Raw genomic sequence first — 72,089 nt, forward strand, 5'->3', positions numbered from 1 at the left:
GGGAACCATGAAGAAACGGGAAGAATTCTGATCACTCATCTAGGAGGGCAGGTGTTTGTGGGGAATTTTTTTTTGTCCACTGACTCTGTGCTTTGTGAATAAAGTATTTTTTTTTTCAGATAGGGTTATTCTATTCAGGCAATATTTCTATCAATAAAAAAGATAGGCGGGCTTTTTTTTTTTTTTATACAAGTTGGGGCTTCGTGTCAACTAAACTTCGAAAAGTGTCACCAAAATGGTTTCATATTTTCTTGATAAACATTTTGTCCATTTGATATTACAATGTAATTTGAAGTTGTTTTTGTAGATAATTGCGGTATTTTTATTCTTCTCAAGAGACAAAATACTATTTGGGACATTCATACTCGCTAAGTTTTGAAAAGGTAATCACAACTGTATAAATTTCAAGAAAAAACACAAGACCACGAAAGGGAAAGTCATTCCGTACAGTATGGAACAAAAAATTCATAATAAATAAACATTGAAACTCCAAGTTTACTGAAGATCACCTTCAATAGGTTTTCTTTGAATCATTATTTACCCATTTTCTTTTAGCAGCAAACAATAACAACAAATATGGCGGCCACCCGTATAAGCTCACGTTTACCGGGTTTATTGAACTCGCGAACTATATCCTCTGTAAGTACCTTTGCATTGATATTTCTTATGGAAGTGCTACGTTGTCTGATTTATATTTATTAATTCAATTTGGGTAATTAAGGTGTTTTCTAAACTTTGAATCAGTTAATGACGTTAGACTGCTAATAGCAGGTGTTGATGTTACGAATTATGAAGGGTACCTAACTAGGTTACCTTCACGTAGGAAAGTTGTTGATATTATTCTGTAATGGTTGTATTATATGAAGAGAATAGAATGTAATATATGGAGCCTGAGTTTTGATAATCCATTCATCAATATGTGGTGAAGGGGATATTGGTGAGGGTTATGTATATCGTGGAACGTATGGGACGAACACTCGTATTAATTTCAACAAAACACATGTAAACTTCTCTCTTCGTGGTTTTGAGGTTACTTGAAAATTATGTATCTTATGGTCTGCAGTTACAATCCACCACGTACTACATAAATGGATTTTATTACCTGCTTGACCATTGAAATTTGATGAGAATTTGTAGGAATCACGAAAACCTATGGAAAATTCGTTTAACGTCTCCTTAGAAGCTTGAAATTGCCAGTTTTCTCTGTTGCAAATGATTTATGAAAGACATTTTTCTTTGGCAGTTATGTGGGTCTTATTCTTGAATATTCGCTCCAAGTGTTTACGAGCAATCAATGGCTTTTCATGCATTTGCTGCTCACTAAAGCAAGAAATAGCATAACTGTTCCATCCGACTCAAAATTTCTTCATCCTATGACACAGTGCTTATATATATATATATATATATATATATATATATATATATATATATATATATATATACATGGAAAAGTCTTTGGAGCCTGGATGTGGATAGGGAACTATGGTTTTGTAGCATGTGGATGGCAACTAGAGAATGGATGTGAGTGGATATGGCCATTCTCTGTATGTTTCCCAGTGCTACATCACTATCGTAGTGGGCGGTAATGATGGCCCATCCACATATATATATATATATATATATATATATATATATATATATATATATATATATATATATATATATGTATCTTTTCTTTCAAACTATTCACCATTTCCTGTGTTAGCGAGGTAGCGTTAAGAACAGAGGACTGGGCCTTTGAGGGAATATTCTCACCTGGCCCCCTTCCCTGTTCCTTCTTTTGGAAAATTAAAAAAAACGAGAGGGGAGGATTTCCAGCCCCCCGCTCCCTCCCCTTTTAGACGCCTTCTATGACACGCAGGGATTACGTGAGAAGTATTCTTTGTCCTTTATCCCCAGGGATATATATATATATATATATATATATATATATATATTTTTTCTTTTTTGCTGTCTCCCGCGTTTGCGAGGTAGCGCAAGGAAACAGACAAAAGAAATGGCCCAACCCACCCCCATACACATGTATATACATATGTCCACACACGCAAATATACATACCTACACAGCTTTCCATGGTTTACCCCAGACGCTTCACATGCCCTGATTTAATCCACTGACAGCACGTCAACCCCAGTATACCACATCGATCCAATTCACTCTATTCCTTGCCCTCCTTTCACCCTCCTGCATGTTCAGGCCCCGATCACACAAAATCTTTTTCACTCCATCTTTCCACCTCCAATTTGGTCTCCCACTTCTCCTCGTTCCCTCCACCTCCGACACATATATCCTCTTGGTCAATCTTTCCTCACTCATTCTTTCCATGTCCCCAAACCATTTCAAAACACCCTCTTCTGCTCTCTCAACCACGCTCTTTTTATTTCCACACATCTCTCTTACCCTTACGTTACTTACTCGATCAAACCACCTCACACCACACATTGTCCTCAAACATCTCATTTCCAGCACATCCATCCTCCTGCGCACAACTCTATCCATAGCCCACGCCTCGCAACCATACAACATTGTTGGAACCACTATTCCTTCAAACATACAGATTTTTGCTTTCCGAGATAATGTTCTCGACTTCCACACATTCTTCAAGGCTCCCAGGATTTTCGCCCCCTCCCCCACCCTATGATCCACTTCCACTTCCATGGTTCCATCCACTGCCAGATCCACTCCCAGATATCTAAAACACTTTACTTCCTCCATATATATATATATATATATATATATATATATATATATATATATATATATGTGTGTGTGTGTGTGTGTGCGCATATATATATATATATATATATATATATATATATATATATATATATATATATATATATATTTTTTTTTTTTGCTTTGTCGCTGTCTCCCGCGTTTGCGAGGTAGCGCAAGGAAACAGACGAAAGAAATGGCCCAACCCACCCCCATACACATGTATATACATACGTCCACACACGCAAATATACATACCTACACAGCTTTCCATGGTTTACCCCAGACGCTTCACATGCCCTGATTCAATCCACTGACAGCACGTCAACCCCGGTATACCACATCGCTCCAATTCACTCTATTCCTTGCCCTCCTTTCACCCTCCTGCATGTTCAGGCCCCGATCACACAAAATCTTCTTCACTCCATCTTTCCACCTCCAATTTGGTCTCCCTCTTCTCCTCGTTCCCTCCACCTCCGACACATATATCCTCTTGGTCAATCTTTCCTCACTCATTCTCTCCATGTGCCCAAACCATTTCAAAACACCCTCTTCTGCTCTCTCAACCACGCTCTTTTTATTTCCACACATCTCTCTTACCCTTACGTTACTTACTCGATCAAACCACCTCACACCACACATTGTCCTCAAACATCTCATTTCCAGCACATCCATCCTCCTGCGCACAACTCTATCCATAGCCCACGCCTCGCAACCATACAACATTGTTGGAGTTTGAATGGAGAAAAACTGGAGGAAGTGAAGTGTTTTAGATATCTGGGAGTGGATCTGGCAGCGGATGGAACCATGGAAGCGGAAGTGGATCATAGGGTGGGGGAGGGGGCGAAAATCCTGGGGGCCTTGAAGAATGTGTGGAAGTCGAGAACATTATCTCGGAAAGCAAAAATGGGTATGTTTGAAGGAATAGTGGTTCCAACAATGTTGTATGGTTGCGAGGCGTGGGCTATGGATAGAGTTGTGCGCAGGAGGATGGATGTGCTGGAAATGAGATGTTTGAGGACAATGTGTGGTGTGAGGTGGTTTGATCGAGTGAATAACGTAAGGGTTAGAGAGATGTGTGGAAATAAAAAGAGCGTGGTTGAGAGAGCAGAAGAGGGTGTTTTGAAGTGGTTTGGGCACATGGAGAGGATGAGTGAGGAAAGATTGACCAAGAGGATGTATGTGTCGGAGGTGGAGGGAACAAGGAGAAGAGGGAGACCAAATTGGAGGTGGAAAGATGGAGTGAAAAAGATTTTGTGTGATCGGGGCCTGAACATGCAGGAGGGTGAAAGGAGGGCAAGGAATAGAGTGAATTGGAGCGATGTGGTATACCGGAGTTGACGTGCTGTCAGTGGATTGAAGCAGGGCATGTGAAGCGTCTGGGGTAAACCATGGAAAGCTGTGTAGGTATGTATATTTACGTGTGTGGACGTATGTATATACATGTGTATGGGGGGGGGGTTGGGCCATTTCTTTCGACTGTTTCCTTGCGCTACCTCGCAAACGCGGGAGACAGCGACAAAGTATAATAAATAAATATATATATATATATATATATATATATATATATATATATATATATATATATATATATATATATATATATAGGGGATTAAGAATACTTCCCACGTATTCCCTGCGTGTCGTAGAAGACGACTAAAAGGGGAGGGAGCGGGGGGCTGGAAATCCTCCCCTCTCTTTTTTTCTAATTTTCTAAAAGAAGGAACAGAGGGGGGCCAGGTGAGGATATTCTAAAAAAGGCCCAGTCCTCTGTTCTTAACGCTACCTCGCTAACGCGGGAAAAGGCGAATAGTTTAAAAGAAGAAAAGATATATATATATATATATATATATATATATATTTTTTTTTTTTTTTATACTTTGTCGCTGTCTCCCGCGTTTGCGAGGTAGCGCAAGGAAACAGACGAAAGAAATGGCCCCCCCCCCCCCATACACATGTATATACATACGTCCACACACGCAAATATACATACCTACACAGCTCTCCATGGTTTACCCCAGACGCTTCACATGCCCTGCTTCAATCCACTGACAGCACGTCAACCCCGGTATACCACATCGCTCCAATTCACTCTATTCCTTGCCCTCCTTTCACCCTCCTGCATGTTCAGGCCCCGATCACACAAAATCTTTTTCACTCCATCTTTCCACCTCCAATTTGGTCTCCCTCTTCTCCTTGTTCCCTCCACCTCCGACACATATATCCTCTTGGTCAATCTTTCCTCACTCATCCTCTCATGTGCCCAAACCACTTCAAAACACCCTCTTCTGCTCTCTCAACCACGCTCTTTTTATTTCCACACATCTCTCTTACCCTTACGTTACTCACTCGATCAAACCACCTCACACCACACATTGTCCTCAAACATCTCATTTCCAGCACATCCATCCTCCTGCGCACAACTCTATCCATAGCCCACGCCTCGCAACCATACAGCATTGTTGGAACCACTATTCCTTCAAACATACCCATTTTTGCTTTCCGAGATAATGTTCTCGACTTCCACACATTCTTCAAGGCCCCCAGGATTTTCGCCCCCTCCCTCACCCTATGATCCACTTCCGCTTCCATGGTTCCATCCGCTGCCAGATCCACTCCCAGATATCTAAAACACTTCACTTCCTCCAGTTTTTCTCCATTTAAACTCACCTCCCAATTGACTTGACCCTCAACCCTACTGTACCTAATAACCTTGCTCTTATTCACATTTACTCTTAATTTTCTTCTTCCACACACTTTTCCAAACTCAGTCACCAGCTTCTGCAGTTTCTCACATGAATCAGCCACCAGCGCTGTATCATCAGCGAACAACAACTGACTCACTTCCCAAGCTCTCTCATCCCCAACAGACTTCATACTCGCCCATCTTTCCAAAACTCTTGCATTTACCTCCCTAACAACCCCATCCATAAACAAATTAAACAACCATGGAGACATCACACACCCCTGCCGCAAACCTACATTCACTGAGAACCAATCACTTTCCTCTCTTCCTACACGTACACATGCCTTACATCCTCGATAAAAACTTTTCACTGCTTCTAACAACTTTCCTCCCACACCATATATTCTTAATACCTTCCACAGAGCATCTCTATCAACTCTATCATATGCCTTCTCCAGATCCATAAATGCTACATACAAATCCATTTGCTTTTCTAAGTATTTCTCACATACATTCTTCAAAGCAAACACGTGATCCACACATCCTCTACCACTTCTGAAACCACACTGCTCTTCCCCAATCTGATGCTCTGTACATGCCTTCACCCTCTCAATCAGTACCCTCCCACATAATTTACCAGGAATACTCAACAAACTTATACCTCTGTAATTTGAGCACTCACTCTTATCCCCTTTGCCTTTGTACAATGGCACTATGCACGCATTCCGCCAATCCTCAGGCACCTTACCATGAGTCATACATACATTAAATAACCTTACCAACCAGTCAACAATATAGTCACCCCCTTTTTTAATAAATTCCACTGCAATACCATCCAAACCCGCTGCCTTGCCGGCTTTCATCTTCCACAAAGCTTTCACTACCTCTTCTCTGTTTACCAAATCATTTTCCCTAACCCTCTTTGCACACCACCTCGACCAAAACACCCTATATCTGCCACTCTATCATCAAACACATTCAACAAACCTTCAAAATACTCACTCCATCTCCTTCTCACATCACCACTACTTGTTATCACCTCCCCACTTGCGCCCTTCACCGAAGTTCCCATTTGCTCCCTTGTCTTATATATATATATATATATATATATATATATATATATATATATATATATGTGTGTGTGTGTACATGTAGGAAGAGAGGAAAGTGATTGGTTCTCAGTGAATGTAGGTTTGTGGCAGGGGTGTGTGATGTCTCCATGGTTGTTTAATTTGTTTATGGATGGGGTTGTTAGGGAGGTAAATGGAAGAGTTTTGGAAAGAGGGGCAAGTATGAAGTCTGTTGGGGATGAGAGAGCTTGGGAAGTGAGTCAGTTGTTGTTCGCTGATGATACAGCGCTGGTGGCTGATTCATGTGAGAAACTGCAGAAGCTGGTGACTGAGTTTGGTAAAGTGTGTGGAAGAAGAAAGTTAAGAGTAAATGTGAATAAGAGCAAGGTTATTAGGTACAGTAGGGTTGTGGGTCAAGTCAATTGGGAGGTGAGTTTGAATGGAGAAAAACTGGAGGAAGTGAAGTGTTTTAGATATCTGGGAGTGGATCTGGCAGCGGATGGAACCATGGAAGCGGAAGTGGATCATAGGGTGGGGGAGGGGGCGAAAATTCTGGGGGCCTTGAAGAATGTGTGGAAGTCGAGAACATTATCTCGGAAAGCAAAAATGGGTATGTTTGAAGGAATAGTGGTTCTAACAATGTTGTATGGTTGCGAGGCGTGGGCTATGGATAGAGTTGTGTGCAGGAGGATGGATGTGCTGGAAATGAGATGTTTGAGGACAATGTGTGGTGTGAGGTGGTTTGATCGAGTGAGTAACGTAAGGGTAAGAGAGATGTGTGGAAATAAAAAGAGCGTGGTTGAGAGAGCAGAAGAGGGTGTTTTGAAGTGGTTTGGGCACATGGAGAGAATGAGTGAGGAAAGATTGACCAAGAGGATATATGTGTCGGAGGTGGAGGGAACGAGGAGAAGAGGGAGACCAAATTGGAGGTGGAAAGATGAAGTGAAAAAGAATTTGTGTGATCGGGGCCTGAACATGCAGGAGGGTGAAAGGAGGACAAGGAATAGAGTGAATTGGAGCGTTGTGGTATACCGGGGTTGACGTGCTGTCAATGGATTGAATCAAGGCATGTGAAGCATCTGGGGTAAACCATGGAAAGCTGTGTAGGTATGTATATTTGCGTGTGTGGACGTATGTATATACATGTGTATGGGAGGGGTTGGGCCATTTCTTTCGTCTGTTTCCTTGCGCTACCTCACAAACGCGGGAGACAGCGACAAAGTATAAAAAAAAAAAAAAAAAAAAAAAAAAAAATAAATATATATATATATATATATATATATATATATATATATATATATATATATAAAAGACCTCATGCACATATACATAAATATACATACACATATGCAGACATATACATACACACACATGTACATATTCTTGCTTACTTGCCTTCATCTATTCCTGTAGCTCTCTCTCTCTCTCTCTCTCTCTCCCCCCCCACCCCGTCCTGCAGGAAACAGCGTCACTACCCCCTGCTTTAGTGAGGTAATGCCAGGAAAACAGACAAAAAAGGCCACATTCATTCACACACACACACACACACACACATATATATATATATATATATATATATATATATATATATATATATATATATATATATATATATATATTTTTTTTTTTTTTTTTTTTTTTCATACTATACGCCATTTCCCGCATTAGCGAGGTAGCGTTGAGAACAGAGGACTGGGCCTTTGAGGAAATATTCTCACCTGGCCCCCTTCTCTGTTCCCTCTTTTGGAAAATTAAAAAAAATATATATATATATATATATATATATTTTTTTTTTCTTTTTTTTTTTTTGCCGCTGTCTCCCGCGTTTGCGAGGTAGCGCAAGGAAACAGACGAAAGAAATGGCCCAACCCACCCCCATACACATGCCTTGATTCAATCAACTGACAGCACGTCAACCCCGGTATACCACATCGCTCCAATTCACTCTATTCTTTGCCCTCCTTTCACCCTCCTGCATGTTCAGGCCCCGATCACACAAAATCTTTTTCACTTCATCTTTCCACCTCCAATTTGGTCTCCCTCTTCTCCTCGTTCCCTCCACCTCCGACACATATATCCTCTTGGTCAATCTTTCCTCACTCATTCTCTCCATGAGACCAGACCATTTCAAAACACCCTCTTCTGCTCTCTCAACCATGCTCTTTTTATTTCCACACATCTCTCTTACCCTTACGTTACTTACTCGATCAAACCACCTCACACCACACATTGTCCTCAAACATCTCATTTCCAGCACATCCATCCTCCTGCGCATAACTCTATCCATGGTCCAAGCCTCGCAACCATACAACATTGTTGGAACCACTATTCCTTCAAACATACCCATTTTTGCTTTCCGAGATAATGTTCTCGACTTCCACACATTCTTCAAGGCTCCCAGAATTTTCGCCCCCTCCCCCACCCTATGATCCACTTCCACTTCCATGGTTCCATCCGCTGCCAGATCCACTCCCAGATATCTAAAACACTTCACTTCCTCCAGTTTTTCTCCATTCAAACTCACCTCCCAATTGAATTGACCCTCAACCCTACTGTACCTAATAACCTTGCTCTTATTCACATTTACTCTTAACTTTCTTCTTTCACACACTTTACCAAACTCAGTCACCAGCTTCTGCAGTTTCTCACATGAATCAGCCACCAGCGCTGTATCATCAGCGAACAACAACTGACTCACTTCCCAAGCTCTCTCATCCCCAACAGACTTCATATATATATATATATATATATATATATATATATATATATATATATATATATATATATATATATATATAAGACCTCATGCACATATACATAAATATACATACACATATGCAGACATATACATACACACACATGTACATATTCTTGCTTACTTGCCTTCATCCATTCCTGTAGCTGCTGCTGGCCCCCCCCCCCCCCCCCCCCCCACCTGCAGGAAACATCGTCACTACCCCCTGCTTTAGCGAGGTAATGCCAAGAAAACAGACAAAAAAGGCCACATTCATTCACACTTGGTCTCTAGGTGTCATATCTAATGCAGGGAAACTACAGCTCCCTATCCACATCCAGGACCCACAGACCTTTCAGTGGTTTACCACAGATGTTTCACATGCCCTGGTTCAGTCCAAGAGGTCACAGTGGTGTGCAAGATGTAGTATATGTATATAACCATGAGGAAAATGATCACATTGTCAGAGGAGATACAAGAATGAGATAGAAGACATAGAACAATCAGTTGATATACAAGGAAGAGACGTAGCTAAGGTGCCATTAGTAAACAAGCATTACTGGAGGGTTATATTCGGGTCTGGCATAATGCTCGTCACAAACTTTTTATTATGTGGACAGGAAAGGGAACTGTTTACAAATTTCGCTTATGACAAAGCTATCGAGTTTGTTTAAACCTTCACTAATATTAACGTTACAATTCTTTGTTTATTCGATAATAACATATTCAGTGATATTTCTCATAGTAAAGGAGTTACTGTTAATTGCTGAATTTGTGTTACTCCAGTCAGTACAGTGGTCATAATTTTTAACATGATTAACAAAGCATTTTATTTTTGTCCTGTTCTGATACTTTATATATGTTGCTTAAGTCTAACATAAAAGATCCTTACCAGGCTGCCCAACATAAAACATATTACAGTTATTAAAAGGGATTCTGTATGCACAGCCTACAGAATTCTCTGGCGAGTTTTTGATTAAGTTATTCTTTGCAGTATTGTTATTGCTGAAGGCTACATTTATATTGATGGATTTAAGCACTCTGGGAAGTAATGTAAAATTATCACTAAAAAGAATTAAAAGATTCTTGGTATGAAGGGGAGGTTTGGGTTTATAAAATGATTTCATTTCCAACTTAAGGGACTTATCAATGAAAGATTTTGGATACTTTAACTTAGATCCAATAGAATCTATCTTCTTAAAACATCATCAGTAAATTGCGGACCACATGTACATAGTGCCCCCTCATGTGCGCGAGGTAGCGCTAGGAAAAGACAACAAAGGCCACATTCGTTCACTCAGTCTCTAGCTGTCATGAAATAATGCACCGAAACCACAGTTCCCTTTCCACATCCAGGCCCCACAGAACTTTCCCCAGACTCTTCACATGCCCTGGTTCAATCCATTGACAGCACATCAACACCGGTATCCCACATCATTCCAATTCACTCTATTCCTTGCACGCCATTCACCCTCCTGCATGTTCAGGCCCCTATCACTCAAAATCTTTTTCACTTTATCTTTCCACCACCAATTTGGTCTCCCACTTCTCCTCGTTCCCTCCACCTCTGACACATATATCCTCTTGGTCAATCTTTCCTCACTCATTCTCTTGCCTTGCAACCATATAACATAGTTGGAACCACTATTCCTTCAAACATACCCATTTTTGCTTTCCGAGATAATGTTCTCGACTTCCACACATTCTTCAACGCTCTCAGAATTTTCGCCCCCTCCCCCACCCTATGATTCACTTCTGCCTCCATGGTTCCATCTGCTGCCAAATCCACTCCCAGATATCTAAAACACTTTACTTCCTCCAGTTTTTCTCCATTCAAAATTACCTCCCAATTGACTTGTCCCGCAACCCTACTGTACCTATTAACCTTGCTCTTATTCACATTTACTCTCAGCTTTCTTCTTTCACACACTTTACCAAACTCAGTCACCAGCCTCTGCAGTTTCTCACACAAATCAGCCACCAGCGCTGTATCATCAGCGAACAACAACTGACTCATTTTCTAAGCCCTCTCATCCACAACAGACTGCATACTTGCCCCACTCTGCAAAACTCTTGCATTTACCTCCCTAACAACCCCCATCCATAAACAAATTAAACAACCATGGAGACATCACACACCTCTGCCGCAAACCTACATTCAGTGAGAACCAATCACTTTCCTCTATTCCTACGTGTACACATGCCTTACATCCTCGATAAAAACTTTTCACTGCTTCTAACAACTTGCCTCCCACACCATATACTCTTAATACCTTCCACAGAGCATTTCTATCAACTCTATCATATGCCTTCTCCAGATCCATAAATGCTACATACAAATCCATTTGCTTTTCTAAGTATTTCTCACATACATTCTTCAAAGCAAACACCTGATCCACACATCCTCTACCACTTCTGAAACCACACTGCTCTTCCCCAATCTGATGCTCTGTACATGTCTTCACCCTCTCAATCAATACCCTTCCATATAATTTACCAGGAATACTCACCAAACTTATACCTCTGTAATTGAGCACTCACTTTTATCCCCTTTGCCTTTGTACAATGGCACTATGCAAGAATTCCGCCAATCCTCAGGCACCTCACCATGAGACATACATACATTAAATAACCTTACCAACCAGTCAACAATACAGTCACCCCCTTTTATAATAAATTCCACTGCAATACCATCCAAACCCGCCAGATTGCCGGCTTTCATCTTCCGCAAAGCTTTTACTACCTCTTCTCTGTTTACCGAATCATTCTCCCTAGCCCTCTCACTTTGCACACCACCTAGACCAAAACACCTTATATCTGCCACTCTATCATCAAACACATTCAACAAACCTTCAAAATACTCACTCCATCTCCTTCTCACATCACCACTACTTGTTATCACCTCCCAATTAGCACCCTTCCCTCAAGTTCCCATTTGTTCCCTTGTCTTACGCACTTTATTTACCTCCTTCCAAAACATCTTTTTATTCTCCCTAAAATTTAATGATACTCTCTCACCCCAACTCACATTTGCCCTCTTTTTCACCTCTTGCACCTTTCTCTTGACCTCCTTCCTCTTTCTTTTATACATCTCCCAGTCATTTACATTATTTCACTGCAAAAATCGTCCAAATGCCTCTCTCTTCTCTTTCACTAATATTCTTACTTCTTCATCCCACCACTCGCCAATCTTTCTAATTTGCCCACCTGCCACACTTCTCATGCCACAAGCATCTTATTTATTTTATTATACTTTATTGCTGTCTCCCACATTAGCGAGGTAGCGCAAGAAAACAGACGAAAGAATGGCCCAACCCATCCACATACTGTATATACATACATGCCCACACATGCACATATACATACCTATACATTTTAACACATATACATATTTACATACACAGACATATACATATATACACATGTACATAATTCATACTTGCTGTCTTTATTCATTCCCGTCGCCACCCCGCCACACATGAAATAGCATCCCCCCCTCCCCCCGTGAGGTAGCGCTAGGAAAGGACTAAAGGCCACATTTGTTGACACTCAGTCTTTAGCTATTGTGTGTAATGCACTGAAACCACAGCTCCCTTTCCATATCTTGGCCCCACAAAACTTTCCATGGTTTACCCCAGACGCTTCACATGCCCTGGTTCAATCCATTGACAGCACGTCAACCCCGGTATACCATATTGTTCCAGTTCACTCTTTTCCTTGTGCGCTTTTCACTCTCCTGTATGTTCAGCCCATGATCACTCAAAACCATATAATATTGTTGGAACCACTACTCCTTCAAACATACCCATTTTTGCTCTCTGAGATAACGCTCTTGCCTTCCACACATTCTTCAATGCTCCCAGAACCTTCGCCCCCTCCCCCACCCTGTAACACACTTCCATGATTCCATACGCTGCCAAATTCACTCAAGGCAGTAGTTAAAAGAGTCAGAGCAGTCATCTTTCTTTGGAAAAGGCTGCACCAAGGGATGGTTCAAAGAGGAAGGAAAAATCATTTCCAAGTGGAATGAAAAGTCTGCATACAACATTGTAACAGGCAAGCAGTGACTGGAGCTCACTCAAAGGCAAACTTCTTTAGGACTCGAGAATGTATACTATATGATATACACTTTGTCCACCTGGAAGTAGGGAAGTACCTAGAAGACTTATGAATTAAGTGTAGCTGTCATTGCTTCAATAGGAGATGGGGGGTGGAGGGTTAGAAGCATCATCACCTTAAGTTGAATTAAAGGAAAATAAGGTACCAAAAAGATCTGCTTTGTCAGCTGGAGAGTAACTATAGATTAATCAGGTTGGAAGGGAGGGGAAAAGCTCGAATAACAAAAAACGTACAAAATATTTTTCATTGTAAGGATCAGAAAATTTTGTCATTAGAAGAAGAAGTCAAATGAGCAAACTTTATTTTTATGGTAAGCCTGATTAATAAAAACTAATTCTGAGAAGAAATGAAAGGAGACTGAAATCAGAGGAAAGGAACTTTTATGGTCCATTGCACTTTGTCCCTGATGTAAAAGGCATCAGAGCAACAGCACTCAAACCATGACTAGAGGGAAAACGATTCACCAGAATATTTGAAGGATTCCATCCCAGCCAGGATAATCTTCAATATGTGTTCAGCATTACATGAGACACCCTGGCCAGCAAAGCAATACATGTCCCATGGGATGCAGTACAAAATCCACAGAGGGATGACTGCTGATATCTCCCATTGGATGGGGTGTTATGGGTAGGGAACAGAATTAGTGAACTCATAGTAAAAAAAATCAAAAGTAAGATAAAAAGAGAGATGGAGAGTCATAGGAGAGTAGTCTTGATGGCTGGGAACTCGTGTTGGATGTATGATTAATTACTGCACATCATACAGGCAAGAAAAAGAAAGGACTAACCTTCACCAGAATCATCTCAAGAAAAACCTAATGCATTTTTGTATGATACATTGAAATCCCCTGCATACACGATTTCAGCACATGGATGTGAAGAAAGCAATAGTTTGGAGCAAAAAATTTCTCATGATAAGAGGGAATGGGGGGATATATATATACAAGTTTTTACCAAAGATGAAAGGCATGTGTACGAGCAGGAGGAGAGGAAAGTGACTGGTGAATGCAAGAGTTTTGGAGAGAGGGGCAAGTATGCAGCCTGTTCTAGATGAGAGGGCTTGGGAAGTCAGTCAGTTGTTGTTCACTGATGATATAGCGCTGGTGGCTGATTCGGGTGAGAAACTGGAGAAAGAAAGTTGAGAGTAAATGTGAATAAGAGCAAGGTTATTAGGTTCAGTAGGGTTGAGGGACAAATTAACTGGGAGGTAAGTTTGAATGGAGAAAAACTGGAGGAAGTAAAGTGTTTTAGATATCTGGGAGTGGACTTAGCAAAGGATGGAACCATGGAAGTGGAAGTGAGTCACAGGGTGGGTGAGGGGGCGAAAGTTCTGAAAGCGTTGAAGAAGGTGTGGAAAGCAAGAATGTTATCTTGGAGAACAAAAATGGGTATGTTTGAAGGAATGGTGGTTCCAACAATGTTATATGGTTGCAAGGTGTGGGCTATAGATAGAGTTGTGCGGAGGAGGGTGGATGTGCTGGAAATGAGATGTTTGAGGACAATATGTGGTGTGAGGTGGTTTGATCGAGTAAGTAATTAAAGGGTAAGAGTGATTTGTGGTAGTAAAAAGAGTGTGGTTGAGAGAGCAGAAGAGGGTGTTTTGAATTAGTTTGGTCACATGGAGAGAATGAGTGAGGAAAGATTGACAGAGAGGCCATATGTGTCAGAAGTGGAGGGAATGAGGAGAAGCGGGAGACCAAATTGGAGGTGGAAAGATGGAGTGAAAAAGATTTTGAGTGATCAGGGCCTGAACATGCCAGAGGGTGAAAGGCGTGCAAGGAATACAGTGAATTGGAACGATGTAGTATACCGGGGCCGACGTGCTGTCAGTGGATTGATCCAAGGCACGTGAAGCATCTGGGGTAAACCATGGAAAGTTTTGTGGGGCCTGGATGTGGAAAGGGAGCTGTGGTTTCGGTGCATTATGCATGACAGCTAGAGACTGAGTGTGAACGAATGTGGCCTTTGTTGTCTTTTCCTAGCGTTACCTCACACACATGCGGGAGGGAGGGGGTTTTCATTTCATGTGTGGCGGGGTGGCGACGGGAATGAATAAGGGCAGACAGTATGAATTATGTACATGTGTATATATGTATATGTCGGTGTGTGTGTATATATATGTATACGTTGAGATGTATAGTTATGTATATGTGCGTGTGTGGACGTGTATGTATATACATGTGTATGTGGGTGGGTTGGGCCATTCTTTCGTCTGTTTCCTTGCACTACCTCGCTAATGCAGGAGACAGTGACAAAGTATAATAAATATAAAAAATACCACGTGCATATTTCAACATTCACATTTCATTTATACAGGCAGAACTCTTTTTACGTGAATTAATGAAAAATAATCATAATTCATTGAAGATATAAATCCTGATACAAAAGATAGTGGTGCATATTCTTAAAGTGGGTACATTGGTGAGCCTGTAGATTCATCACACCAAAATGATTTATATGCATTCTCTTTGATGACCTGAGGATGGCTGTGATAGGAAATATTTTTCCATCTTTGGTTACAGGCTGACAGTGAACCCTATTGTTAACAAACAATCATTACTAGGGATTTTAAATGAAGGCAGGAGCCAATAAAATGTTGCAGAAAGAAGAAATATGTTTGTGAAAAGGAAATGAAAGTCCCAGATTTTCTTTGCATTGTTGGAGGCAGAAATTGTGATCCACTACATATGGTAATGTTTAGAAGTATTGTCATTAGAGCCAAAGCCCTGAAGCTATATATAAAACTGTTTTCTTACTAAGTTATGGATGTGTTATTAACACGAGTTTTTCATGATTATTAAAACATATATTGAGAGCTTTGTCATACAAGTTATTTCTTGCATAAGAAAGGAATGTAGAGTTGGAGGGTGGAACGAAGAGGTATGGTACATTTTTGTCATACATTAGTTGTTTCTTGTGTAAGAAAGGAATGTAGATTGGGAGGGTAGAATGAGAAGATATGGTATGTTTAATTAAGTGGTGAAGAGAGTTCAATGTGGAGCACATAAGTGGTCCTTTGGCCACTTGAAAATTAATTTGAAGAATATGTGCAAATATAGCTAAGTGGGAATAGTTTTGCAAGAAATGTGAAAAGATAAAAAGGACAGGTTGAGAGAGTAAATGCATAAAAGAGATGTCTCAGTGAAGGAAATGGTAGGTGTGTGTGGAAGTGGCTCTGCATCTGGTGGCTTGATGTATTGCATGAGGAAGTGAGTAGAATATGGATAGATAATTAGATTGACATGCTGATATCAGTAGTTAAACCTTTTGCATGATCAGCCTTTTTTATTTATTTCATTTATTTTGCTTTGTCGCCATCTCCCGCATCAGCGAGGTAGCGCAAGGAAACAGACGAAAGAATGGCCCAACCCGCCCACATACACATGTATATACATACACGTCCACACACGCAAATATACATACCTATGCATCTCAATGTACACATATATATACACACACACACATATACATATATACACAGGTACATAATTCATACTGTCTGCCTTTATTTGTTCCCATCGCCACCTCGCCACACATGGAATAAACAACCCCCTTCCCCCTCATGTGTGCGAGGTAGTGCTAGGAAAAGACACCAAAGGTCCCATTCGTTCACACTCAGTCTCTAGCTGTCATGTAATAATGCACCGAAACCACAGCTTCCTTTCCACATCCAGGCCCCACACAACTTTCCATGGTTTACCCCAGACGCTTCACATGCCCTGGTTCAATCCATTGACAGCATGTCGACCCCAGTATACCACATCGTTCCAATTCACTCTATTCCTTGCACGCCTTTCACCCTCCTGCATGCTCAGGCCCTGATCACTCAAAATCTTTTTCACTCCATCCTTACCCCTCCAATTTGGTCTCCCACTTCTCCTCGTTCCCTCCACCTCTAACACATATATCCTCTTGGTCAGTCTTTCCTCACTCATTCTCTCCATGTGACCAAACAATTTCAAAACACCCTCTTCTGCTCTCTCAACCACAATCTTTTTATTTCCACACATCTCTCTTACCCTTACATTACTTACTCGATCAAACCACCTCACACCACATATTGTCCTCAAACATCTCATTTCCAGCACATCCACCCTCCTGCGCACAACTCTATCCATAGCCCACGCCTCGCAACCATACAACATTGCTGGAACCATATTCCTTCAAACATACCCATTTTTGTTCTCCAAGATAACATTCTTGCTTTCCACACCTTTCCACACCATGTTTCCATCCGCTGCCAGATCCACTCCCAGATATCTAAAACACTTCACTTCCTCCAGTTTTTCTCCATTCAAACCCACCTCCCAATTGACCCGACCCCCAACCCTACTGTACCTAATAACCTTACTCTTACTCACATTTACTCTTAACTTTCTTCTTTCACACACTTTACCAAACTCAGTCACCAGCTTCTGCAGTTTCTTACATGAATCAGCCACCAGCGCTGTATCATCAGCGAACAACAACTGACTCACTTCTCAAGCTCTCTCATCCAGAACAGACTGCATACTTGCCCCTCTCCAAAACTCTTGCATTCACCTCCCTAACAACCCTATCCATAAACAAATTAAACAACCATGGAGACATCACACACCCCTGCCGCAAACCCACACTCACTGAGAACCAATCACTTTCCTCTCTTCCGACACGTACACATGCCTTACATCCTCGATAAAAACTTTTCACTGCTTCTAACAACTTGCCTCCCATACCATATATTCTTAAAACCTTCCACAGAGCATCTCTATCAACTCTATCATATGCCTTCTCCAGATCCATAAATGCTACATACAAATCCATTTGTTTTTCTAAGTATTTCTCACATACATTCTTCAAAGCAAACGCCTGATCCACACTTCCTCTACCACTTCTGAAACCACACTGCTCTTCCCCAATCTGATGCTCTGTACATGCCTTCACCCTTCCAGTCAATACCCTTCCATATAATTTACCAGGAATACTGAACAAACTTATACCTCTGTAATTTGAGCACTCACTCTTATCCCCTTTGCCTTTGTACAATGGCACTATGCAAGCATTCCGCCAATCCTCAGGCACCTCACCATGAATCATACATACATTAAATAACCTTACCAACCAGTCAACAATACAGTCACCCCCTTTTTTGATAAATTCCACTGCAATACCATCCAAACCTGCTGCCTTGCCGGCTTTCATCTTCCGTAAAGCTTTTACTACCTCTTCTCTATTTACCAAATCATTTTCCCTAAACCTCTCACTTTGAACACCACCTTGACCAAAACACCCTATATCTGCCACTCTATATCATCAAACACATTCAACAAACCTTCAAAACACTCACTCCATCTCCTTCTCACATCACCACTACTTGTTATCACCTCCCCATTAGCTCCCTTCACTGAAGTTCCCATTTGCTCCCTTGTCTTACGCACTTTATTTACTTCCTTCCAAAACATCTTTTTATTCTCCCTAAAATTTAATGATACTCTCTCACCCCAACTCTCATTTGCCCTCTTTTTCACCTTTTGCACCTTTCTCTTGACCTCCTGCCTCTTTTTTTTTTTTTTATACATCTCCTACTCATTTGCATTTTTTCCCTGCAAAAATCGTCCAAATGCCTCTCTCTTCTCTTTCACTAATAATCTTACTTCTTCATCCCACCACTCACTACCTTTTCTAATCAACCCACCTCTCACGCTTCTCATGCCACAAGCATCTTTTGCGCAAGCCATCACTGCTTCCCTAAATACATCCCATTCCTCCCCCACTCCCCTTACCTCCTTTGTTCTCACCTTTTTCCATTCTGTACTCAGTCTCTCCTGGTACTTCCTCACACAAGTCTCCTTCCCAAGCTCACTTACTCTCACCACTCTCTTCACCCCAACATTCTCTCTTCCTTTCTGAAAACCCCCACAAATCTTCACCTTCGCCTCCACAAGATAATGATCAGACATCCCTCCAGTTGCACCTCTCAACACATTAACATCCAAAAGTCTCTCTTTCGTGCGTCTATCAATTAACATGTAATCCAATAGCGCTCTCTGGCCATCTCTCCTACTTACATATGTATACTTATGTATATCTTGCTTTTTAAACCAGGTATTCCCAATCACCAGTCCTTTTTCAGCACATAAATCTACAAGCTCTTCACCATTTCCATTTACAACACTGAACACTCCATGTATACCAATTATTCCCTCAACTGCCACATTACTCACCTTTGCATTCAAATCACCCATCACTATAACCCGCTCTTGTGCGTCAAAACCACTAACACACTCATTCAGCTGCTCCCAAAACACTTGCCTCATGATCTTTCTTCTCATGCCCAGGTGCATATGCACCAATAATCACCCATCTCTCTCCATCAACTTTCAGTTTTACCCAAATCAATCTAGAATTTACTTTCTTACACTCTATCACATACTCCCACAACTCCTGATTCAGGAGTAGTGCTACTCCTTCCCTTGCTCTTGTCCTCTCACTAACCCCTGACTTTACTCCCAAGACATTCCCAAACCACTCTTCCCCTTTACCCTTGAGCTTCGTTTCACTCAGAGCCAAAACGTCCAGGTTCCTTTCCTCAAACATACTACCTATCTCTCCCTTTTTCTCATCTTGGTTACATCCACACACATTTAGACACCCCAATCTTAGCCTTCGAGGAGGATGAGCACTCCTCGTGTGACTCCTTCTTCTGTTTCCCCTTTTAGAAAGTTAAAATACAAGCCTTTTATCTTGCATAATCTTTTCCAGAGTGCTGCTGTGTATGCTAAACCTATAAAAGTGCCCAACATGGAATTGAAGGAGAGATATTGGCAGATGGAGTTTCATCAGAAGAACAAGGGGAAAATATATGATAAGAAGCCTTTTCGAATAACATTGAAAGCAGGGAAGAAGTACTTATGGTGTGCTTGTGGAAACAGCAAATCTCAGGTATGGCAATTAAGGAACTAGATGTGTGTCATGTTTATAACAAATATTATGCATAACTGTAATTTTCCCTTTATTGTGTACTAATTCATGAAAGACTTTCATGGTTCATTTTAATCACTGCATGTCAGACAGGCTCATTCATATTTGCTCATTTCTTAGATTGAAGAAGGCATTTATCTGTAATTATCTTTCATCTAAGCTAATAACCTTGCTTTTATTCATATTTACTCTCAGCTTCCTTTGTCACCAACTTCTGCAGTTTCTCACTTGAAAATTACTGTCACTCTTAGTATTTATCAGTCTAGTTCACTGTGTCCTGGGTTAGCGAGGTTGCTGCAGGAACAGGCGAAGAAAGGCCTAATTCGCTCACATCCATTCTCTATCTGTCATGTGAAATGCACTGAAATCATAGCTCCCTCTCCACAACCAGGTCCCACAGACCTCTCTGTGCATTCCCCTGACTGCTTCATGTGTTGTGGTTCAGTCCATTGACAGCATGTTACCACTTATATAACATATCTCATCATTTTCTGTACCATATCTCATCATTTTCCTCTAACCTTTGCACACCTTTCACAATCCTACATGTTCAGGGCTGGAGCACTTAAAATAGTTTTCAAGCCATCCTTCCATATCCAGTTTGGTGTCCCTCTTCTTGTTTCTTCCTCACCTGACACATTTGTCAGAAATGTCAGCCTGACCTCCCATATGTTCAGACAATATCAGCACACCCTCTTCAGTTCTTATTACCACACCTTTCTTTAACCCTTTTACTGCTTGCTTGATTAAACCACCTCAAACCACATATTGTCTTCAAATATTCCATTTCCAACAGATTCACCTTTCTATGCACATCCCCAACTATAGTTTATGCCTCCCATCAGAACAACATTGTTAGAACTGCTATGTCTTTAAACATGCATTTTTGCCCTCCCAGATAAGTCTCTCTTTCCATGCATACCTCCATGCTCCCAGAACCTTAATCTCCTATATGATCACATTAATGGAAGTTTGCTTTAAAATTTTTATAAACCTAAGCATTATGTTTCACCTCAGTGATAGCTATGTATGTTGTCCTAGTTGTAAATGATAGTGTTTAGAGTTTATGGACTGTGTATGTCAACAGACATGAGTGTTACAGTTACAGGGTTGATGAGCATTACTAATGCGTTTCTGATAAAAAGAAGAATATTATAAACGATATGCATGATTTGTGGTTTTGGTTTGGGAAAAATTATTAGGTTTCAGTACCTCAAGGTGATACTCTAGTTTTACTTAAGTATCCAAGCCTCACCCTGCCTTCTTGTGGTGACCTTGTTATTACACCCCTTGGGGGTGGGACTAAAGGGGAAGGCATTGCCCAACTACATCAGGGCAATACTTTTAAATTTAGACAAACATCTGAGGTGTGCTTTTTTTTTTTAACAATTGTGTAGCCTTGCTGCCTCTGGAAACACTGTGCTGGAGTTGCCCTCTGCCAGTGGACCTGTCAAAGGTGAGGCACAAAAGGCTAAGAAGCAGCACTGGAGTATACCAGTTATGCCAAGAACTAAAAGAGATGAGCAATTGAGGGTGATGGTGCTGAATGTGAGAGTAAAAGGAGGGAGCTTGTGAAAGGTTTAAATGTTTTAGCATGGATGTGCTAGGTATTGGGAAAACCCATATCCTTGGGCAGGATGTGTGGAACAAAAATGGAAATTTGAATGCAAGGTATGGGAAGGCATGGAAGGAGGTGTGGTATGGGCAGGAATGAATGAAATATTTGGATTAAAGGAAAAGAAGGATGTGCTATTCTGCTATCACCAAGAGTGTAGAAGGGTGTTACAGAGCATGAATGGAATGGATCAAGAATAGTGTGGTTGAAAGGAAAGCTTGGGATTGTGAAGTATTATGCATGGGTATGTGTGTATGTGCCTGTAAATATAAAGACTGTACAAGGTAAGGATGAAATGGAGCTTTTCTGGAGAAATTTGAATTACTGTATACATGAATGTGAATGAGAGGAATGTGTTCGTATTGTGTGATATGAATGCGAAAGTGAGATTTGATGAATTGGGTGATATCGTTGGTAAATGGGAGTGCCTGGAGTAAACGAGATGATCCACATATATCATGGATGAGAAATGATGAAAGAGAAGAGCAAAAGGCTGTGATTGACTATGTGGGAGTGGATGAAAGATCGAGAAAGGCCGTGCTAGAAGCTAGAGTCATTACAGGATTCTTTGGAGACTCTGACCATTTTGCTGTTCTTTTGGGGATAAGGATCAGGGAGAAGTGTAGGTATGGTGTAAGGAAGAACGGAGAGGTAAAAGTGTAGGCAAATAAAAAGATGATTCGGAAAAAATGCAAGCAGTATGAAAGGAAGGTAACTGAAAGCAATGGAAGTGAAGTGAATGTAGGGATGCAGTCATGTGTGAATGAAGTGTTTAAAATGTTTAGAGAAATACTATTAAAGGTTGATGTTTAGAGAAATACTATTAAAGGTTGATGAAATAGTAGTTGGGTACAAGGTAGTGAGATATAGGAATAAAAAGGGCAATGCATGGTGGACAGATGAGATCAGAAATGCTGTGGAAGAGAAGAAAAGGCATATGGTAGATTGCTCTAAAGGAGGAGGGAAGAATGCAAAATATGGAAGTGGAATGTTAAAAAGCAGATAGAGGAAAGCAAAGAAAGAATAGGTGAAGAATTTGGAAGTCAAGTGAAAAGATTTGGGATGATAAGAAACTATACTGGAAGGAGGTGGATGTAAGAGTGGAAATGTTAATGTGAGAAGTAAGGAAGAGGAGTTGTTGAATCAAAAGGAGGAAGTGAAAGGAAGAGGGAAAGTGTATTTTTAACTGATGAATGTAGGACAAGGGGAAGCAGCAGTTGTTATGTGCTTGGGTATGGAGGATGGAAGGAAGAGGATACAAGTGCAAGGGCCTATAGCAAAAAGGGAGGTAAGAAGGGCAATAATGAGGCTGAAGGTAGGAAAGGCACCTTGAGTGGATGGGATTATGGCCAAAATGGAGGAGACAGTGTGATAGAGTGGATGCATCTTATATGTAATTTATCATGGAAACAGAAGGTTGTGCCTGAGGATTGGGTGAAAGCTATTATCGTTCCTTTGTTCAAAGGAGAAGGTCCCAAGGATATTTGTAGCAATTATAGGGGAATAAGTATTAAAGCATCCAGGAAGAGTGTATGCAAGAATACACTGGTCAACAAAGATTTTGTCCCATGGAAAAAAAATATCTGTTTCTTATGTATTTTTGCACGTTGAATCCAAAGATGTTTTTAGAATTTCTCTATCACCCATGTTTTTTTGTTTTTGTTTTAGCATACTTGTATATCATTACATACCATAAATATGTACCCGTGCTCTACAGAGCATTTGAAACAAAATGTTTAATAGCTATTTTCATTGTTTGTTAAGTGCAGTAGCTTCTTTTTGAAAGCCCAAGTCTTGATAAAGGAGTCACCAGGGGCCTGCAGAAACATGACTGGAAATGCTGGGACATTCAGACAGTTCCTACACCTGAGTAGCAGTTCTCTGTCAGTTGTTGTCTAGGACTCAATGTGTAAACAGTGTCTTCACTCTGTTGACAGATTGTGCTTTTGTGTACTCAAGTGTTGTGCTGATACCTCATCCACCATTATGATGCTTAAAAACTGTGTAAATAATCCAAATTCTTTCTGCTACATCTGTGGTGAATTGACATTCAAATTGCAAAAATGTTCTTTCACACCCCTCATTAAAAAATGCTATGAACATTACTTTGGTTGTAAAGTGGGCAACCTGGATAAAAGTTGGGCCCACCATATTTGTTGTCACATGTGTTATGTTCTCACAGCATGGACAAAAGTGTCATGCTGTATGCCTTTTGCCATTCCTATAGTTTGGAGGGAACCCAAAGATCACTTCGGATAGCTATTTCTGCCTTACAGATATAAATAGTATAACATCAGAATCCAAGCATGTTGTTAAATGTCCTAATTTACCATCTGGTATGAGGCTAGTACTTCAAAGTCAGGAATTATGTGCCAGAGCCTCCAAGAAACACGACACTGAGTGAAAATGAGTCTGGGGATGAGAAAGTAGACCTAATAGAGGACAATATGGATCCAACATTTGAAGCAAGCTGTTCTTCAAGTGAACCACATATGCTGAATCAAGGAGATCTTAATGATCTTTTCCACGATTTAAATTTGTCTAAGAAGCAAACCGAATTTTTGAGTTCCAGATTAAAGGGCTGGAATCTTCTCCAGAATGAAACTAAAGTTTGTTTTTATTGTGATTGCCATGTTGTTTTCAAATAATTTTTCTCCCATGGTATTTTGCAGTGATATTTGTTTTGTTATGGAGGCACTTGGCCATGAATATAACACAGGTGAGCGGTGCTTGTGTATTGACTCGTCATAAGTAAGCTTGAAAGGAATTCTGCTTCACAATGGAAATAAGTTCCCCTCTGTTCTTCTGGCTCATGCAGCTGACATAAGGGAATTGTATGGTGACACGAAGCTTCTTGTGGGAAAAATTAAGTATGGGGACTTTTAGTGGAATGTATGTTGTGACCTTAACATTGTGACACTTTTACTCGGAATGCAAGTCGATGACACAAAGTTCTGTTGTCTCCTCTGTGAGTGGGACAGCCGGGACAAGAAAACTCATTATGTAAAGTGTGGCCAAAATGAATATCAGTGTCTCCATTGAAGGAGAATGTCATCAATCCTCCTCTTGTTGATCCTGAGAAAATTTATCTGCCTCCTTTGCACATGAAGCTTGGGTTGGTGAAGAACTTCGTCAAATGTATGGATAAAACTAGCCATGGATTCACATCTTTAAGGAATAAATTCTCCAAAATTAGTGATGCAAAAATCAAGGAGGGTATTTTGTAGGACCACAGATCAGAGAACTGCTTTGAGATGAAAAGTTCTATGAAGAGCTAAATGAAGTTGAAAAAGCTGCATGGCTGTCATTTAAGAGAGGTTGCAAAGATTTTTAGGGGAATCACAGATCAGAGAACTACTGTGATGTTGCAAAGGCTCTGTTAACTTTATATAAAACTCAGGGGTGCAGTATGTGTCTAAAAATTCACTTTTTGGAGTTGCACTTAAGACTTTTTCCTGGAAAATTGTGGGGCAGTCATTTCACCAGGACATTTTGGATGTGGAAAGGCAATACCATGGAAAGTGGAGCCCCTTTATGTTGGCAGATTATTGCTGGACACGAAAGAGGGATGTTCTTGAGGCCAAGTATAGCAGAAAATTGTACACTTCTACATTTTAGAGGTTAGTTTTTTAAATGTAGTACCAGCCTTATTTATGAATGAGTAATATGCACTTCTTGTAAAATTTAGTTGCTCTGTCAATTTAAAAACCATGCCTGATAAGGAAAATTTGAAAAAAGTTTCAAATTCTGTGTAAAAAGTACTATAAGGTCCACCAATTTTACTTTGTGGGACAAAAAAGTTAAAATTTTGTTGACCAGTGATATTAACTGATAGAATGATGGAAGTGACTGAGTGCAGAATAAGTGAAGAGCAAGGGGTTTTAGGAAAGTTAGGGAATATGTAGATCAGATTTTTGCTGGAATGATGACCATAGAAAAGTATTTAGTGTAAGATAAGAAGTTGTATGCAGCTTTTATAGATCTGCAGAAAGTGTATGACAGTCTAGTGGAATGCTTTATGGGATGCATTAAGGATATATATGTATAGGGGGACAACTGTTGGAGGTGTGAAAGCCTTCTACAAAGGAGCAAATGCATGTTTAAGAGTGGATGGAGGGTCTAGTTAAAGTTTTGGGATATACATATATGTGATAGTAATAAAAAGAGTGTGGTTTGAGAGAGCAGAAGAGGGTGTATTGAAATGGTTTGGACACATGGAGAGAATGAGTGAGGAAAGACTGACAAAGAGGATATATGTGTCAGATGTTGAGGGAACAAGGAGAAGCGGGAGAAGTGTATGACAGTCTAGTGGAATGCTTTATGGGATGCATTAAGGATATATATGTATAGGGGGACAACTGTTGGAGGTGTGAAAGCCTTCTACAAAGGAGCAAGTGCATGTTTAAGAGTGGATGGAGGGTCTAGTTAAAGTTTTGGGATATACATATATGTGATAGTAATAAAAAGAGTGTGGTTTGAGAGAGCAGAAGAGGGTGTATTGAAATGGTTTGGACACATGGAGAGAATGAGTGAGGAAAGACTGACAAAGAGGATATATGTGTCAGATGTTGAGGGAACAAGGAGAAGCGGGAGACCAAATTAGAGGTGGAAGGACGGGATGAAAAAGATTTTGAGCGATCGGGGCCTGAACATACAGGAGGGTGAAAGCTGTGCAAGGAATAGAGTAAATTGAAACAATATACTTGGGTTAATGTGCTGTCAATGGATTGAACCAGGGCATGTGAAGCGTCTGGGGTAAACCATGGAAAGGTCTGTGGGGCCTGGATGTGGGAAGGGAGCTGTGGTTTCGGTGCATTATACATGACAGCTAGAGACTGAGTGTGAACGAAAATGGCCTTTTTATCTTTTCCTGGCACTACCTCATTGGAGTGGGGAGGGGGTATGCTGTTTCCTGTGTGGCAGGGTGGCGACGGGGATAGATGAAGGCAGCAAGTACAAATATTTACATTTTATACATGTATATGTCTTCAGTTACATCCCTAGGGATAGGGGAGAAAGAATACTTCCCACGTATCCCCTGCATGTCGTAGAAGGCGACTAAAAGGGGAGGGAGCAGGTGGCTGGAAATCCTCCCCACTCTTTTTTTTTTTTAAGCTTTCCAAAAGAAGGAACAGAGAAGTGGGCCAGGTGAAGATATTCCTTCAAAACCCAGTCCTCTGTTCTTAACGCTACCTCGCTAACGCAGGAAATGGCGAATAGTAAAAAAAAAAAAAAAAAAAAGTTTATGTATGTGTATGTATACATTGAAATGCATATGTATGTATATGTTCGTGTATGGCTGTTTACGTGTGTGTGGATATAACCAACATGAGAAAAAAGGAGAGATAGGTAGTATGTTTGAGGAAAGGAACCTGGATGTTTTGGCTCTGAGTGAAACGAAGCTCAAGGGTAAAGGGGAAAAGTGGTTTGGGAATGTCTTGGGAGTAAAGTCAGGGGTTAGTGAGAGGACAGGAGCAAGGGAAGGAGAAGCACTACTGAAACAGGAGTGGTGGGAGTATGTCAGGGGTTAGTGAGAGGACAGGAGCAAGGGAAGGAGAAGCACTACTGAAACAGGAGTGGTGGGAGTATGTGGAAATCCTCCCCTCTTTTTTTTTTTTTTAAGCTTTCCAAAAGAAGGAACAGAGAAGTGGGCGAGGTGAAGATATTCCCTCAAAACCCAGTCCTCTGTTCTTAACGCTACCTCGCTAACGCAGGAAATGGCGAATAGTAATAAAAAAAAAAAAAAAAAAAAAAAAAAATGTCTTTATGTATGTGTATGTATACATTGAAATGCATATGTATGTATATGTTCGTGTATGGCTGTTTACGTGTGTGTGGATGTAACCAACATGAGAAAAAAGGAGAGATAGGTAGTATGTTTGAGGAAAGGAACCTGGATGTTTTGGCTCTGAGTGAAACGAAGCTCAAGGGTAAAGGGGAAAAGTGGTTTGGGAAAGTCTTGGGAGTAAAGTCAGGGGTTAGTGAGAGGACAGGAGCAAGGGAAGGAGAAGCACTACTGAAACAGGAGTGGTGGGAGTATGTGGTAGAGTGTAAGAAAGTAAATTCTAGATTGATATGGGTTAAACTGAAAGTGGATGGAGAGAGATGGGTGATTATTGATGCATATGCATCTGGGCATGAGAAGAAAGATCGTGAGAGGCAAGTGTTTTGGGAGCAGCTGAGTGAGTGTGTTAGTAGTTTTGATGCACGAGACTAGGTTATAGTGATGGGTGATTTGAATGCAAAGGTGAGTAATGTGGCAGTTGAGGGAATAATTGGTGTACATGGGGTGTTCAGTGTTGTAAATGGAAATGGTGAAGAGCTTGTAGATTTATGTGCTGAAAAAGGACTGGTGATTGGAAATACCTGGTTTAAAAAGAGAGATATACATAAGTATACGTATGTAAGTAGGAGAGATGGCCAGAGAGCGTTATTGGATTACGTGTTAATTGATAGGTGTGCGAAAGAGAGACTTTTAGGTGTTAATGTGCTGAGAGGTGCAACTGGAGGGATATCTCATCATTATCTTGTGGAGGCAAAGGTGAAGATTTGTAGAGGTTTTCAGAAAAGAAGAGAGAATGTTGGGGTGAAGAGAGTGGTGAGAGTAAGTGAGCTTGGGAAGGAGACTTGTGTGAGGAAGTACCAGGAGAGACTGAGTACAGAATGGAAAAAGGTTGAGAACAAAGGACGTAAGGGGAGTGGGGGAGGAATGGGATGTATTTAGGGAAGCAGTGATGGCTTGCGCAAACGATGCTTGTGGCATGAGAAGTGTGGGAGGAGGGCAGATTAGAAAGGGCAGTGAGTGGTGGGATGAAGAAGTAAGATTATTAGTGAAAGAGAAGAGAGAGGCATTTGGACGATTTTTGCAGGGAAATAATGCAAATGAGTGGGAGATGTATAAAAGAAAGATGCAGGAGGTCAAGAGAAAGGTGCAAGAGGTGAAAAAGAGGGCAAATGAGAGTTGGGGTGAGAGAGTATCATTAAATTTTAGGGAGAATAAAAAGATGTTTTGGAAGGAGGTAAATAAAGTGCGTAAGACAAGGGAAGAAATGGGAACTTCAGTGAAGGGGGCAAATGGGGAGGTGATAACAAGTAGTGGTGATGTGAGAAGGAGATGGAGTGAGTATTTTGAAGGTTTGTTGAATGTGTTTGATGATAGAGTGGCAGATATAGGGTGTTTTGGTCAAGGTGGTGTGCAAAGTGAGAGGGTTAGGGAGAATGATTTGGTAAACAGAGTAAAGGTAGTAAATGCTTTGCAGAAGACGAAAGCCGCCAAGGCAGCGGGTTTGGATGGTATTTTAGTGGAATTTATTAAAAAAGGGGGGTAACTGTATTGTTGACTGGTTGGTAAGGTTCTTTAATGTGTGTATGACTCATGGTGAGGTGCCTGAGGATTGGCAAAATACTTGCATAGTGCCATTGTACAAAGGCAAAGGGATAAAAGTGAGTGCTCAAATTACAGAGGTATAAGTTTGTTGAGTATTCCTGGGAAATATATGGGGGGGTATTGATTGAGAGGGTGAAGGCATGTACAGAGCATCAGATTGGGGAAGAGCAGTGTGGTTTCAGAAGTGGTAGAGGATGTGTGGATTAGGTGTTTGCTTTTGAAGAATGCATGTGAGAAATACTTAGAAAAGCAAATGGATTTGTATGTAGCATTTATGGATCTGGAGAAGGCATATGATAGAGTTGATAGAGATGCTCTGTGGAAGGTATTAAGAATATATGGTGTGGGAGGCAAGTTGTTAGAAGCTGTGAAAAGTTTTTATCGAGGATGTAAGGCATGTGTACACGTAGGAAGAGAGGAAAGTGAATGGTTCTCAGTTAATGTTGGTTTACGGCAGGGGAGTGTGATGTCTCCATGGTTGTTTAATTTGTTTATGGATGGCGTTGTTAGGGAGGTGAATGCAAGAATTTTGGAAAGAGGGGCAAGTATGCAGTCTGTTGTGGATGAGAGAGCTTGGGAAGTGAGTCAGTTGTTTTTCGCTGATGATACAGTACTGGTGGCTGATTCGAGTGAGAAACTGCAGAAGCTGGTGACTGAGTTTGGTAAAGTGTGTGAAAGAAGAAAGCTGAGAGTAAATGTGAATAAGAGTAAGGTTATTAGGTACAGTAGGTTTGAGGGACAAGTCAGTAGGGAGGTAAGTTTGAATGGAGAAAAACTGGAGAAAGTGAAGGGTTTTAGATATCTGGGTGTGGATTTGGCAGCGGATGGAACCATGGAAGCGGAAGTGAATCATATTGTGGGGGAGGGGGCGAAACTTCTAGGAGCGTTGAAGTATCTGTGGAAGTCGAGAACATTATCTTGGAAAGCAAAAATGGGTATGTTTGCATGAATAGTGGTTCCAGCAATGTTATATGGTTGCGAGGCGTGGGCTATAGATAGAGGTGTGCGGAGGAGGGTGGTTGTGCTGGAAATGAGATGTTTGAGGACAATATGTGGTGTGAGGTGGTTTGATCGAGTAAGTAATAATAGGGTTAGAGAGATGTGTGGAAATAAAAAGAGTGTGGTTGAGAGAGCAGAAGAGGGTGTTTTGAAATGGTTTGGGCACATGGAGAGAATGAGTGAGGAAAGATAGACCAAGAGGATATATGTGTCAGAGGTGGAGGGAACGAGAAGTGGGACACCAAATTGGAAGTGGAAAGATGGAGTGAAAAAGATTTTGAGTGATCGGGGCCTGAACATGCAGGAGGGTGAAAGGTGTGCAAGGAAAAGAGTGAATTGGAACGATGTGGTATACCGGGGTCGATATGCTGTCAGTGAATTGAACCAGGGCATGTGAAGCGTCTGGGGTAACGTTCTCACCTTCCACACATTCTTCAATATATATGTATATATATATTTTTATTTATGTATTATACCTTGTCGGTGTCCCCCGCATTAGCGAGGTAACACAAGGAAACAGACGAAAGAATGGCGCAACCCACCTACATACACATGTATATTTATACACGTCCACACACACACATATACATACCTATACATCTCAAAGTATATATATATATATATATATATATATATATATATATATATATATATATATATATATATATATATTTTTTTTTTTTTTCATACTATTCGCCATTTCCCGCGATAGCGAGGTAGCGTTAAGAACACACAGACATATACATATATACACATGTACATAATTCATACTGTCTGTCCTTATTCATTCCTGTCACCACCCCGCCACACATGAAATGACAACACCCTCCCCCTGCATGTGCGCGAGGTAGTGCTAGGAAAAGACAACAAAGGCCATATTCGTTCACACTCAGTCTCTAGCTGTCATGTATAATGCACCAAAACCACAGCTCCCTTTCCACATCCAGGCCTCACAAAACTTTCCATGGTTTACCCCAGATGTTTCATATGCCCTGGTTCAATCCATTGACAGCACGTCGACCCCGGTATGCTACATCGTTCCAATTCACTCTATTTCTTGCACCCTCCTGGATGTTCAGGCTCCAATCACTCAGAATCTTTTTCACTCCATCTTTCCACCTCCAATTCGGTCTCCCATTTCTCCTCATTCACTCCACCTCTGACACATATATCCTCTTTGTCAATCTTTCCTCACTCATTCTCTCCATGTGACCAAACCATTTCAAAACACCCTCTTCTGCTCTCTCAACCACACTCTTTTTATTTCCACACATCTCTCTTACCCTATTATTACTTACACAATCAAACCACCTCACACCACATTGTCCTCAAACATCTCATTTCCAGCACATCCGCACTTCTGCTTCCATGGTTTCATACGCTGCCAAGTCCACTCCCAGATATCTAAAATACCTTACTTCCTCCAGTTTTTCTCCATTCAAACTTACCTCCCAACTGACTTGTCCCTCATCCCTACTGTACCTAATAACCTTGCTCTTATTCACATTTACTCTTAGGTTTCTTCTTTCACACTTTACCAAACTCAGTCACCAGCTTCTGCAGTTTCTCACCCTGAATCAGCCATCAGCGAACAACAACTGACTCACTTCCCAAACTCTCTCATCCACAACAGACTGCATACTTGCCCCTCTTTCCAAAACTTGCATTCACCTCCCTAACAACCCCATCCATAAACAAATTAAACAACCATGGAGACATCATGCACCCCTTCCTCAAACCAACATTCATTGAGAACCAATCACTTTCCTCTCTTCCTACTCGTACACATGCCTTACATCCTCGATAAAAACTTTCCACTGCTCCTAACAACTTGCCTCCCGTGCCATATATTCTTAATACCTTCCACAGAGCATCTATATATATATATATATATATATATATATATATAAAATATATTTTTTTTTTTTTTTTTTATACTTTGTCGCTGTCTCCCGCGTTTGCGAGGTAGCGCAAGGAAACAGACGAAAGAAATGCCCCCCCCCCCCATACACATGTACATACACACGTCCACACACGCAAATATACATACCTACACAGCTTTCCATGGTTTACCCCAGACGCTTCACATGCCTTGATTCACTCCACTGACAGCACGTCAACCCCTGTATACCACATCGCTCCAATTCACTCTATTCCTTGCCCTCCTTTCACCCTCCTGCATGTTCAGGCCCCGATCACACAAAATCTTTTTCACTCCATCTTTCCACCTCCAATTTGGTCTCCCTCTTCTCCTCGTTCCCTCCACCTCCGACACATATATCCTCTTGGTCAATCTTTCCTCACTCATTCTCTCCATGTGCCCAAACCATTTCAAAACACCCTCTTCTGCTCTCTCAACCACGCTCTTTTTATTTCCACACATCTATTCCTTCAAACATACCCATTTTTGCTTTCCGAGATAATGTTCTCGACTTCCACACATTTTTCAAGGCTCCCAAAATTTTTGCCCCCTCCCCCACCCTATGATCCACTTCCGCTTCCATGGTTCCATCCGCTGACAGATCCACTCCCAGATATCTAAAACACTTCACTTCCTCCAGTTTTTCTCCATTCAAACTCACCTCCCAATTGACTTGACCCTCAACCCTACTGTACCTAATAACCTTGCTCTTATTCACATTTACTCTTAACTTTCTTCTTCCACACACTTTACCAAACTCAGTCACCAGCTTCTGCAGTTTCTCACATGAATCAGCCACCAGCGCTGTATCATCAGCGAACAACAACTGACTCACTTCCCAAGCTCTCTCATCCCCAACAGACTTCATACTTGCCCCTCTTTCCAGGACTCTTGCATTTACCTCCCTAACAACCCCATCCATAAACAAATTAAACAACCATGGAGACATCACACACCCCTGCCGCAAACCTACATTCACTGAGAACCAATCACTTTCCTCTCTTCCTACACGTACACATGCCTTACATCCTCGATAAAAACTTTTCACTGCTTCTAACAACTTGCCTCCTACACCATATATTCTTAATACCTTCCACAGAGCATCTCTATCAACTCTATCATATGCCTTCTCCAGATCCATAAATGCTACATACAAATCCATTTGCTTTTCTAAGTATTTCTCACATACATTCTTCAAAGCAAACACCTGATCCACACATCCTCTACCACTTCTGAAACCGCACTGCTCTTCCCCAATCTGATGCTCTGTACATGCCTTCACCCTCTCAATCAATACCCTCCCATATAATTTACCAGGAATACTCAACAAACTTATACCTCTGTAATTTGAGCACTCACTCTTATCCCCTTTGCCTTTGTACAATGGCACTATGCACGCATTCCGCCAATCCTCAGGCACCTCGCCATGAGTCATACATACATTAAATAACCTTACCAACCAGTCAACAATACAGTCACCCCCTTTTTTAATAAATTCCACTGCAATACCATCCAAACCTGCTGCTTTGCCGGCTTTCATCTTCCGCAAAGCTTTTACTACCTCTTCTCTGTTTACCAAATCATTTTCCCTAACCCTCTCACTTTGCACACCACCTCGACCAAAACACCCTACATCTGCCACTCTGTCATCAGACACATTCAACAAACCTTCAAAATACTCATTCCATCTCCTTCTCACATCACCACTACTTGTTATCACCTCCCCATTTACGCCCTTCACTGAAGTTCCCATTTGCTCCCTTGTCCCACGCACCCTATTTACCTCCTTCCAGAACATCTTTTTATTCTCCCTAAAATTTACTGATAGTCTCTCACCCCAACTCTCATTTGCCCTTTTTTTCACCTCTTGCACCTTTCTCTTGACCTCCTGTCATATATATATATATATATATTTCTTTTCTTTCATACTATTCGCCATTTCCCGCGTTAGCAAGGTAGCGTTAAGAACAGAGGACTGGGCCTCTGAGGGAATATCCTCACCTAGCCTCATTCTCTGTTCCTTCTTTTGGAAAATTTAAAAAAAAAAAAAAAAAAAAAAAAAAAAAAAAAAAAAAAAAAATATATATATATATATATATTTATATATATATTTTTCTTTCTTTCAAACTATTCGCCATTTCCCGCATTAGCGAGGTAGAGTTAAGAACAGAGGACTGGGCCTTTGAGGGAATACCCTCACCTGGCCCAATTCTCTGTTCCTTCTTTTGGAAAATTAAAAAAAAACGAGAGGGGAGGATTTCCAGCCCCCCGCTCCCTCCCCTTTTAGTCGCCTTCTACGACACGCAGGGAATACGTGGGAAGTATTCTTTTTCCCATATCCCCAGAGATAATATTTTTTTTTTTTTTTTTTTTTTGTCTCCCACGTTTGCGAGGTAGCGCAAGGAAACAGACGAAAGAAATGGCCCAACCCACCCCCATACACATGTATATACATACGTCCACACACGCAAATATACATACCTACACAGCTTTCCATGGTTTACCCCAGACGCTTCACATGTCCTGATTCAATCCACTGACAGCACGTCAACCCCGGTATACCACATCGATCCAATTCACTCTATTCCTTGCCCTCCTTTCACCCTCCTGCATGTTCAGGCCCCAATCACACAAAATCTTTTTCACTCCATCTTTCCACCTCCAATTTGGTCTCCCACTTCTCCTCGTTCCCTCCACCTCCGACACATATATCCTCTTGGTCAATCTTTCCTCACTCATTCTCTCCATGTGCCCAAACCATTTCAAAACACCCTCTTCTGCTCTCTAAACCATGCTCTTTTTATTTCCACACATCTCTCTTACCCTTACGTTACTTACTCGATCAAACTACCTCACACCACACATTGTCCTCAAACATCTCATTTCCAGCACATCCATCCTCCTGCGCACAACTCTATCCATAGCCCATGCCTCGCAACCATACAACATTGTTGGAACCACTATTCCTTCAAACATACCCATTTTTGCTTTCCGAGATAATGTTCTCAACTTCCACACATTCTTTAAGGCTCCCAGGATTTTCGCCCCCTCCCCCACCCTATGATTCACTTCCGCTTCCATGGTTCCATCCGCTGCTAGATCCACTCCCAGATATCTAAAACACTTTACTTCCTCCAGTTTGTCTCCATTCAAACTTACCTCCCAATTAACTTGACCCTCAACCCTACTGTACCTAATAACCTTGCTCTTATTCACATTTACTCTTAACTCTCTTCTTTCACACACTTTACCAACCTCAGTCACCAGCTTCTGCAGTTTCTTACATGAATCAGCCACCAGCGCTGTATCATCAGCGAAGAACACCTGACTCACTTCCCAAGCCCTCTCATCCCCAACAGACTTCATACTTGCCCCTCTTTCCAAAACTCTTGCATTCACCTCCCTAACAACCCCATCCAGAAACAAATTAAACAACCATGGAGACATCACACACCCCTGCCGCAAACCTACATTCACTGAGAACCAATCACTTTCCTCTCTTCCTACTCGTACACATGCCTTACATCCTCGATAAAAACTTTTCACTGCTTCTAACAACTTGCCTCCCACACCATATATTCTTAGTACCTTCCACAGAACATCTCTCTCAACTCTATCATATGCCTTCTCCAGATCCATAAATGCTTCATACAAATCCATTTGCTTTTCTAAGTATTTCTCGCATACATTCTTCAAAGCAAACACCTGATCCGCACATCCTCTACCACTTCTGAATCCACACTGCTCTTCCCCAATCTGATGCTCTGTACATGCCTTCACCCTCTCAATCAATACCCTCCCATATACTTTACCAGGAATACTCAACAAACTTATACCTCTGTAATTTGAGCACTCACTTTTATCCCCTTTGCCTTTGTACAATGGCACTATGCAAGTATTTTGCCAATCCTCAGGCACCTCACCATGAATCATACATACATTAAGTAACCTTACCAACCAGTCAACAATACAGTCACACCCTTTTTTAATAAATTCCACTGCAATACCATCCAAACCTGCTGCCTTGCCGGCTTTCATCTTCCGCAAACCTTTTACTACCTCTTCTCTGTTTACCAAATCATTTTCCCTCACCCTCTCACTTTGCACACCACCTCGACCAAAACACCCTATATCTGCCACTCTGTCATCAAACACATTCAACAAACCTTTAAAATACTCACTCCATCTCCTTCTCACATCACCACTACTTGTTATCACCTCCCCATTAGCCCCCTTCACTGAAGTTCCCATTTGCTCCCTTGTCTTACGCACTTTATTTACCTCCTTCCTGAACATCTTTTTATTCTCCCTAAAATTTAATGATACTCTCTCACCCCAACTCTCATTTGCCCTCTTTTTCACCTCTTGCACCTTTCTCTTGACCTCCTGTCTCTTTCTTTTATACATCTCCCACTCATTTGCATATATATAGATGGAGTGATAAGAAAGACGAAAGCAAAACAGGATGCAGATATTGAGTGTGATGGTGAGATATGGTGGCTAGTAGCAAGCTTGTTTACGGTTAATACTGTGTTGTTTGCTGAGATTGAAGAGGAGTTACAGAAGGTTGTAATTGTGTGTTATTATGTATGTAAGTTTTAGAGATTAGAGGTAATGCAAATAAAAGTAAAGTAATGATGTTTTTAAGGAAACAGTGAAAGAAGAAAGTGTACTAAATTGTGCTTTGGATATGAGAAAGTGTACTAAATTGTGCTTTGGATAGGGGGGGAGAAAGACTGGAAGAAGTGAGAGAATTTAAGTATCTAGGAGCTGTCTTGGGCAAGTGTGGTGATATGGAAGAAGAGATAAGGGAGAGAGCAGTACGGGGTAGAAGAGTTACTAGGTCTCTTAATAGAATAATGAAGGGTGGAGGTATAAGTATGGAGGTGAAGAGAGGATTATGGGACAGCATAGTCCTCCCAACCCTGACCTGTGCAGCTGAAACATGAGTCACAGAGGTCAAGAATCCAGGCTATGGAAATGAGCTATTTGAGAAGAGCATGTGGTGTGACTCGATTGAATGAAGAAAGAAATGAAGTGGTGTATGAGAGATGTGGTATGGCAGGGAATGCAAAGGGAATGAATTATGGAGTGGTAGAATAGGTGAAGCATAATACTTTGATATGGTTTGGGCATGTGGAAAGAATACAAGACTGGGAGTTTACAAGGAAAGTGCATCGTAGTACAATTAAAATGGCTAGTGTGAATGGTAGACCACCTGTGACATGGGCAAATAGGGTGGAGGAAAACTGGAGGGAGAGAAATAGTGGAAGAATGCATGAAATGGTGTATGTATGGACAGGGATAAGTGGAGACTTTTTCCTTGATGGGAGTTTCAGGAGGGAACAGGTTGTCAGAGATATAGATGGATAAGAGAGGGCCTGGAGATTTGTCACATTATGTGGACATAGAATTTAGGTTAGCCTCTTATATATATAGTTTATGAGTAGAAGTGTGAATGCTAAAGTTAGAAGGATAAAGTAGAGATGATAGAGGTTTTGTTACCAGACTCTGCCTGTATGAGGTTACACTGTGTAAAAAGTTACCTTTTTCTAAGCAATATCATTGAAAGCTTAGTTTCATCAAATTAACCTATCACTCCAAAGAAGTACACTTTTACCTGCTACTGGAGGCTGTGCAGGAACCTCTGGAAAGAGATACTGGGTAACAGCAGGACTATCTTAGAAAGAGCTCCTTGGGTAAATTTGAATAAATGCATTGATTGTTAGAGGTTGCCGTGGAGTCATACTGTAGGCGTAGGTTTTATAAAGAGAGGTACAACATGATGGAATGAAGATTTGAGAAAGCAGGTTGAGTATGAAAATGAACGTTTGTAAGGAAAAGCTGAATCTGCAATAAAATAATTGATAATCAGGAGCACAGTTTGTATATTATTATTATTTTGTAACATTTCAGCACCTGTTATGAGGCTCTGAGGCTGCACTGTACTGTATTCCATCTGTTGATAATAATATAGCCTCATTAAAGGTGATTTCTCACTTGCAGTGGACAGTAGAGTATAGAGTCCTAGATGAAGAATAAGATGATATATCAGTAGTTAAAGAAAAGGAGAGGAAATTAAGATCTGGAGAGAAATAGGGATTAGAATTTAAGAAGGATATTTTCCAAGGGAATAAAAAAGGTGTAGAACAGAGTTATGCAGATGAAGTGTATTTGACAATAGTGGGGAAATAGTTGTGACAAAAGATTAAGCTAGTAAGAGATGTAGAGAACTTCAAACAATTGACTGGAAATGGTGCTGAAGAGATGTGGCTGTTGATACAGTTGCATTAGAAGCCAGGGAAGAGAGGAACAGATGCAGGGAGAGGATGACATGGCAGCAGAAGGAATGAGGAGAGCAGTGCCCAAAAAATCATAAAAGTTTTAGTCCCAGATGGAGTGGTGAGATGATGAAGAGTGGAGATGAAACTACGGTTGAGTGGATATGGAAAATGTCTGTGGAAGCATTGGAAAGTAGGTATGTTCCTGATAAGTGGATGAAGATAAAGAGAGCAAAAGTGATTGTAAGAATTATGAATGAACAAGTTTTCACATCATAGTTAGGAAGGTGTATTCTGTAGTAGGAAAATGTCTATTGAGAAAATTATTGATCATTTCAATAGGCTTACTTAACTCTTTCTGGGTGAAGCTCTGTACCCAATACCAATTTATTTTTGAGGGCTTAAGCTTTGATCTGTAAGTCATGCACTTGGGGTACCTGTCAATCAAAATTCTGGACTGCAAAAATGAAATGACCAGAAATTACCATCCTTCTGATTGACTTCTGGTTGCTGGCTGGTCAGGAACTATAGTCACATTCATTGGAGGTATACACTCTTGTGAGAAGAGTATCAGGCTGGGTGGTAGGGGAAGAGAGAGTTCAGGTTACCATGTTGACCTATAGGTGGCCTGAGAGTGCCACTGACAGACGTCTTACCCGATTGAGGGTTGAATGAGGTTTGTGGATTGTATGTGTCAGTATATGTGTGTTGCAGGATAACAAGAGTGTTACTTAATATATTTTTGATAAAAAGAGATTAATATGATTAGCAATATATGCATGAGTTGTTCTATTAGAGAAGGCCTGTAGGAGCTTTATCAGGTCATTTGAATATAGTATACATTAGCTATAGTAAATTGTTATTATAGGTTAGTCTGTTATTGTAAATAGTAGGTGTAGAAATGTGAATGAGAAAGTAAGAAGGATAGAGATGATATGTAGGCAGTTTATTATCTGAAATGTTTGTTAACTGTATAATGTTATACTGTATGTGAAGAGCCACCTTTGGCTTGGCCATATCATTGGGAGCACAGTCTCGTCGCCTATCACTATCACTCCAAAGAAGGTCACACAGGTTTAGTTGTACTTTCGTAACCCTTAAAGAACTGTTATATTCTGGCATTAGTTGCATTTGCCTTGTATGGACAAAGCTTACAGTGTGATGACACCTTTTAGGCTGTCTCAGTCTCTCTTCATCCATATACATATGAATTTAACCTTTTTTTCAGACAGTGGAGTGTGAATGCTTCAAAATTTGATGGTAGACATTCAAAACAGTTTGGCATAAGGGAATAGTGTTTAAATTGCTCATTCTAAACCATACCATATCATTTGATGAGCAGGATAAATTTTATACACGACTCATATTTCTTATCCGAGTTTATATAATGTATACTTTAGGTTAGTTGTCTTGGTAGGAAGATTATATTTTTTGTTGCCTTAGACATATCTTGTGGTTGATCATCTTGCTGAACGTGTCCACCCTCTCCAACCAACACCAGCAGCTCACTTGGTAGTTTGGCAGTAAACTGCTGACACAGACCTATCACAGACTATCATAGATAACTTCCTTCCCCCAACGCCCCTCTACCAAGGACTGCCATTCATCATCACAATTGACTTGTTCCAATCAGATCTCACACAGACAGATGAGAACGGTGAACTTCATAAATAGTATATGAACATGTATATAGCTATGCAAGTGAACTGCTCAGTTTTCTGCTAGTTAGGCATTATGGTTTATCAACTATTCATCACTTAATGTTCAGCCAGCTCTGTAATGTAAAATCTATACTTATATACTATGTAAACATCTCTGTATATCTGCCTTCCTGTTTAGATGTACCTCACCCATATGTGTATCTGAAGTGTGGAAATATTTAGCTCACCCCAGTCTTGAGCTCTTGCATGATTAGTTAACCAGTAACTCTCATGACTTACCAGTTCTATAATAACTGTAATACATCAGCTGTATTTTTTTTAACTGATTAGCTGCATAAATCCATTGAACTGTTATCTCTTTATTTGATCAAGTAAGTAATGAAAAGGTAAGAGAGATGTGTGGTAATAAAAAGAGTGTGGTTGAGAGAGCAGAAGAGGGCATGTTGAAATGGTTTGAACATATGGAGAGAATGAGTGAGGAAAGATTGACAAACAGGATATATGTGTCAGAGGTGGTGGGAACAAGAAGTGGGACACCAAATTGGAGGTGGAAGGATGGAGAGAAAAAGATTTTGAGCAAAGTGGGTCCTGAACATACAGGAAGGCGAGAGGCATGCAAAGAATAGAGTGAATTGGAACGATGTGGTGTACTGGGGTCAATGTGCTGTCAATAGACTGAATCAGGGCATGTGAAACATCTGAGGTAAACCATGAAAACATCTATGGGGCCTGGATGTGGATAGGGAGGTGTTGTTTTGGTGCATAACAATCACAGCTGGAGACTAAGTGTGAATGAATGTGGCCTTTTTTTTTGTATGTAGCTGTTTCCTGTGGGGCCGGGTGGCACCGGGAATGGATGAAGGCAAGCAAGTATGAATATGCACATGTATATATGTATATGTCTGTGTATGTATATGTATATGTACTATTCGCGAATAGTATGAAAAAAAATGTGTATGTATATATGTTGGTATGTATATGCGCATACTTGTATGGGTGTTTATGTATATATGTATATCCCTGGGGATAGGGGAGAAAGAATACTTCCCACGTATTTCCTGCGTGTCATAGAAGGCGACTAAAAGGGGAGGGAGTGGGGAGGCTGGAAATCCTCCCTCCAGTTTTTACTTTTCCAAAAGAGGGAACAGAGAAGGGGGCCAAGTAAGAATTATATCTCTAAGCTTCAGTCCTCTGTTCTTAACGCTACCTTGCTAACGTGGGAAATGGCGAGTATGTTTGAAAGAAAATGTGTATATGAATGGATGGGCCGTTTTTCATTTGTTTCCTGGTGCTACCTCACGGACATGGGAAAAGGCGATCAAGCATAATAAAAAATAATAATAGTGTATTTATTTATTATTGGAATATTTATTTTATTTTACTTTGTTGCTGTCTCCCGTGTTAGGGAGGTAGTGCAAGGAAACAGACGAAAGAATGGCCCAACCCACCCACATACACATGTATATACCTACACGTCCACACACGCAAATATACATACCTATACATCTCAACGTTATCCCTGGGGATAGGGGATTAAGAATACTTCCCACGTATTCCCTGTGTGTCGTAGAAGGTGACTAAAAGGGGAGGGAGCGGGGGGCTGGAAATCCTCCCCTCATTTTTTGTTTTTTTTCTTTTTTTTTTCCAAAAGAAGGAACAGAGGGGGCCAGGTGAGGATATTCCAAAAAAGGCCCAGTCCTCTGTTCTTAGCGCTACCTCGCTAACGCGGGAAATGGCGAATAGTTTGAAAGAAAGACATCTCAACGTATACATATATATATACACACAGACATGTACATATATACACATGTACATAATACATACTGTCTGCCTTTATTCATTTCCATCGCCACCCTGCCACACATGAAATAACAACCCCCTCCTCCCTCATGTGCGCAAGGTAGTGCTAGGAAAAGACAACAAAGGGCCACCTTAGTTCACACTCAGTCTCTAGCTGTCATGTAATAATGCACCGAAACCACAGCTCCCTTTCCACATCCAGGCCCCACAGAACTTTCCATGGTTTACCCCAGACGCTTCACATGCCTTGGTTCAATCCATTGACAATGCGTCAACCCCGGTATACCAAATTGATCCAATTCACTCTATTCCTTGCACGCCTCTCATCCTCCTGCATGTTCAGGCCCCGATCACAAAATTTTTTTCACTCCATCTTTCCACCTCCACTTTGGTCTCCCACTTCTCCTCGTTCCCTCCACCTCTGACACATATATCCTCTTGGTCAGTCTTTCCTCACTCATTCTCTCCATGTGACCAAACCATTTCAGAACACCCTCTTCTGCTCTCTCAACCACACTCTTTTTATTACCACGCATCTCTCTTACCCTATTATTACTTACTCGATCAAAACCACCTCACACCACATATTGTCCTCAAACATCTCATTTCCAGCACATCCACCCTCCTGCGCACAACTCTGTCCATCGCCCATGCCTCGCAACCATATAAGATTGTTGGAACCACTATTCCTTCAAACATACCCATTTTTGCTTTTCAAGATAAAGTTCTCGAATTCCACACATTCTTCAGTGCTCCAAGAACTTTCGCCCCCTCCCCACCCTATGATTCACTTCTGCATCCATGGTTCCATCCGCTGCCAAATCCATTCCCAGATCTCTAAAACACTAGATATCTAAAACACTAATTATTAGTACTTAGTGTAAAAATAGGACAGTTGATGTAGTCTAATTAAGATATAATAATTAGGCTCTCAGTTAAAAGAGTTTCAGACTGAATATTAGGTTATTTAAGCTTTTCATAAATGAAACATTGTTCAGTAATATTATCCAGTAGGGCAGATACCTGGAAATTATATAATGAGGATAACTTGTATTCCTGTCTACATTTTCTGCATACATGTACACAATATGGGGATATGGGAGAATGAATACCTCCCTGAATATTCTGTTTTTCAAAGTGACTGGTGGAAATGGGAGGGGGGGGGTTGGATTTCTTTGTATGGTTAGGAGGAATGCTACTGTTGTAAATGTAACATGATGTGAAACTTTGACACAGGGTGACTGCTTGACAGAGATGAGGCCGAGTTTGCTTAATATTCCAATAATTGCATTCTGCACAGACATCATTATTTGTTGGAGTTATGCTACTTAATGAAACAGAGCAGTTCTGACTGAATGTTCAGTCCTGTGGATAAAGGACTTTAGCATAGATGGCTTAGATTTGCCTTACATAGGTTCTGAAAAGTACATTATGATGCAGTTTAATATTAGAATGGCTTTATGTGATGGTTACTTTTATTACCAGTAGCCAAGTTGATGTACTCGTTTAACTTTTTTTTCCCATTTCTTTCAGCCCATGTGTGATGGAACCCACCTAAATGATCAACTGAAGATCAAACAAAAACCTCTAGTGTTCAAAGCCCCTGAAACAATGGAGGTGTGGCTATGTAACTGTAAACAATCCAGAAATCCTCCATTTTGTGATGGTACTCACCGTGACCAAAATATTCAACTTGCTATCAGGGATTAAAGAGATGGAAGCTATATTTATTTTTGTGACTCAGGTGTTGCTAGCTTATTGTTATATGTGATGTATTATAAAAATTGCTTCAAAAATATGTTGCAAATTTATTGTTAACCAGGATCCATGTAAATTTGCTTTCATTTACAGAATTACTACATTTCGTTTATATAATTGTAAATAATTATATCCTGTAAATAAAATTATTTGTACTTTTTTTTTTTTTTTACATTACCCACTATTCAATAAATAAAATATATTCCATGAGTAACACTTCATTTATATATACAAGTATATATATTTTTTCATGATAGAAGGCCATTTCCCCCAAAAGCAACATAGCACCAGGAATGAACAAAGGCCACATATGCTCACATTAATTCACTGTCATGTGTAATGCATTGAAATAACAGCTCTCTAACCACAAACCTTACCATGGTTTATCCCTGACACTTTACATACCCTGATTCACTTCACTGACTGGGTGTTAACCCCAGTACTCCACATCATTCAAATTCACTCTATACCATGTACACCTTTCCCCATCCTAAACTATTTACAAAAAAAGGCTGACCTAATTACTACATTCACATGACTGACGAATCTTCAGGCCCTCTCTCCTAGACTCACACATTTACCTTCCTCACCACCCCAACTATAAAAAATCAAACTGGCATGGTGACACAACACACCCCTGCTGCAGACCAACCTTTACTTGGAACTGTCATTCACTCTCCTCTCTTCCTTCTTGTGTATATGACGTGCACCCATGATGCTTCTAGTACCTTACCTTCTACAAGTCATCTACATGATCCCTATCATATGCTCTCTCCATATCTATAAATGCTACAAATAAGTACAAGTTTCTATAAGGATTTCTCATTCTTGAAAGCACACACCTAATCCACATTCTAAATTAATATGGGTAAAACTGAAAGTTGATGGAGAGAGATGGGTGATTATTGGTGCATATGCACCTGGGCATGAGAAGAAAGATCATGAGAGGCAAGTGTTTTGGAAGCGGCTGAATGAGTGTGTTAGTGGTTTTGATGCACAAGACCGGGTTATAGTGATGGGTGATTTGAATGCAAAGGTGAGTAATGTGGTAGTTCAGGGAGTAATTGGTATACATGGGGTGTTCATTGTAAATCGAAATGGTGAAGAGCTTGTAGATTTATGTGCTGAAAAAGGACTGGTGATTGGGAATACCTGGTTTAAAAAGCGAGATATACATAAGTATACGTATGTAAGTAGGAGAGATGGCTAGAGAGCGTTATTGGATTACGTGTTAATTGACACGAAAGAGAGACTTTTGGATGTTAATGTGCTGAGAGGTGCAACTGGAGGGAAGTCTGATCATTATCTTGTGGAGGCGAAGGTGAAGATTTGTATGGGTTTTCAGAAAAGAAAAGAGAATGTTGGGGTGAAGAGGGTAGTGAGAGTAAGTGAGCTTGGGAAGGAGACTTGTGTGAGGAAGTACCAGGAGAGACTGAGTACAGAATATAAAAAGGTGAGAACAAAGGAGGTAAGGGGAGTGGGGGAGGAATGGGATGTATTTAGGGAAGTAGTGATGTCTTGCGCAAAAGATGCTTGTGGCATGAGAAGCGTGGGAGGTGGGTTGATTAGAAAGGGTAGAGTGGTGGGATGAAGAAGTAAGATTATTAATGAAAGAGAAGAGAGAGGCATTTGGACGATTTTTGCAGGGAAAAAATAAAAATGAGTGGGAGATGTATAAAAGGAAGAGGCATGAGGTAAAGAGAAAGGTGCAAGAGGTGAAAAAGAGGGCAAATGAGAGTTGGGGTGAGAGAGTATCATTAAATTTTAGGGAGAATAAAAAGATGTTCTGGAAGGAGGTAAATAAAGTGTGTAAGACAAGGGAGCAAATGGGAACTTCAGTGAAGGGGGATAATGGGGAGGTGATAACAAGTAGTGGTGATGTGAGAAGGAGATGGAGTGAGCATTTTGAAGGTTTGTTGAATGTGTTTGATGATAGAGTGGCAGATATAGGGTGTTTTGGTCGAGGTGGTGTGCAAAGTGAGAGGGTTAGGGAAAATGATTTGGTAAACAGAGAAGAGGTAGTAAAAGCTTTGCGGAAGATGAAAGCCAGCAAGGCAGCAGGTTTGGATGGTATTGCAGTGGAATTTATTAAAAAAGGGGGTGACTGTATTGTTGACTGGTTGGTAAGGTTATTTAATGTATGTATGATTCATGGTGAGGTGCATGAGGGTTGGCAGAATGCTTGCATAGTGCCATTGTACAAAGGCAAAGGGGATAAGAGTGAGTGCTCAAATTACAGAGGTATGTTGTATGGTTGCGAGGCGTGGGCTATGGATAGAGTTGTGCGCAGGAGGATGGATGTGCTGGAAATGAGATGTTTGAGGACAATGTGTGGTGTGAGGTGGTTTGATCGAGTGAGTAACGTAAGGGTAAGAGAGATGTGTGGAAATAAAAAGAGCGTGGTTGAGAGAGCAGAAGAGGGTGTTTTGAAGTGGTTTGGGCACATGGAGAGAATGAGTGAGGAAAGATTGACCAAGAGGATATATGTGTCGGAGGTGGAGGGAACGAGGAGAAGAGGGAGACCAAATTGGAGGTGGAAAGATGGAGTGAAAAAGATTTTGTGTGATCGGGGCCTGAACATGCAGGAGGGTGAAAGGAGGGCAAGGAATAGAGTGAATTGGAGCGATGTGGTATACCGGGGTTGACGTGCTGTCAGTGGATTGAATCAAGGCATGTGAAGCATCTGGGGTAAACCATGGAAAGCTGTGTAGGTATGTATATTTGCGTGTGTGGACGTATGTATATACATGTGTATGGGGGGGGGGCCATTTCTTTCGTCTGTTTCCTTGCGCTACCTCGCAAACGCGGGAGACAGTGACAAAGTATAATAAATATAAATAAATAAGTTTGTTGAGTAATCCTGGTAAATTATATGGGAGGGTATTGATTGAGAGGGTGAAGGCATGTACAGAGCATCAGATTGGGGAAGAGCAGTGTGGTTTCAGAAGTGGTAGAGGATGTGTGGATCAGGTGTTTGCTTTGAAGAATGTATGTGAGAAATACTTAGAAAAGCAAATAGATTTGTATGTAGCATTTATGGATCTGGAGAAGGCATATGATAGAGTTGATTGAGATGCTCTGTGGGAGGTACTAAGAATATATGGTGTGGGAGGCAAGATGTTAGAAGCAGTGAAAAGTTTTTATCGAGGATGTAAGGCATGTGTACGTGTAGGAAGAGAGGAAAGTGATTGGTTCTCAGTGAATGTAGGTTTGCGGCAGGGGTGTGTGATGTCTCCATGGTTGTTTAATTTGTTTATGGATGGGGTTGTTAGGGAGGTGAATGCAAGAGTTTTGGAAAGAGGGGCAAGTATGCAGTCTGTTGTGGATGATAGAGCTTGGGAAGTGAGTCAGTTGTTGTTTGCTGATGATACAGCGCTGGTGACTGATTCATGTGAGAAACTGCAGAAGCTGGTGACTGAGTTTGGTAAAGTGTGTGAAAGAAGAGAGTTAAGAGTAAATGTGAATAAGAGCAAGGTTATTTGGTACAGTAGGGTTGAGGGTCAAGTTAATTGGAAGGTAAGTTTGAATGGAGAAAAACTGGAGGAAGTAAAGTGTTTTAGATATCTGGGAGTAGATTTGGCAGCGGATGGAACCGTGGAAGCAGAAGTGAATCATAGGGTGGGGGAGGGGGTGAAAATCCTGGGAGCCTTGAAGAATGTTTGGAAGTCGAGAACATTATCTCGGAAAGCAAAAATGGGTATGTTTGAAGGAATAGTGGTTCCAACAATGTTGTAAGGTTGCGAGGCGTGGGCTATGGATAGAGTTGTGCGCAGGAGGGTGGATGTGCTGGAAATGAGATGTTTGAGGACAATATGTGGTGTGAGGTGGTTTGAATGAGTAAGTAATGTAAGGGTAAGAGAGATGTGTGGAAAGAAAAAGAGCGTGGTTGAGAGAGCAGAAGAGGGTGTTTTGAAATGGTTTGGGCACATGGAGAGAATGAGTGAGGAAAGATTGACCAAGAGGATATATGTGTCGGAGGTGGAGGGAACGAGGAGAAGTGGGAGACCAAATTGGAGGTGGAAAGATGAAGTGAAAAAGATTTTGAGTGATCGGGGCCTGAACATGCAGGAGGGTGAAAGGTGGGCTAGGAATAGAGTGAATTGGATCGATGTGGTATACCGGGGTCGACGTGCTGTCAATGGATTGAATCAGGGCATGTGAAGCGTTTGGGGTAAACCATGGAAAGTTGTGTGGGGCCTGGATGTGGAAAGGGAGCTGTGGTTTCAGGCATTATTACATGACAGCTAGAGACTGAGTGTGATCGAATGGGGCCTTTGTTGTCTTTTCCTAGCGCTACCTCGCACATATGAGGGGGGAGGGGGATGTTATTCCATGTGTGGCGAGGTGGCGATGGGAATAAATAAAGGCAGACAGTATGAATTATGTACATTTGTATATATGTGTACAGTGAGATGTATAGGTATGTATATTTGCGTGTGTGGATGTGTATGTATATACATGTGTATGGGGGTGGGTTGGGCCATTTCTTTCATCTGTTTCCTTGCGCTACCTCGCAAATGCGGGAGACAGCGACAAAAAAAAAAAAAAAAAAAAAAAAAAAAAAAACCTAATCCAAACATCCTCATTACTTCTGAAACCACATCGTTCCTTCCCAATCTGATGCTGTGTACATGCCTTCACCCTCTCAATCACCACTCACATGATTTTCCAGGTACATTCAACAAATTTATACCTCTCTAATTTGAACAATTATCCCTCTTTCCTATACATGCATTCTGCCAATCCTCAGGCACCTCACCATGAAACATTCTCTGAAAATCCTAAGTAACCAATCAACAACACAGATAACCTTTTTCTTAAGAAATTCATCTGCAATACCATCCACTCCAGCCACCTTGTCACATTTCATTGTACCAACCTGATCCAAACACCTTACATCTGCCACCTTATCATCACACACATTCTACAGTATTTCAAAATACTCACTCCATCTCCTCACTTCATTACTGCATGTTGCCACTTTCCACTTTTCCCCCTTCATCAATGTCCATAGTTGATCTCACGTCTTTTGAACATCAATAAACTCCTTCCAAAACATCTTGCTCTCCCTAAAGTTTACTTATACATGCTAAACACATCTCTCATTTTCCCAGTTTTTCTTAACTCTTCTACCTTCCTTGACCTTCTGCTACTTTCTCCTGTATATCTCCCAATCATTTGCACTCCTTCCCTTCAAGTACTGCCCAAATGCCCCTCTTTTCTCTTTCACTAGCAATTTTACTTCATCCCACCACTCATTACCTTTTCTAATGTTCCTCCTCTCGCATGCTACATGCATCTCACATGTCAGTACTGCTTCCTCTAATACTTCCCATTCCTCACTTGCTTCCCAAGCTTCAGTTACTTTTTGTCATTCTGCTCATTCTCTCTGGCTATTTTTTCACATCTTTTTCTTGAGCTCAACTCCTCTTACCACTTAATTCTCTCCAATAATGTTTCCTCTTTTCTTGCCTCAGTCATCCCACCAGCTGCCCCTCTCAGCATATTTAAATCCAAATGTCTCTTTTACAAGTCTATCAATATGCAATCCAATATTGCCAGCTGACCATCTATTGTCCCAACACATGTATACATGTGTATGTCCCTCTGTTTAAACAGGTACTCTCAATCACCAGTCCTTTTTCAGCACACAACTCCACAAGCTGTTTACCATTTCCTTTCACTTTATTGAATACCCCATACCTCCAATTATACCCTCAACTGCCACATTACTTGCCTTCGCATTCAAATCACCCATCACTAATACCGTCTCTTTTATCAGAAGTGCTGACACACACAGCTGCTCTTAAAACACATGCCTCATGATCTTTCTCATGGACAGGTGCATAAGCACAATTGGTTACAATCTCTTGTCATCAACCTTCATTTTTACCCACATCACTTTAAAAGTTACTCTCACAACTCCTGCTTCAGCATTAGTGCTACTCCAACCTTAGCTCTCATACTCTCACCAACCCCTAATTTTACTCCTAAAGTATTTCCAAACCATTCTTCCACTTTACGCTTGAGCTTTGTTTCACTCAGCCAGAACATCCAGGTTTCTTTCCTCAAATATACTGTTAATTTTTCCGGTCTTTGAAAGTTCAGGCTGAGGTGTTTAAGCGTGTGTGGATGTAACAAAGAGGATGAGCACTTCCTGTCTGGCTTCTTTTCTTTCCTTTAGAAACTGAAATACAAGACACTAAGGGTTTCCAGCCCCCTGCTCCCAACCCCTTTAGTTGCCTTCTACGACATGCAGGTAATTCTTTCTCCCCTGCCTTAGGTATGTATACAAATTTACATATATAAACAAAGAATCTGTTGTCTTGCTGATATATCAGTCCATACTCAACTTCTTACCAATATTGTTTTTGATATCTGATGGAACCTACAGTGTTAAAAGCTCTAGACATGCAAAAACTAAGAATTTCATATAAATCAATCTGTTATAATAAAGTGATGATCCTTTGCCAAGAACAAAGATGCAAAAAGTTAAGACATCTGCATCATTTGCATTACTAAAGTAGGAGTTGTGAGAGTGTGATAAGAGTGTAAGAAGTAATTTCTAGATTGATGTGAGTAAAACTGAAAGTGGATAGAGAGAGCTAGGTGATTATTCCTGCTTATCCATCTGGTCATGAGAAGAAAGTTCTTGACAGGCAAGTGTTTTGGAAGCGTCTGAGTGACTGTGTTAGCAGTTTTGATGCACGAGACTGGGTAGTAGTGATGTATGATTTAAATATGAAGGTGAGTAATGTGGCAGGTGAGGGTATATAATTGTTTACCTGGGGTATTCAGTGTTGTGAATGGAAATGGTGAAGAGTTTGTGGTTTGTGCTGAAAAAAGAATGGTGATTGGGAATACCTGGTTCAAAAGGAGATATACACAAGTATACCTATGTGAGTAGGAGAGATGGTCAATGGGCATTATTAGAAGAAGTAAAGTTGTTACTGAAAGTGAAAAGAGAGGTGTTTGGACAATACTTGCAAGGAAGGAGTGCAAATGACCAGGAGATGTATATGAGAAAGTGGCAGGAGGTCAAGAGGAAGGTGCAAGAGTTGAAAAAGAGGACAAATAGTAGTTAGGGTGAGAGATTATCATGAAACATTAGTGAAAATAAAAAGATGTTTTGGAAGGAGGTAAATAACGTGTGTAAGATGAGAACAAATAGGAATATCAGTGAAGGGGGCAAGGGGGAAGTGATAACAGGTGGTGATGATGTGAGGAGATGGAGTGATTATTTTGAAGGTTTGTTGAATGTTTGAGGACAGAGTGGCAGATGTAGGGTGTTTTGGTCAGGGTGGCGTGCGAAGTGAGAGTCAGGGAGAGTGGTTTCGTGAAAGGAAAAGACGTGGTGAAAGCCTTGCAGAAGATGAAATCTGGCAAGGCAGCAGGTTTGAATGGTACTGCAGTTGAATTCATTAAGAAAGGGGGTGACTGTGCTGTTGATTGGTTGGTAAGCATATTCAATGTATGTATGGATCATGGTGAAGTGCCTGAGTATGGGCAGAATGAATGCACAGTGACATTGTACAAAGGCAAAGGGGATAAAGGTGGGTGTTCAAACTACAGAGGCATACGTTTGTTGAATATTCCTGGAAAATTGTATGGGAGGGTATTGAGCAAGAGGGTGAAGGCATGTACAGAGCATCAGACTGGGGAAGAGCAGTGTGGTTTCAGAAGGGGTAAAGGATGTGTGGATCAGGTGTTTGCTTTGAAGAATTTATGTGAAAAATACTTAGAAAAACACATGGATTTGTATGTAGCATTTATGGATCTGGAGAAGGCATATGATAGGGTTCATAGAGATGCTTTGTGGAAGGCCTTAAGAGTATATGGTGTGGGGGGTAAGCTGCCAGGGGGAGTGAAAAGTTTTTATCAAGGACATAACGCATGTGTATGTGTAGGAAGAGACAAGAGTGACTAGTTCCCAGGGAAGATCAGTCTACGCCAGGGGTGTGTGATGTCTCTATGGTTGCCTAATATGTTTATGGATGGGGTGGTTGGGGAGGTAAATGCAAGAGTTTTGGAGAGAGGGGTGAGTATGCAGTCTGTTGGGGATGAGAAGGCCTGGAAGTGGGTCAGTTGTTCACCGATGATACAGTATTGGTGGCTAATTCAAGTGAGAAAGTACAGAAGTTGGTGACTGAGTTTGGTGAAGTGTGTGAAAGGAGAAAGTTGAGAGTAAATGTGATTAAGAGCAAGGTAATTAGGTTCAGCAGGGTTGAGGGACAAGATAATTGGGAAGTGAGTTTGAATAGAGAAAAATTGCAAGTGAAGTGTTTTAGATATCTGAGGGTGGGCTTGGCAGCGAAAGGACCCATGGAAGTGGAAGTGAGTCATTGGGTGGGGGAGGGGTCGAAGGTTCTGGGGTAATGAAGAATGTGTGGAAAGAGAGGATGTTATCTCAGAGAGCAAAATGGGTATGTCTGAAGGAACAAGACAGCTAGAGACTGAGTATGAATGAATGTGGCCTTTTTTGTCAGTTTTCCTGGCACTATCTTGCTGATGCAGGGGGTGGCAATGCTCTTTCCTTTGGGGCGAGGTGGTGTCGGTTATGGATAAAGGCAAGCAAGTATGAATATGTATGTATGTACATAAGCATATGGCGTTGTATGTGTAAGTATATGTGTATATGTTGATATGTAAATGTATGTATATGTGCGTGTATGGATGTGTATGTATATATGTGTATATGAGTGGATAGGTCTTTCTGTTTCTGTTTCCTGGTGCTGCCTCAATGACAAGGGAAACAGAAATCAATTATAATAATCAAATATACATATATAACTTTTATACTTGATCACCATTTCCTGCGGCAGCGTGGAAGTGCCAGGAGGAAACTGACAAAAAATGGGCCCATCCACTCATATATATAGATCTTTCTTTTTCTTTCATACTATTTGCCATCTCCCGCATTAGCGAGGTAGCCCTAAGAACAGAGGACTGGACCTTTGAGGGAATATCCAAAACTCTTGCATTCACCTCTCTAACAACCCTATCCATAAACAAATTAAACAACCATGGAGAAATCACACACCCCTGCCGCAAACCAACATTCACTGAGAACCAATCACTTTCCTCTCTTCCTACTCGTACACATGCCTTACATCCTCGATAAAAACTTTTCACTGCTTCTAAAAACTTGCCTCCCACACCATATATTCTTAATACTTTCCACAAAGCATCTCTATCAACTCTTATCATATGCCTTCAATTCTAAAAATGCTACGTACAAATTCATTTGCTTTTTTAAGTACTTCTCACATACATTCTTCAAAGCAAACACCTGATCCACACATCCTCTACCACTTCTGAAACCACACTGCTCTTCCCCAATCTGATGCTCTGTACATGCCTTCACACTCTCAATCGATACCCTCCCATATAATTTCCTAGGAATACTCAACAAACTTATACCTCTGTAATTTGAGCACTCACTTTTATCCCCTTTGCCTTTGTACAATGGCACTATGCAAGCATTCCGCCAATCCTCAGGCACCTCACCATGAGTCATACATACATTAAATAACCTTACCAACCAGTCAACAATACAGTCACCCCCTTTTTTAATAAATTCCACTGCAATACCATCCAAACCCACTCCCTTCCCAGCTTTCATCTTCCACAAAGCTTTTACTACCTCTTCTCTGCTCACCAAATCATTCTCCCTAACCCTTTCACTTTGCACACCACCTCGAAGAAAACACCCTATATCTGCCACTCTATCATCAAACACATTCAACAAACCTTCAAAATATTCACTCCATCTTCTCACATCACCACTACTTGTTATCACCTCCCCATTAGCCCCTTCACTGATGTTTTCATTTGTTCCCTTGTCTTATGCACTTTATTTACCTCCTTCCAAACATCTTTTTATTCTCCCAAAGATCTGATGATACTCTCTCACCCCAACTCTCATTTGCCCTCTTTTTCACCTCTTGCACCTTTCTCTTGACCTCTTTTGGAATGGGATGTATTTAGGGAAGCAGAGATGGTTTGCGCAGAAGATGCTAGTGGCATGAGAAGTGTAGGAAGTGGGCAGATTAGGAAGGGTAGGGAGTGGTGGGATGAAGTAAGATTATTAGTGAAAGAGAAAAGAGAGGCATTTGGACAATTTTTGCAGGGATATAGTGAAAATGACTGAGAGATGTATAAAAGAAAGAGGCAGGAGGTCAAGAGACAGGGGCTCGAGGTGAAAAAGAGGGCAAATGAGAGTTGGGGTGAGAGAGTATCATTAAATTTTAGGGAGAATAAAAAGATGTTTTGGAAGGAGGTAAATAAAGTATGTAAGACAAGAGAACAAATGGGAACACCGGTGAAGGGGGCTAATGGGAAGGTAATAACAAGTGGTGGTGATGTGAGGAGATGGATTGAGTATTTAGAAAGTTTGTTAAATGTGTTAGATGATAGAGTGGCAGATATAGGGTGTTTTGGTCGAGGTGGTGTGCAAAGTGAGAGGGTTAGGGAGAATGACTTGGTAAACAGAGAAGAGCTAGCGAAAGCGTTGCGGAAGATGAAAGCCAGCAAGGCGGCGGGTTTGAATGGTATTGCAGTGTAATTTATGAAAAAAGTGGGTGACTGTGTTGTTGACTGGTTGGTGAGGATATTCAATGTATGTATGGCTCATAGTGAAGTGCCCGGGGATTGGCGTAATGCATGCATAGTGCCGTTGTATTAAAGCAAAAGGGATAAAGGTGAGTGTTCAAATTACAGAGGTATAATTTTCTTGAGTATTCCTGGGAAATTATATGGGAGGGTATTGATTGAGAAGGTGAAGGCATGTACAGAGCATCAGATTAGGGAAGAGTAGTGTGGTTTCGGAAGTGGTAGAGGATGTGTGGATCAAGTGTTTGCTTTGAAGAATATATGTGAGAAATACTTAGAAAAACAGATGGATTCGTATGTAGCATTTATAGATCTGGAGAATGGATATGATAGAGTTGATAGAGATGCTTTGTGGAAGGTATTAAGAGTATATGGTGTGAGAAGTAAATTGCGAGACACAGAGAAAAGTTTTTATCAAGGATGTAAGGCATGTGTACGAGTAGGATGACAGGAAAGTGATTGGTTCCCAGTGAATGTTAGTTTGCGGCTGGGACGCGTAATGTCTCCAGGGTTGTTTAATTTGTTTATGGATGGGGCTGTTAGGGAGGTGAATGCAAGAGTTTTGGATAGGTGGGTGCAAGTATGCAGTTTGTTGTGGATGAGAGGGCTTGAGAAGTCAGTCGGCTGTTGTTTGCTGATGATACAGCGCTGGTGGCAGATTCAGGTGAGAAATTGCAGAAGTTGGGGACTGAGTTTGGTAGTATGTGAAAGAAGAGAGCTGAGAGTAAATGTGAATAAGAGCAAGGTTATTAGGTTCTGTAGGGTTGAGTGACAAGTTAATTGGGAGGTAAGTTTAAATGGAGAAAAACTGGAGGAAGTGAAGTGTTTTAGATATCTGGGAGTGGATTTAGCAGTAGATAGAACCATGGAAGCGAAAGTGAGTCACAGAGTGGGGAAGGTAGTGAAGGTTCTGGGAGCATTGAAGAATGTGTGGAAGGCGAGAACGTTATCTTGGAGGGCAAAAATGGGTGTGTTTGAAGGAACAGTGGTTCCAACAATGTTATATGGGTGCGAGGCATAGGCTATATACAGGGTAGTGCCGAGGGTGGATCAAACCACCTCACACCACATATTGTCCTCAAACATTTCATTTCCAACACATACACACTCCTCTGTACAACCCTATCTATAGCCCAAGCCTCGCAACCATATAACATTGTTGGAACCACCATTCCTTCAAACATACCCATTTTTGCTCACCGAGGTAACACTCTCACCTTCCACACATTCTTCAATGCTCCCAGAACCTTCACCCTCTCCTCCACCCAGTGACTCACTTCCACTTCCATGGTTGCATCCGCTGCCAAATCCACTCCCAGATATCTAAAACATTTCACTTCCTCCAGTTTTTCTCCATTCAAACTTACCTCCCAGTTAATTTGTCCCTCAACCCTACTGAACCTAACAACCTTGCCCTTACTCATATTTACTCTCAGCTTTCTTCTTTCACACACTTTACCAAACTCATTCAACAACTGCAGTTTTTCACCCAAATCAGCCACTAGTGCTGTATCATCAGCGAACAACTGACTCGCTTCCCGAGCCCTCTCATCCACAACAGACTGCATACTTGCCATTCTCTCCAAAACTTGCATTCACCTCCGTAACAACCCCATCCATGAACAAATTGAACAACCATGGAGACATCACGTACCCCTGCCTCAAACTGACATTCACTGGGAAGCTATCACTTTCCTCTCTTCCTACTCATACACATACCTTACAACCCTGGTACAAACTTTTCACTGCTTCTAGTAACTTACCTCCCATACCATATACCCTTAATAACTTCCATAAAGCATCTCTATCAACCCTATCAAATGCCTTCTCCAGATCCATAAATGCTACATACAAATCAAACTGTTTTTCTAAGTATTTCTCATACATTCTGCAAGGCAAACACCTGATCCATACATCCTCTACCACTTCTGAAACCACACTGCTCTTCCCCAGTCTGATGCTCTGTACATACCTTTACCCTCTCAATATATACCCTCCCATATAATTTATCAGGAATACTGAACAAACTTATACCTCTGTAATTTGAACACTTACCTTTATCCCCTTTGCCTTTGTACAGTGGCACTAGACATGCATTCTGCCAGCCCTCAGGCACTTCACCATGAACCATACATACATGGAATATCCTTACCAACCAGTTAACAACACAGTCACCCCCTTTTTTAATAAATCCCACTGCAATACCATCCAAACCCGCTGCCTTGCCAGCTTTCATCTTCCGCAAAGCTTTTACTACCTCTTCTCTCTGCACCAAACCATTCTCCCTGACTCTCTCACTTCGCACAGCACCTCGACCAAAACACCCTATATCTACCACTCTATCATCAAACACATTCAACAAACCTTTTCACTTCACTACTACATGTTATTACCTCCCTATTAACCAACTTCACCAATGTTCCCATTTGTTCTCTTGTCTTATTCATTTATTTACCTCCTTCCAGAACATCATTTTATTCTCCCTAGAATTTAATGATACCCTCTCACCTAAACTCTCATTTGCCCTCTTTCTCACCTCTTGCACCTTTCTCTTGACCTCCTGCCTATTTCTTTTATACATCTCCCAGTCATTTGCACTACTTCCCTGCAAAAATTGTCCAAACACCTTTCTCTTCTCTTTCACTAACAATCTTACTTTTTCATCCCACCACTCACTACCCTTTCTAATCTGCCCACCTCCCACCTTTCTCATACCACAGGCATCTTTTGCACAAGCCATCACTGCTTCCCTAAATACATCCCATTCCAACCCCACTCTCCTTATGTCATTTGCTCTCACCTTTTTCCATTCTGCACTCAATCCCTCCTGGTACTTTCTCACACAAGTCTCCTTTCCAAGCTCACTTGCTCTCACTCTCTTCATCCCAACATTCTCTCTTCTTTTCTGAAAACCTCTACACATATTCACCTTTGCCTCCACTAGATAATGATCAGAAAGGCCTCCAGTTGCCCCTCTCAGAACATTAACTTGCAAAGGTCTCTCTTGCACGCGCCTATCAATTAACAAGTAATCCAATAATGCTCTCTGGCCTTCTCTCCTATTTACATACTTATGTATATCTCTCTCTTTAAACTAGGTATTCCCAATCACCAGTCCTTTTTCAGCACACAAATCTACAAGGTCTTCACCATTTCCATTTACAACACTGAACACTCCATGTATACCAATTAGTCCCTCAACTGCAATCAGATCACCCATCACTATAACCTGGTCTCGTGCATCAAAGCTGCTAACACACTCACTCAACTGCTCCCAAAACACTTGCCTCTCATGATCTTTCTTCTCATGCTCAGGTGCATAGGCACCAATAATCACCCATCTCTCTCCATCCACTTTCAATTTTACCCAAATAAATCTAGGGTTTACTCTCTTACACTCTCTCACATACTCCCACAGCTCCTGCTGTAGGAGTAGTGCTACGCCTTCTTTTGCTCTTGTCCTCTCTCCAACCCCTGACTTTACTCCCAGGACATTTCCAAACCACTCTTCCCCTTTACCCTTGAGCATTGTTTCACTCAGAGCCAAAACATCCAGGTTCCTTTCCTCAAACATACTACTTACCTCTCCTTTTTTCTCATCTTGGTTACATCCACACATATTCAGACTTCCGATTCTGAGCCTTCGAGGAGGATGAGCACTCCCCGTGTGACTCCTTGTGTTTTCCCTAGAAAGTTAAAATACAAGGAGGGGAGGGTTTACAGCCCCCTCTCCCGTCCCCTTTAGTCGCCTTCTATGACACGTGGGGAATGCGTGGGAAATATTCTTTCTCCCCATCCCCAGGGATTTATCTCTATATTTATTATACTTTGTCGCTGTCTCCCACATTAGTGAGGTAATGCAAGGAAACAGACGAAAAAATGGCCCAACCCACCTAAATAAACATTTACATACATACACATATATACAAACCTATACATTTCAACATATACATACATATAAATAAACAGCCATATACATATATACATATGTACATATTCGTACTTGCTGCCTTCATCCATTCCCGTCGCCACCCCACCACACATGAAATGGCATCATCTCCCCCAGCGTGAGGTAGCGCTAGGAAAAGACAACAAAGGCCACATTCGTTCACACTCAGTCCCTAGCTGTCATGTGTAATGCACCGAAACCACAGCTCCCTTTCCACATCTAGGCAACACAAAACTTTCCATAGTTTACCCCAGACACTTCACATGTCCTGGTTCAATGCATTGACAGCATGTCAGCCCCAGTATACCACATCATTCCAATTCACTCTATTCCTTGCATGCCTTTCACCCCCCTGTATGTTCAGGCCCCAATCACTCAAAATCTTTTTCACTCCATCCTTCCACCTCCAATTTGGTCTCCCACTTCTCGTTCCCTCCACCTCTGACACATGTCCTCTTTGTCAATCTTTCCTCACTCATTCTCTCCATGTGACCAAACCATTTCAATACACCCTCTTCTGCTCTCTCAACCACACTCTTTTTTATCACCATACATCTCCCTTATCCTTTCATTACTTACTCGATCAAACTACTTTACATCAAATATTGTCCTAAAACATCTCATCTCCAACACATCCACCCTCCTCCGCACAACCCTATCTATAGCCCATGCCTCACAACCATATAACACTGTTGGAACCACTATTCCTTCAAACATACCCATTTTTGCTTTATGTGATAATGTTCTCACCTTCCATACATTCTTCAATGCTCCCAGAACCTTCGCTGCCTCCCCCACCCTGTGACTCAATTTCGCTTCCATGGTTCCATGCCTCACAACCATATAACACTGTTGGAACCACTATTCCTTCAAACATACCCATTTTTGCTTTATGTGATAATGTTCTCGCCTTCCATACATTCTTCAATGCTCCCAGAACCTTCGCTGCCTCCCCCACCCTGTGACTCAATTTCGCTTCCATGGTTCCATCCGCTACTATATCCACTCCCAGATATCTAAAACACTTCACTTCCTCCAGTTTCTCTCCAATCAAACTTACATCCCACTTGGCTTATCCCTCCACTTTACTGTACCTACTGACCTTGCTCTTAGTGACATTTACTCTCAGCTTTCTTCTTTCAGGCACTTTACCAAACTCAGTCACCAGCTTCTGCAGCTTCTCACCCAAATCAGCAACCAGCGCTGTATCATCAGTAATCAACAACTGACTTACTTCCCAAGCTCTCTCATCCACAACAGACTTCATACTTGCCCCTCTCTCCAAAACTCATGCATTCACCTCCTGAACCACCCCATCCACAAACATATTAAACAACCATGGAGACATCACACACCCCTGCCGCAAACCGACATTCACTGGGAGCCAATCACTTTCCTCTCTTCCTACTCGTACATATGCCGTACATCTTCGATAAAAACTTTTCACTGCTTCTAGCAACTTACCTCCCACACCATATACTCTTTAATACCTTCCACAAATCATCTCTATCAACTCTATCATATGCCTCCTCCAGATCCATAAATGCAACATACAAATCCATTTGTTTTTCTGAATATTTCTTGCATACATTCTACAGGAGCAGGGGGCCAGAAACCCTCCCCTCCTTGTATTTTAACTTTCTAAAAGGGGAAACAGAAGAAGGAGTCATGCGAGGAGTGCTCATCCTCCTCGAAGGCTCAGACTGGGGTGTCTAAATGTGTGTGGATGTAACCAAGATGAGAAAAAAGGAGAGATAGGTAGTATGTTTGAGGAAAGGAACCTGGATGTTTTGGTTCTGAGTGAAACGAAGCTAAAGGGTAAAGGGGAAGAGTGGTTTGGGAATGTCTTGGGAGTAAAGTCAGGGGTTAGTGAGAGGACAAGAGCAAGGGAAGGAGTAGCACTACTCCTGAATCAGGAGTTGTCGGAGTATGTGATAGAGTGTAAGAAAGTAAATTCTAGATTGATATGGGTAAAACTGAAAGTTGATGGAGAGAGATGGGTGATTATTGGTGCATATGCACCTGGGCATGAGAAGAAAGTCATGAGAGGCAAGTGTTTTGGGAGCAGCTGAGTGTGTTAGTGGTTTTGATGCAAAAGACCGGGTTATAGTGATGGGTGATTTGAATGCAAAGGTGAGTAATGAGGTAGTTGAGGGAATAATTGGTATACATGGAGTGTTCAGTGTTGTAAATGGAAATGGTGAAGAGCTTGTAGATTTATGTGCTGAAAAAGGACTGGTGATTGGGAATACCTGGTTTAAAAAGCGAGATATACATAAGTATACGTATGTAAGTAGGAGAGATGGCCAGAGAGCGTTACTGGATTACGTGTTAATTGATAGACGCACGAAAGAGAGACTTTTGGATGTTAATGTGCTGAGAGGTGCAACTGGAGGGATGTCTGATCATTATCTTGTGGAAGCAAAGGTGAAGATTTGAGGGGGTTTTCAGAAAAGAAGAGAGAATGTCGGGGTGAAGAGAGTGGTGAGAGTAAGTGAGCTTGGGTAGGAGACTTGTATGAGGAAGTACCAGGAGAGACTGAGTACAGAATGGAAAAAGGTGAGAACAAAGGAGGTAAGGGGAGTGGGGGAGGAATGGGATGTATTTAGGGAAGCAGTGATGGCTTGCGCAAAAGATGCTTGTGGCATGAGAAGTGTGGGAGGTGGGTTGATTAGAAAAGGTAGTGAGTGGTGGGATGAAGAAGTAAGATTATTAGTGAAAGAGAAGAGAGAGGCATTTGAACGATTTTTGCAGGGAAAAAATGCAAATGAGTGGGAGAGGTATAAAAGAAAGAGGCAGGAGATCAAGAGAAAGGTGCAAGAGGTGAAAAAGAGGGCAAATGAGAGTTGGGGCGAGAGAGTATCATTAAATTTCAGGGGGAATAAAAAGATGTTTTGGAAGGAGGTAAATAAAGTGCGTAAGACAAGGGAGCAAATGGGAACTTCAGTGAAGGGGGCAAATGGGGAGGTGATAACAAGTAGTGGTGATGTGAGAAGGAGATGGAGTGAGTATTTTGAAGGTTTGTTGAATGTGTTTGATGATAGAGTGGCAGATGTGGGGTGTCTTGGTCGAGGTGGTGTGCAAAGTGAGAGGGTTAGGGAAAATGATTTGGTAAATAGAGAAGAGGTAGTAAAAGCTTTACGGAAGATGAAAGCCGGCAAAGCAGCAGGTTTGGATGGCACTGCAGTGGAATTTATTAAAAAAGGGGGTGACTGTATTGTTGACTGGTTGGTAAGGTTATTTAATGTATGTATGATTCATGGTGAGGTGCCTGAGGATTGGCGGAATGCTTGCATAGTGCCATTGTACAAAGGCAAAGGGGATAAGAGTGAGTGCTCAAATTACAGAGGTATAAGTTTGTTGAGTATTCCTGGTAAATTATATGGGAGGGTATTGATTGAGAGGGTGAAGGCATGTACAGAGCATCAGATTGGGGAAGAGCAGTGTGGTTTCAGAAGTGGTAGAGGATGTGTGGATCAGGTGTTTGCTTTGAAGAATATATGCGAGAAATACTTAGAAAAACAAATGGATTTGTATGTAGCATTTATGGATCTGGAGAAGGCATATGATAGAGTTGATAGAGATGCTCTGTGGAAGGTATTAAGAATATATGGTGTGGGAGGCAAGTTGTTAGAAGCAGTGAAAAGTTTTTATCGAGGATGTAAGGCATGTGTACGTGTAGGAAGAGAGGAAAGTGATTGGTTCTCAGTGAATGTAGGTTTGCGGCAGGGGTGTGTGATGTCTCCATGGTTGTTTAATTTGTTTATGGATGGGGTTGTTAGGTGAATGCAAGAGTTTTGGAAAGAGGGGCAAGTATGCAGTCTGTTGTGGATGAGAGAGCTTGGGAAGTGAGTCAGTTGTTGTTCGCTGATGATACAGCGCTGGTGGCTGATTTGGGTGAGAAACTGCAGAAGCTGGTGACTGAGTTTGGTAAAGTGTGTGAAAGAAGAAAGTTAAGAGTAAATGTGAATAAGAGCAAGGTTATTAGGTACAGTAGGGTTGAGGGTCAAGTCAATTGGGAGGTAAGTTTGAATGGAGAAAAGCTGGAGGAAGTGAAGTGTTTTAGATATCTGGGAGTAGATCTGGCAGCGGATGGGACCATGGAAGCGGAAGTGAATCATAGGGTGGGGGAGGGGGCGAAAATTCTGGGAGCCTTGAAGAATGTTTGGAAGTTGAGAACATTATCTCGGAAAGCAAAAATGGGTATGTTTGAAGGCATAGTGATTCCAACAATGTTGTATGATTGCGAGGCGTGGGCTATGGATAGAGTTGTGCGCAGGAGGGTGGATGTGCTGGAAATGAGGTGTTTGAGGACAATATGTGGTGTGAGGTGGTTTGATCGAGTAAGTAATGTAAGGGTGAGAGAGATGTGTGGAAATAAAAAGAGTGTGGTTGAGAAAGCAGAAGAGGGTGTTTTGAAATGGTTTGGTCACATGGAGAGAATGAGTGGGGAAAGATTGACCAAGAGGATATATGTGTCAGAGGTGGAGGGAATGAGGAGAAGTGGGAGACCAAATTGGAGGTGGAAAGATGGAGTGAAAAAGATTTTGAGTGATCGGGGCCTGAACATGCAGGAGGGTGAAAGGCGTGCAAGGAATAGAGTGAACTGGAGCAATGTGGTATACCGGGGTCGATGTGCTGTCAATGGATTGAACCAGGGCATGTGAAGCATCTGGGGTAAACCATGCAAAGTGTGTGGGGCCTGGATATGGAAAGGGAGCTGTGGTTTCGGTGCATTATTACATGACAGCTAGAGACTGAGTGTGAACGAATGGGGCCTTTGGTGTTTTTCCTAGCGCTACCTCGCACACATGAGGGGGGAGGGGGTTGTTATTCCATGTGTGGCGAGGTGGCGATGGGAACAAATAAAGGCAGACAGTATGAATTATGTACATGTGTATATATTTATATGTCTGTGTGTGTATATATATGTGTACATTGAGATGTATAGGTATGTATATTGTGCGTTTGTGGATATGTATGTATATACATGTGTATGTGGGCAGGTTGGGCCATTCTTTCGTCTGTTTCCTTGCGCTACCTCGCTAACGCGGGAGACAGCGACAAAGCAAAATAAAAATAATAATATAACATTTTACAAAGCAAACACCTGATTCACACATCCTCTACCACTTCTGAAACCACACTGCTCTTCCCCAATCTGATGCTCTGTAAATGCCTTCACCCTTTCAATCAATACCCTCCCATATGATCTACCAGGAATACTCAACAAACTTATACCTCTGTGGCTTGAACACTCACCTTTATTCCCTTTGCCTTTATACAATGGCACTAGGCATGCATTCCACCAATCCTAAGGCACTTCACCATGAATCATACATACATTGAATATCCTCACCAACCAATCAACAACACAGGCACCCCCTTTTTTAATAAATTCCACTGCAATACTGTCCCCAGGGATATATACAGAAGATATATAAACAGAAAAGGGAGCCACGGGGAGTGCTCATCCTCCTCGAAGGCTCAGATTGGGGTGTCTAAATGTATGTGGATGTAACAAGATGAGAAAAAAAAGAAGAGATAGGTAGTATCTTAGGGGAAAAAGAAACCTGGATGTTTTGGCTCTAAGTGAAATGAAGCTCAAGGGTAAAGGGGAAGAGTGGTTTGGGAATGTCTTGGGAGTAAAGTCAGGGGTTGTGAGAGGACAAGAGCAAGGAAGGAGTAGCACTACTCCTGAAACAGGAGTTGTGGGAGTATATGATAGAGTGTAAGAAAGTAAACTTTAGATTGACATGGGTAAAACTGAAAGTGGATGGAGAGAGATGGGTGAATTATTGGGGCCTATGCACCTGGGCATGAGAAGAAAGATCATGAGAGGCAAGTGTTTTGAGAGCAGCGGGTTATAGTGATGGGTGATTTGAATGCAAAGATGAGTCATGTAGCAGTTGAGGGAATAATTGGTATACATGGAGTGTTCAGTGTTGTAAATGGAAATGGTGAAGAGCTTGTAGATTTATGTGCTGAAAAAGGACTGGTGATTGGGAATACCTGGTTTAAAAAGCGAGATATACATAAGTATACGTATGTAAGTAGGAGAGATGGCCAGAGAGCGTTACTGGATTACGTGTTAATTGATAGACGCACGAAAGAGAGACTTTTGGATGTTAATGTGCTGAGAGGTGCAACTGGAGGGATGTCTGATCATTATCTTGTGGAAGCAAAGGTGAAGATTTGAGGGGGTTTTCAGAAAAGAAGAGAGAATGTCGGGGTGAAGAGAGTGGTGAGAGTAGGTGAGCTTGGGTAGGAGACTTGTATGAGGAAGTACCAGGAGAGACTGAGTACAGAATGGAAAAAGGTGAGAACAAAGGAGGTAAGGGGAGTGGAGGAGGAATGGGATGTATTTAGGGAAGCAGTGATGGCTTGCGCAAAAGATGCTTGTGGCATGAGAAGTGTGGGAGGTGGGTTGATTAGAAAAGGTAGTGAGTGGTGGAATGAAGAAGTAAGATTATTAGTGAAAGAGAAGAGAGAGGCATTTGAACGATTTTTGCAGGGAAAAAATGCAAATGAGTGGGAGAGGTATAAAAGAAAGAGGCAGGAGATCAAGAGAAAGGTGCAAGAGGTGAAAAAGAGGGCAAATGAGAGTTGGGGCGAGAGAGTATCATTAAATTTCAGGGGGAATAAAAAGATGTTTTGGAAGGAGGTAAATAAAGTGCGTAAGACAAGGGAGCAAATGGGAACTTCAGTGAAGGGGGCAAATGGGGAGGTGATAACAAGTAGTGGTGATGTGAGAAGGAGATGGAGTGAGTATTTTGAAGGTTTGTTGAATGTGTTTGATGATAGAGTGGCAGATGTGGGGTGTCTTGGTCGAGGTGGTGTGCAAAGTGAGAGGGTTAGGGAAAATGATTTGGTAAATAGAGAAGAGGTAGTAAAAGCTTTACGGAAGATGAAAGCCGGCAAAGCAGCAGGTTTGGATGGCACTGCAGTGGAATTTATTAAAAAAGGGGGTGACTGTATTGTTGACTGGTTGGTAAGGTTATTTAATGTATGTATGATTCATGGTGAGGTGCCTGAGGATTGGCGGAATGCTTGCATAGTGCCATTGTACAAAGGCAAAGGGGATAAGAGTGAGTGCTCAAATTACAGAGGTATAAGTTTGTTGAGTATTCCTGGTAAATTATATGGGAGGGTATTGATTGAGAGGGTGAAGGCATGTACAGAGCATCAGATTGGGGAAGAGCAGTGTGGTTTCAGAAGTGGTAGAGGATGTGTGGATCAGGTGTTTGCTTTGAAGAATATATGCGAGAAATACTTAGAAAAACAAATGGATTTGTATGTAGCATTTATGGATCTGGAGAAGGCATATGATAGAGTTGATAGAGATGCTCTGTGGAAGGTATTAAGAATATATGGTGTGGGAGGCAAGTTGTTAGAAGCAGTGAAAAGTTTTTATCGAGGATGTAAGGCATGTGTACGTGTAGGAAGAGAGGAAAGTGATTGGTTCTCAGTGAATGTAGGTTTGCGGCAGGGGTGTGTGATGTCTCCATGGTTGTTTAATTTGTTTATGGATGGGGTTGTTAGGTGAATGCAAGAGTTTTGGAAAGAGGGGCAAGTATGCAGTCTGTTGTGGATGAGAGAGCTTGGGAAGTGAGTCAGTTGTTGTTCGCTGATGATACAGCGCTGGTGGCTGATTTGGGTGAGAAACTGCAGAAGCTGGTGACTGAGTTTGGTAAAGTGTGTGAAAGAAGAAAGTTAAGAGTAAATGTGAATAAGAGCAAGGTTATTAGGTACAGTAGGGTTGAGGGTCAAGTCAATTGGGAGGTAAGTTTGAATGGAGAAAAGCTGGAGGAAGTGAAGTGTTTTAGATATCTGGGAGTAGATCTGGCAGCGGATGGGACCATGGAAGCGGAAGTGAATCATAGGGTGGGGGAGGGGGCGAAAATTCTGGTAGCCTTGAAGAATGTTTGGAAGTTGAGAACATTATCTCGGAAAGCAAAAATGGGTATGTTTGAAGGAATAGTGGTTCCAACAATGTTGTATGATTGCGAGGCGTGGGCTATGGATAGAGTTGTGCGCAGGAGGGTGGATGTGCTGGAAATGAGGTGTTTGAGGACAATATGTGGTGTGAGGTGGTTTGATCGAGTAAGTAATGTAAGGGTGAGAGAGATGTGTGGAAATAAAAAGAGTGTGGTTGAGAAAGCAGAAGAGGGTGTTTTGAAATGGTTTGGTCACATGGAGAGAATGAGTGGGGAAAGATTGACCAAGAGGATATATGTGTCAGAGGTGGAGGGAATGAGGAGAAGTGGGAGACCAAATTGGAGGTGGAAAGATGGAGTGAAAAAGATTTTGAGTGATCGGGGCCTGAACATGCAGGAGGGTGAAAGGCGTGCAAGGAATAGAGTGAACTGGAGCAATGTGGTATACCGGGGTCGACGTGCTGTCAATGGATTGAACCAGGGCATGTGAAGCATCTGGGGTAAACCATGCAAAGTGTGTGGGGCCTGGATATGGAAAGGGAGCTGTGGTTTCGGTGCATTATTACATGACAGCTAGAGACTGAGTGTGAACGAATGGGGCCTTTGGTGTTTTTCCTAGCGCTACCTCGCACACATGAGGGGGGAGGGGGTTGTTATTCCATGTGTGGCGAGGTGGCGATGGGAACAAATAAAGGCAGACAGTATGAATTATGTACATGTGTATATATTTATATGTCTGTGTGTGTATATATATGTGTACATTGAGATGTATAGGTATGTATATTGTGCGTTTGTGGATATGTATGTATATACATGTGTATGTGGGCAGGTTGGGCCATTCTTTCGTCTGTTTCCTTGCGCTACCTCGCTAACGCGGGAGACAGCGACAAAGCAAAATAAAAATAATAATATAACATTTTACAAAGCAAACACCTGATTCACACATCCTCTACCACTTCTGAAACCACACTGCTCTTCCCCAATCTGATGCTCTGTAAATGCCTTCACCCTTTCAATCAATACCCTCCCATATGATCTACCAGGAATACTCAACAAACTTATACCTCTGTGGCTTGAACACTCACCTTTATTCCCTTTGCCTTTATACAATGGCACTAGGCATGCATTCCACCAATCCTAAGGCACTTCACCATGAATCATACATACATTGAATATCCTCACCAACCAATCAACAACACAGGCACCCCCTTTTTTAATAAATTCCACTGCAATACTGTCCCCAGGGATATATACAGAAGATATATAAACAGAAAAGGGAGCCACGTGGGGAGTGCTCATCCTCCTCGAAGGCTCAGATTGGGGTGTCTAAATGTATGTGGATGTAACGAAGATGAGAAAAAAGAAGAGATAGGTAGTATCTTAGAGGAAAGAAACCTGGATGTTTTGGCTCTAAGTGAAATGAAGCTCAAGGGTAAAGGGGAAGAGTGGTTTAGGAATGTCTTGGGAGTAAAGTCAGGGGTTGGTGAGAGGACAAGAGCAAAGGAAGGAGTAGCACTACTCCTGAAACAGGAGTTGTGGGAGTATATGATAGAGTGTAAGAAAGTAAACTTTAGATTGACATGGGTAAAACTGAAAGTGGATGGAGAGAGATGGGTGATTATTGGGGCCTATGCACCTGGGCATGAGAAGAAAGATCATGAGAGGCAAGTGTTTTGAGAGCAGCTGGGTTATAGTGATGGGTGATTTGAATGCAAAGATGAGTCATGTAGCAGTTGAGGGAATAATTGGTGCATATGGGGTGTTTAGTGTTGTAAATGGAAATGGTGAGGAGCTTGCAGATTTGTGTGCTGAAAAAGGACTGGTGATTGGGAATACCTGGTTTAGAAAGACAGATATACATAAGTATACATATGTAAGCAGAAGAGATGGCTTGAGAGCGTTATTGGATTATGTGTTAACTGATAGGCACGTGAAAGAGAGACTTTTGGATGTTAATGTACTGAGAGGTGCAACTGGAGGGATGTTTGATCATTATCTTGTGGAGGCGAAGGTGAAGATTTGTAGGGGTTTTCAGAAAAGAAGAGAGTGGTGAAAGTAAGTGAGCTTGGGAAGGAAACTTGTGTGAGGAAGTACCACGAGAGAGTGAGTGCAGAATGGAAAAAGGTGAGAGCAAAGGACGTACAGGGAGTGTGGGAGGAATGTTTAATTTGTTTATGGATGGGGTTGTTAGGGAGGTGAATGCAACAGTTTTAGAGAGGGGCAAGTATGCAGTCTGTTGTGGAAGAGAGAGCTTGGAAAGTAAGTCAGTTGTTGTTCGCTGATGATACAGCGCTGGTGGCTGATTCGGGTGAGAAACAGCAGAAACTGGTGACTGAGTTTGGTAAAGAGTGTGAAAGAAGAAAGCTGAGAGTAAATGTGAATAAGAGCAAGGTTATTAAGTACAGTAGGGTTGAGGGACAAGTCAACTGGGAGGCAGGTTTGAATGGAGAAAAACTGGAGGAAATGAAGTGTTTTAGATATCTGGGAGTGATATTTTCTCACCCCAACTCTCATTTGCCCTCTTTTTCACCTCTTGCACCTTTCTTGACCCCCTGCCTCTTTCTTTTATACATCTTCCACTCATTTGCATTATTTCCCTGCAAAAATTGTCCAAATGCCTCTCTCTTCTCTTTCACTAATAATCTTACTTCTTCATCCCACCACTCACTACCCTTTCTAATCTGCCCACCTCCCACGCTTCTCATGCCACAAGCATCTTTTGCGCAAGCCATCACTACTTCCCTAAATATATCCCATTCCTCCCCCACTCCCCTTACGTCCTCTGTTCTCACCTTTTTCCATCCTGTACTCAGTCTCTCCTGGTACTTCCTCACACAAGTGTCCTTCCCAAGCTCACTTCCTCCTACCACTCTTTTCACTCCAACATTCTCTCTTCTTTCCTGAAAACCTCTATAATTCTTCACCTTCGCCTCCACAAGATAATGATCAGACATCCCTCCAGTTGCACCTCTCAGCACATTAACATCCAAAACACACTCACACATATATGCCCATACATGCACATATACATATCAACATATACAAATATACATACATATACGAATAAAGCGCATATGAACACGTACCTTCATAGAACATACAAACCTCCAACAGCCAAACCTCATATGCACTTTATTCGTATTTATATACCTCCGCATTGTACAGTTAGGTTTAGTAAAATGCTATCTGCTGGCTATGTGCGCCTGTTGGCAAATAACCAGCGTAGATCCCGTTGCTCACCAATGTGAGACGAAGGGTATTCGAGTACATAGTATTCGAAGTTATTTCCTATTACCCAGGCCCACAGCCTAGTGGTTAGCATTCCCTCCTCTTGCACAGGGGTCCTGGGTTCGATCCTGACTGTTGGAGGTTTTTATATACATATACACACTTGTACATATTCATACTTGCTTGCCTTCATCCATTCCTTGCGCTACCCTACCCCACAGGAAACAGCATCGCTATGCCCTACTTCAGCGAGGTAGTGCCAGGAATATAAACAAAGGTCACATTTGTTCACACTGAGTCTCTAGCTGGCATGCGTAATGCACTGAAACTACAGTTCCCTATCCACATCCAGGCCCCATAGACCTTTCCTTGGTTTACCCAGGTACTTCAAATGCCCCGGTTCAGTCCATTGACAGTACGTCAACTCCAGTATGCCACATCCTTCCAATTCACTTTATTTTTGCACCCCTTTCACCCTCCTGTATGTTCAGGACCCGATCGCTCAAAATCTTTTTCACTCTCTCCTTCCGCTCCACCTCCAACATATAGATGTTCTTAGCCAATCTTTCCTTATTCATTCTCTTCTCTCCACATGTCCAAACCATTTCAACACACCCTCTTCTGCCCTCTCAACTACACTTAATATTTCCATACATTTCTCTTACCCTTTCATTACTTACTTGATCTAACCACCTCACTCCACATGTCCTCAAACATTTCATTTGAAATACATCCACCCTCCTCCGTACAACCCTATCCATAGGCCATGCCTTGCAACCATATAATATTTCTGGAACTAATATTCCTTCAAACATACCTATTTTTGCTCTCCGAGATAAAGTTCTCTCTTTCCACACATTCTTCATCACTCCCAGAACCTTCGACCCTTCCCCGACCCTGTGACTTACTTCCACTTCCATGGTGAGAGTAAGTGAGCTTGGAAAGGGGATTTGTGTGAGGAAGTACCAGGAGAGATTGAGTGTAATATGGCAAAAGGTGATAGCAAATGACGTGAGGGGAGTGGGTGAGGAATGGGATGTATTTAGGGAAGCACTAATGGCATCAGCAAGAGATGCATGTGACAAGAGAAAGGTAGGAGGTGGGCAGATTAGAAAGGATGGAATGGAGGAGTAAAGTTGTTAGTGAAGGAAAAAAGATAGGCGTTTGGACAATCCTTGCAAGGAAGGAGTGCAAATGACCAGGACATATATTTGAGAAAGTGGCAGGAGGTCAAGAGGAAGGTGCATGAGAAGAAAAAGAGAGTAAATGATTGTTAGGCTGAGAGAGTATCATTCAACTTTAGGGAGAATAAAAAAATGCTTTGGTAGGAGGTAAGTAACATGTGTAAGACAAGAGAACAAATGGGAATATCGGTGAAGGGGGAGAAGTAGTAACGATGACATGAGGAGGAGATGAAGTGAATATTTTGAAGGTTTGCTGAATGTGTTTGATGATAGAATGGCAGATGTAGGGTGTTTTGGTCAGGATAGTGTGCGAAGTGAGAGAGTCAGGGAAGGTGGTTCGAGTCACTGGGTGGGGGAGAGGTTGAAGGTTCCGGGGGGTGATGAAGAATGTGTGGAAAGAGAGAATGTTATTCTTGGAGAGCAAAATGGGCATGTCTGAAAGAACAGTAGTTCCAACATCATATGGTTGCAAGGCATGGGTGATAGACAGGGTTGTGCGCAGGTTGGGGGATGTGTTGGAAATGAATGTTTGAGGACAATATGTGAAGTGGTTTGATTAAGTAATGAAAGCATGAGAGATGTGTGGTAAACAAAAAAAAGAGTGTGGTTGTGAGAGCACAAGAGGATGTGTTGACATGGCTTGGAGATATGGAGAAAATGAGGAAAGGTTGACAAAGAGATATATTGTCAGAAGTGGAGGGAACAAGAAGTGGGAGACCAAACAGAAGGTGGAGGGATGGTGAAAAAGATTTTGAGTGATCGAGGCCTAAACATGCAGGAGGGTGAAAGGTGTGCACGGAATAGAGTAAATTGAAACAATGTAGTATATTGGGGTCACCATGCTATTAATGGAATGAACCAGGGCATGTGAAATGTCTGTAGTAAGCCATGGAAAGGTCTCTGGAGCCTGAATATTGATAGGGAGTTATGGTTTTGAAGCATTGCACAAGACAGCTAGAGAATAGATGTAAGCGGATGTGGCCCTTCTTCACATGTTCCCTGGCGCTATTTTGTTGATGCAGGGAATGGCGATGGCGTTTTCTGTTGGGCATGGTAATATCGGGAATGGACAAAGGCGATCAAGTATGAATATATGCATGTGTATATATGCATATGTGTATATATGTATATTTGTATATGTGTACTTGTTATCACCTCCCCATTAGCCCCCTTCACTGATGTTCCCATTTATTCCCTTGTCTTACTTTATTTACCTCCTTCCAAAAGATCTTTTTATTCTCCTTAAAATTTAATGAGAGAGTATCATTAAATTTTAGGGAGGATAAAAAGATGTTTTGGAAGGAGGTAAATAAAGTGCATAAGACAAGGGAACAAATGGGAACTTCAGTGAAGGGGGCTAATGAGGAGGTGATAACAAGTAGTGGTGATGTGAGAAGGAGATGGAGTGAGTATTTTGAAGGTTTGTTGAATAAGTTTGATAAAAAAGAGGCAGATATACAGTGTTTTGGTCGAGG

The 72,089-nt window shown here is 41.5% G+C and overlaps 1 protein-coding gene across 1 annotated transcript; it reads left to right on the forward strand.

Moving 5' to 3' along the window:
• Nucleotides 1-537: 537 nt before the first annotated feature.
• Nucleotides 538-43,865, forward strand: LOC139748632 (uncharacterized). The gene is made up of 3 exons (XM_071661830.1): nt 538-639; nt 20,065-20,244; nt 43,481-43,865. The coding sequence occupies exons 1-3, from the start codon at nt 577-579 to the stop codon at nt 43,655-43,657; spliced, it is 420 nt and encodes a 139-aa protein (XP_071517931.1). The 5' UTR covers nt 538-576; the 3' UTR covers nt 43,658-43,865.
• The last annotated feature ends 28,224 nt before the right edge of the window (nt 43,866-72,089 follow it).

Source organism: Panulirus ornatus, chromosome 5, assembly GCF_036320965.1.
Source record: "Panulirus ornatus isolate Po-2019 chromosome 5, ASM3632096v1, whole genome shotgun sequence".
In the NCBI taxonomy this organism is placed as follows: Eukaryota; Metazoa; Arthropoda; class Malacostraca; order Decapoda; family Palinuridae; genus Panulirus; species Panulirus ornatus.

Coding starts and splice junctions, on each gene's coding strand:
- LOC139748632 (XM_071661830.1), top strand. CDS start 577: ATGGCGGCCACCCGTATAAGCTCACGTTTACCGGGTTTATTGAACTCG. Junction 640..20,064: donor ACTCGCGAACTATATCCTCT/GTAAGTACCTTT, acceptor AATCTTTTCCAG/AGTGCTGCTGTGTATGCTAA. Junction 20,245..43,480: donor GTGGAAACAGCAAATCTCAG/GTATGGCAATTA, acceptor CATTTCTTTCAG/CCCATGTGTGATGGAACCCA.